The sequence below is a fragment of the Capricornis sumatraensis genome, chromosome 14 (assembly GCF_032405125.1).
Source record: "Capricornis sumatraensis isolate serow.1 chromosome 14, serow.2, whole genome shotgun sequence".
Taxonomy (NCBI): Eukaryota; Metazoa; Chordata; class Mammalia; order Artiodactyla; family Bovidae; genus Capricornis; species Capricornis sumatraensis.
The window spans coordinates 12,173,983-12,246,071 of NC_091082.1; the positions used below are offsets into that span (position 1 = coordinate 12,173,983).

Below are 72,089 nucleotides of genomic sequence, written 5' to 3' on the forward strand. Positions count from 1 at the left end.
TGAAACAGGAGGTACACCCATGAGCAATGCTGATTGCTCCTGGTGGGGCCCCAGACAAAACATGTCAAATGGGTACCTGTCCATTCTAGTAAAACAGTGGAGGGAAAGAGAAGCATGCCTTCAAGGTAAAGGAACACACGGTACCGTGTTGCTTTGAAGTCTCAGTAATTTTGTCCACAAGCATGTCATCAGTGCTACTTGTGCAAAAAGATAAGGCTTTTGAGCTGGAGGGCAATTTTAAAAGACAATACTTGTTTCAAAATGGGGCCAAGAGTTCACAGCTACTTTTTTGAAATCTCAACACATACTTCCATCTTGGGACCATTACGCACAAAGGTTTTGGGAATTGTTAAGGGAATATAAGCAGACAGATATGCGTGAATCAAGAGATCCTATTTTGCACTGAAAATCAGAAAATGTTACTGCTGCATACACTAGGATCTTAAGCAGGCGCACTGATCACAGGACATCGCTAACACAAGCAGATGGTAGTGTCTCGATACTGTGAGTGTTGAGCCCAGGGCAGTATGGAAAGAGGTAAGGAGTGGGCTAAGCATATGGAGGACACCGCCCTCTACTGGCAAAGGGTGAGAGCGGCAGTCAAGATAACATTTTTCTCTATGTAGTCAACTACCCTAGGACACAATCAAAGATGAAAGGAAAGCGTTTCACGTAAGCTGAAGCTTCCTGTCTAGGGACCACAGGGATTTTCAAGTAAATTTAAGCATTTAAAGAGAAATTTTCATATTTCATTGAAAAGAAAATTTCCCATTAAATCTCTGATGTAACACTGTTCAAGTATCACGTTTACTTAGTGATGCTGCTGCTACTGTTAAGTCGCTTCAGCTGTATCCGACTCTGTGCGACCCCATAGACGGCAGCCCACCAGGCTCCCCCGTCCCTGGGATTCTCCAGGCAAGAACACTGGAGTGGGCTGCCATTTCCTTTTCCAAGGCATGAAAGTGAAAAGTGAAAGTGAAGTCGCTCAGTTGTGTCCGACTCATAGCGATCCCATGGACTATAGCCTACCAGGCTCCTCCATCCATGGGATTTTCCAGGCAAGAGTGCTGGAGTGGGGTGCCATCGCCTTCTCCAGTGATGCTGAGGAATATGTTAAAAAGTTTATCATCAGTACGAAGGAGCTGGTTTTAGAACCAACAGCTGTGACAGTTTAAAGAATGACCTGATCCGAAGCCTTGTCACATACTAGCCACATTAAATCACATTCTACCTGAACCAATTTATTTTCTACAAAATTGGAGGAACATCTGAGCAATCTCAGTTGTTGGGAAAACTGAAAGAGGTACTAAGTAAATAGAAATGCTTCATAGGCAGAAACCAATATGTTACTGTTAAGTGATTATCCTCTCAAAAATAAATTTTTAAAAATGCTCAGTTTTTTAAATGAGCTGCAACGTTAAATTACTGTAGAGTAATGCTCACAGATAGGAGTCGAGGGAGGGAGGGAGTTCCAAATGTGTCTCACCAAATATAAACTACGCCTCTGGTGTTTGTTGCCCTGATGGCCTTTGAAGTCCTGTAAACCAGACTATTTCTTCAGCACTGTGCTCAAGCAGAAATCTGATGTTAATCATAAAACAGCGACAGAAGGAAAAGTGGCTGGTCAACATTCTTAGGAAGTAAACTTTGGCTTGAAACAAACAACTCTATAAAAAATAAATGCCAAGTTAGCTAGTCACTAAAGGGTAACAGCATGCGAAAAGCACTTAATTTCAAAGCCAAGGTGAGTTTGTATGTGAATTACGTTTGGATGACAAGGCCCGAATGTAAATCAGGGGAAAGGCTGAAAAGGATAAAATCTCTAATACCTACAATATCTTGTACCATATTCTCCATCAAAGAGGTAATAATAGTTAACTGTAAACTGCAAGACAGTGTAATTCTTACAGGTATTTGAAATTGAATGCAAATGCCTATTTTACACATATAAACATTATTCTTCATTACATATGATTGTTGAAAGGATTTTGCCCTCGTAAGACTTCATAACCTGGACATGAACGTGAGAAAAGACACTAACTAGGATTCCTCCTGCACCCAGCTTCCTGTTCCTCTGATTAATCAAAAGTTAATGAGTCTGTTTCTTGATTCCTAACTCTAATCCTAGTTAAGACAAAACATACGTTTCCTGTTACCAACAACAGTGATGGTCACCGCTAAAATAATTCTTTCATCTAGCAGTTTCCCCCTAAAGTCAAATTAGACTGGGAGGTGCCAGGCCAAGGTGCCCAGCTGTATAGTAAATCAGTGTATTTGCTTGAGTATTACAAGAAGTACACAGAGCACGCATCTGGGTTACAAAAGCCCTTTTATAAAGCCATTTTTAAACAAAACAAAAAAAGTTTACAAAAGAAAAAAAGATACAGAAAAAGAATAACTTGCTTCATATGTCCCAAAAAGAGGAAAAAAAAAATAAAAGGGACAATGCCAACATGCTCAACAATAAAGTGTTCTTTTTTCTTATTTTTTAATACAAAATACAAGCAAAGGATACACATACTTAAAACAGAGCTCAGGAACAGACACGCAGTCCTGGAAACCCTTCAGTAAAAGAAAGCAGGAGTTTGTTTTATCTTTGTTTATGCAGATACATACAGAGACTGGGATATGTAAAAATTAAGTATCACAAAAGACCATCGCACAAGTCTACCAATGCATGTTGCATCTAGAAGTCACGGACATGGTCAACAAAATCATGTTCACTTCAACCCCCATTTCATTTAAAGTAAAAGAAAAAACTTTTAAAGAAGTGGTTACATTCAAACTTGTAACTTCCTTAGTACCATGCTGCAGGGATCAGCACTGTTAAGGTGCTGCGAGAACGCCCAGCCCTCTGGTGTCTGATCATGTATTCCCAGCAACATTACAGTCTTGAGGGGTGCCCGGGTCTCAGCCCATGGACAATTCCATACATTTAAGCTGGTTCTTTTCTTTCACCCTTCCTGCTTCTAGAACATAAACGGTTAAGGACCTCAATTAAGGAAGACTGGGAATTTTAGGGCTGGCAAAATGAAGTCTGAAAGATGAATCAAGGCCAACAATGCCTGAGAACCTGGCTGCTGCTTAACCTGGCAAATCTTAAAAGTCGTTACTTCAACCTTGTGGGAATTAGGTGTAAAAGGTTTGCTGCAACATGTTCTTGGTAAACAAACTAAGTAGAGCTCTTATTTACAAATCTTGTAACAAATACTTCTGGAGGAAAAAAAAAGAATTCGCTGATTTCCAGAAGACAAAGTTTTAATTGCCAGACATATAACAAACACACACTCACACACACACGCCCACACAATACTTCAGGGATTTTTATACAAGTTATTTAGGGCATAAACTGAGTACTATACCCCTACATCCCATCAAAAAAGGAACAACAACAACAAAAAAATCCCAATTTTGCCCTCCCCCCATAATCTAGAAAACCCTCCCTTCACCCTGATGTACAAAGTGTATGCACAATGGTGGCGTCCCACCAGCCACACAAAGCATGCCGCACAGATGTCACCAGTCCAGTCACTCCATGGCATGGCAACAGGCAGGTTTACAGGGATTTTTTTCCAATAGTGGTTAATACACAGAAAGCACCACTGTGAATTCTGAATTAGGCTTTGAGAAAAAAGTGTAACTAGGGATTTGGGAGTCAAGAAAACCTATTTTGTATCAAGCTTATCTCAAGAAAAAGGGAAAATGGGTTGCGGATTGAAATTTGGCTTGAAGTAGTTTGACGTCCCAAAATTCAAATAAAATAACTCCTTTTCAAATAAACCCAGCTCCATGCACAGAGAAAAGGACAACTCTCTAACCTCAAGAGCTATCCCTTGACAGAAAATGAATATTGCTTGTTCTATCTGAATGTCATAAAAACCGGAGGCCAGGCTTCTGCCTTTCCAAACTGCTAAGCTACTGGTGATGCAGGCACAGAAAGAAGTGTTCCAATCAAAACTCCCTCTTCATAAAAGCCACGATGGTCACATGACCTTTTACACAGCTTTCCCTGTAGCTCCTGGGATTAATTTCAGCTCCCGCCTTTCTGACACCCTCAAAGCATCTTCTACAGAAAAGGAAAAGGAAAAACAGGCACTATTCCCTCCCCCAGTAAGGACTCTAAAACTCACTGTCACTTCAATGTTTGCAGCAAACAAACCCCAAAAAACTAGCCTCAAAAAAGTGTCAAGTTCAGTTTAGTTGATCATATCTGTAAGAATGTCAAAACACTTCAATGGACTGTTAACCTCGAATTCCACTCTTGATTAGTTACCTGTAAGAAAATGCTGTTTGAACCAGTACCAAGAATAAGTACTGAACTGAGGGCTGAGCCTGGAACAAACCAGTTTATTATGAGAAAAAAATAAAAAAGGTTACCAAAAGCTCCATAATGGAAAATCAACTACTATTCTTCCAGATGCAAAGATTTCCACTCACTACTTCCCTAGAAGAGGAACACACCCATTAATTTTCCTACCTGGACTCAATAGGGAGCAGAGATATGAGAGGCAGAAATGTTTTACAACGCAGGACAAAGCTACCCTTACGAAAACTAACACGTATCCTTCGAGCCCACTCCATTGATTACAGTCTGAGGTGGGGAAGGCGAAGAGCAGCAGCAGGCTACAGCAGGTATACAAGGTGCAGGCTACCTAGCTCTGTGTGTGTGTGGGTTTGGGAGGGAGGTCTGAGAAAAGCATCTGAGGAACTAGAATGTAGTGTCAGTCAGCGTAGCTGCCGAAGTCCATGTTCCAGAGGTAACCCTAACAGAGCTAACGGAGAACTGAGATAACACCGATGAGCACTTTCAAAGGGAATGTCCCGCCTCCTGAGCAGCTGCCAACCAAGACAGCAGCACTGCCGCTGCCGCCTCCTCAGAGGCGCTCTAGAGAAAGGGGGCATTTAGCCAGGGGCGGTGCCAGTGGGCAGTCACTAGCAGCCCGTCCCATAACCTGTCCTGACACCACTGTCAGCCTGACTCCTGAGCACCTGTTCCCAGCTGAGACGCCACAGCTGTCCTGGTTGCGTGCGTGATTTGAGGGGAAGACCAGAGTGTTTTAAATCATCAGCAAAACTGGAGAAAACAAAGGTCATTCAGAGCCTGTCTCTCTTGGGGACACAGATCCTTTTTTCCAGTCTATTAGAAATATACATTTTATAATCTCATGAATTAACCTTTAAAAAAGGGATCCCAAACAAAAAGCCTAACCAAATGCACACAAATAACCTAGAGGATGCGATTACTCTAAAGGATGTGCATACATCACAGAAACATTAGTGCAGATTACTATAGTAAAGAGACTGTTACATAAAATACTAAGGCTAAAGTTTTAAAAGACCCTTCCCCCTAGTCTTCGCGAGGAAAGCACACGTTACTAGGAATGTTAAGACTTAGTTATAAACCCCTAAAAACAGAAGTGCATGGTGGAAACACTGACAGGTTTTTTAAAACATGTGAACACAAACCTTCTGGTTAAAATACCTGAACAAACCAATAAAGCAAACAGAATAGTCTTTAACACCGCATTACAAAGTTCACAACTGTAAAGTCAACCATCATGAAAGATAATAGTCCAATTGCTACTTATGTTCAAGTTTTACATATTTGGCTGAGTACTAAAATCTCCAAATTCATTCTTTAACCTCCACAGTGCAACAGTGAAACGACACTCTGCCACTGGTGCTTTCCTTAAAAAAAAGAAAAAACCAGAATAAGGATATTCCTTACAGTATCTTAAAAACACTCCTTAAATAACCTTTTTTCTATGAATATCTGTAGGAAAGCCAGGTTGTTTGAGAGAAAAATATGCTGTAACAGCAGATAGAAACGAAATTGCATTAGTATATACTGAGGAAGCAAATCTAGATAAAAAGGCAGAGGTTAAATTTCACTAATTTCTCAGTTTATCAGCACACTGTGTCCTGTGCTAAGTTGCTTCAGTCGTGTCCAACTCTTTGTGATCCTATGGACTGCAGCCCGCCAAGCTCCTCTGTCCATGGGATTCTCCAGGCAAGAATACTGGAGTGGGTTGCCATGCCCTTCTCCAGGGGATCTTCCCAACCCAGGAATCGAACCCTGATCTCCGGCGTTTCCTGCATTAGAGGCAGTTTCTTTACCCACTTAGCCACCTGGGAAGCCTGTTAGCACACTAAGACCCCCTAAACCTTGCCCCCATTAGCTCATGGTATCAGAATGTGGAGAAGCAAACCCACCGATCTGTCTCCTGACTACGTTCATAAGGCGTGTAACTGGTCTGTTACCCACTGCACACAGGCCTCCTGGATGCATGGTTTCTCCCGCTCTGCAGAGCCCCGTAAACTGCTGCTGTAAGCGACATGCGGTCAGCAAGGGCACCGGTATAAAGACAAACGCTAACTGAACAGTGTCGGAGCAGCATGTCCCATACTCCCATCAAGTACAGGATATGAAGTGCAGAACCGAACCAGGAGAAACCATGTCCTGGAGCAGGGCTGGTGGGCGCTGCGAGTGGGCTGTGCAGGAGTGCCCTGTGCATTAGCAGGAAGCCAAGAGATGCGCTCCACACCTTGTTTCTACCAAGAGACGGGAAGAACAGGTCTGACAGGAAAACACTCTACCCCTCAGTAAAAGCAGAGCATGGTTCATGGACTCTGAGTGCACATTTATAGCATAAAAGAATTTCAATTCTCTGTTTCCATAAAGCAAAAATCTCAAGTCTTTGTGATTGAGTTTCACATTAACTGGCACTTTATTTTGCTTAAAACCTAAACATTATCATTTTGAGAAGAAATCCACTGTGATATATAGATCTCCCCATTTTAATTCTAGGGTTTCTTCTTTTGATCCTTGGTAAAATTTTTTATTCAAGAAACAGAATAGATACATATATATATTTAAAAACATGAACCATTAGAGAACGAAATAGGAAATCAAGCAAGATTTGAGTTTTGGATAGGAAATTAAGAAAGATTTAAGTTTTGGCGGCCCTTGCTTTTTTTTAAAGTTCTTTAAAGACTGTAGCTGAATAAAAGGATCACTGGCTCCGAGTCTCCTAGAGATAACAAGTGATGAAACTAAAAACAAGCAAACCTATATCCCCAAACAGGGTCAGGTAACCTCAGTTCCCTGCCCCCACAGTATAAAACATGAACACCTTTAGTAGCAGTTCAGAATTCATCTCTATCTCCTACCTGCCCCATCAGTGGAAGTGTAACATCATGATTTTTTAGACATCCGTATTTTTGTATATAGAATATAAACTTGTATTAGATGACAATTGATTTTTTAATTCAGGTAGAGAAAGAAGCAATAACTTTTAACTAAACCTTCTACATTTTTTGATTCCTGTTCAACTTGCTACCATTTAGCAAAAAGCAGAATTTTCATAGTGTTTACCTCAAATCTTATTGCTTTACAACTGTGGCATACCCTCCATTAAAAATAAAAACATGAAGCAGTCAATCCAGTGATTAATTTAACATGGCTTTCATTGGGAAAGGGGGGGAGGGGGAAGAGGGGGTCATGACGAAGAGACCAATAGACAAAAAAGGTAAATTAAACATACAATGCTTTTCTTTAAAAAAAGAAAAAGAAGAAAAGAAGAAAATGTTATTTTCAACAAAAGGGAAAAAAAGCATTGAAAGCCCATGAGTCAAGCCATAGCCAAAACCATATTCTATCTTAAGTAGCTTTTCTTTTTTTTTCCCTCTTTTTTTTTTTCTTTTTTCTCTTTTTTTTTTTTTTGTTTTTTAAATAAAATCTCTCCCCAGACCATCATCACTTTTAATCTTCCCCAGACTGGGCTTCATCTTCAGACCCTTCATCCCCAGATTTCTCAGGTGGAGGGCTTGAAGACGTTTTCTTTTCCAGAGGGCTTTCTGGTTCCTCATCTTCTTCTTTGGGAGAAGGAGTCTTTTCCTTTGATGCCTTTGAAGCTGTGGGGCGACCCACTTTCCCCTTGCCTTTCACAGGACTTGGCGTCACTGAAAGAAGAAAAATACCAACTTGGGGAAGGGAAGAAACATCTAACGTTTTTAACAAAAATCAGCTACAGAACAGTCTGTAAGAAAAAAAATCAAAAGACGACACTCTGACTTACTGAAAATGAAGGTGGGTACTGGTTTTCAAACACTTTTAGCCAACACTACTATGTTAACAGTAATGTTTGTAATAAAGAAACAAGATGCTATAGAAACTACATAACATCCTTAGTGGCTTGCAAAACTGTCAGTTGTTTATGTTTAAAACTTGAGTGAAGAAGAGGGGATGCAACTTAACCAGAATAGAAAGCCGTCAAATACCTGTTATTTTTAAATTTTTTGGCCATGCTGCATGTGGAATCTTCATTCCCTCACCAGGAATCGAACTCGTGCACACTGCCCTGGAAGCTCAGAGTCTTAACCACTGGAGGGTCAGGGAAGTCCCCATCAAGTAACTTTTAATACTTTCATCATCATCAAACAGTAAGACATGATTAATAAAAGTTCTATTTGCCAGAATTTAAAAAAAAAAAAAAAAAAAGGCAAATCCAGCTTTCTGATTTAATGACAAACTAGCTTCACCCAGAAGAATATCTGACAGAAACCACAAGGGCTCAAAAAAAATGAACCTATGCTGTCAAGAGTGATTTCATTCTCTGTACAAATCAGAATAGTTAAATATATTACTGTAGGTATTTATTTTCGCAATTTTCAGTCTTTAGTAGCTGCTGGGATTGTGATATCAGTGGGAAAAAACAGGCAGTAATAGCTAAGCTGGTGCAGTGTGAATAGGTTATTCCCAAATCTTGCCTTCTGTACAGCATTAGCTGAAGAGCAGGGCCAAGCCGCCAGACTCCTAGAGGGGCTGGAGCCCTTAATAATAAGTGAGTGACACTTCCAGGCACAGGAGACAGGGTCCTTTTATTTTTGTTATGTGGTCACTATCAAGCCCTACTGAAGGATTTCTGTAGAGAACGTTCATTGGTGACTTAACCTGACCTCTGCAGAGCTCACCTGTGGCCTTTAGCCTGGGCTTCGGCATTTTCTTTTCTTTTCTCTCAGGCTTCGACTTCTTAACCATCTTTTTGTTTTTCTTTTTTGAACTGCCATAGTCACTATCATCATCGTCTTCTACTAGGAAATCCTCATCACTGCCGGAATCTTCTGAGAGGAAAGAAGAATTTCAACGTCCAACTTAATGTATACATCCTTCCAAGTGAACAAAGGGAGAGAGCGCTAAGAATGGAGGATGGGATTTGGAAGTCAGACACTCTTGGGTTCTATTTGCAGCTCTACTACCAATTCGGCTGGAGCTGTCATTGGCCCCACCTGTAAAATGGTTTAACATGCACATGAGGGTTCCATGACTGACTGGTTTGAAGAGGAGGCAGAAAAACAGGAAGAGATTAGGCTTAATGTGGATAAAAATTAAAGTCATCAAATGACTCTTGGTAGTTCTACATTTTCCATATAGTCCTGATAAGACCAGGAAAATGAAAGTGAACTGATTTGGTGCGTTTGGCCCAACTATAAACAAAGTAAGAAACATACATACAAAGCAAATATACATACAATTAATTAATCTGACTAACCGGTGAAACATCTAAATTCTGTTAACACCTTTTTTGCAAGGAGATGTCTACACCTTTCTCCACTAGGACAAAATACAGATCTTAAACACAGTACCCACCAGGTAATTGTTACTCTAACAATGGTTCATTCAGTATATGAGAATGAATGATGTACTTAATCACTATTTGAGTATTTAATCAGTACTTGGGTACTTATTTGATGTACTTAATCAGATAATAATCGTGAGAATCTCTGAGTTTCTTAAAATATAAATAGATATCAAACAATCCTCTCTAATAACACTGAGTATCTAATTTAAGGGGCTGATTTTAACACTGAGCATCCAAAAAACTGCTGAAGTAAAACTGAGGTCACAAACTACAACCACAACCAAGACACAAGGCGCGGCACGCACTCTCCTGGAACGGCGCCTCGTCCTCCTCCTCTTGCTCCTCCTCGCTGCCCGCATCGCCCATGAGCATCTCCCTCTGCTTGGAGGCTGCTTTAGAGGCCGCCTGCCGTTGCTGGCGCACGCTCTTATGGTCTTCCTTCTCGTCTTCACTGTCCTCTGCAACATCAAAGTCACAATGCAATGATCAAAGGGTTAGGGTTTCACAGGTGACTGGGAAAGGCGGTGTAAGAGATGAACTGCAGCTTTACTTCATTCAGAAAGGGAAGATTCTGTTCCTAAAAATGTCTACGAAATATGCAAAAAGAGAGGTAGAATTCAAAGAAGGAACTTGAGTAAGAGTATGTACCCATTATTATGGGTTTCCCTGACAGCTCAGTTGGTAAAGAATCTGCCTGCAATGCAGGAGACCCCAGTTCGATCCCTGAGTTGAGAAGATCCGCTGGAGAAGGGATAGGCTACCCACATCCAGCATTCTTGACTGGAGAATTCCATGGACTGAGTCAGATAACGAGTTGCAAACAGTCAGACATGACTGAGTGACTTTCACTTTCACCCACTATTACATATAAAATAACCTAGGCATGTAGTTTTAAGTAATAATAAAGCTCAATTTAGGTATAACAGATGCTTCCTATAACATGCTTTAAACTTACATTATTATTGTACCCTAAAATTCTCAATTACATTCAAACCTACCTACACAGGTTTTAGAAACTAAAGTAAGAAAAATATTTTAAATAGTAGAACAGGGGAAGACTGTTTTCCGACATATTCATTCTACAATACAAAACATACAGTACTCAAAATAATGCCAAACTACTACCCTTTTCAATGAATGAGGTGTGGGCATTTTAGTTTAGAGACAGAGGGAAATCTTCAAAACACACATTTAGATCAATCAGATCTTAATACAATTTTATAATAAAAAATTACTCTCATATACTATAGTTTATTAATTAAAAACTTTTCAGCAAATAGTTGTGGTCGTACATAAATCTGACTTAAAGGGCAGGATGCCAGCCTACTGTCTGTAGACCAAGTTATATTTATGTCAGTTTCACCTATAGCCCTGCTCCTGGACTTTGAGGCTCCCTTATTCTGTCACGGTTTAGCTGTTACTCTTTTGGAAACACTAGAGTCTTATGAGCCTTGTTATGGACAGTGTTCAAGCCATCACTTTCACTACCAAAAACTTCACCTGAAGACAACAGACACAAGAACAGAGTTGATTTTGGCAGACTCAAAATTAAACCCACTTGGTAGGAGGTATGCTTAACATTAGTACAGAGTTATTCATCTTGAAGTGCTCAAATGCTTACAAACACAAGAGATTCAAATTACTGAATAAAAGTGTATGTTACATTATCACAACATTACTAGATAGTGCAAAAAGTTAATACAATTTCTTTTCAGACAATCATTTAGCAGACTTGAACAAGTGAAAGCAAAACAGCTCAGTGGAGTGCTCGCCTGGTGACTCAGCGGAGAAAAATCCATCTGCCAATACGGGGGACACGGGTTTGATCCCCGATCCGGGAAGATCCCACGTGCTGGAGAGCAGCTGAGCCCCTGCACCACAACTCTTGAGCCTGAGCTCCAGAGCCCGGGGGCCGTAACTACTGAGGCCAGTGTGCCCTAGGGCCAGCCCGCCGCACAGAAAAGCCTGCGCAGCAGTGAAGACCCAGCACAGCCCAAGATAAACAAATTAACTAAATGATTAGAAAAAAATAGCTCAGCAGGGCAAATTCAGTGGAACTTTGTCTACATTTTACATATTACCTAAATACCATGGGAATGTAGACTGAAACTAACATGTTTGGGAGCAAGGTAGAACTCTCAATTCTTGAACTTTTGAGTTAAACTTTAAAAAATAAATACCAACAACAAATAATCAGGATTTAACAGTTAATCTACTCAGAGTCTCTTCAATTGATTCTTTTAAGCTAAAACTCTTACAAAAAAGCTTTCTCTGTGGCTACTGTTTCAAAGGACCTCTTCCCAGCTAAAAAGTCAGACTAAAACTAATCACTGTTTGCTTTTCAACCCAGAGTCATCACTTCCTGTATTTTATACCTTGATTTCACTTAGTATTATATATATTCTATATAGTTTGATATCTTTTATTTGTTCATGTAAGTGGTTTTCAATTTCGATTATGCACAATTTCAATTATGCATGAGAATAATCTGTAAATACTTTTAAAAAACAAAGCCCCAACATCCCCAACACCCCAAAGCCCCTACTGAATCAGAAGTCCTGGGATGGGATAGACATAAGTATGCTAAAAAAAAAATAAATTTCACAGGAAACAGTAATAAGCCAGCAGGACTAAGAATCATCGTCAGCTCTTTGGAGACGGAAACACTCAGTTTGTAACGTGGCATTTACCACAGAGCCTGGCATTACTATGAAACCACTTATCAAAATGCCCAAAAAATAAATATATAAATAGAATAACAGCTACTACATTAAAAATTGTTTACTACCTGCTGAATGAGAATCATCCTTCTTAGTCTTCACATCTTTTTCTTCTGAGTCCTCACTATAAGAAGAAGAGGGAAAAGTTTAAAAGTCTTCGGTCAAAATCCAAGTGAACATAAATCTCTAGAAATCTGACTGGAGAAGAATGCTAAAGAAAAGCTCTGTTATGCATAAAATAATTCAGAGGCTGTGGAGTGAAACTGCTTCCATTATTTCCCTAATACATAGAGATACTGATGACTAAGAACAATTTTATCCACTTTTGGAAAATATTGCTTCCTTTGAAGACCCAAAGGAAAAAACGAAGGTATCTCAACACAGGCTAAATCTTTTCACCTATGCATAAGCCCTGGTTTACAAGAACATTTAATAAGAAAAAAACTTCATTGTCAGAGACAGAGTGTGAATATAATGAAAATAAACCATGTTATGTATCAATGATGGTAAAGAAGGCAAATTAGTGGATAGCACCTTTATAATTATTACAAGGTGCCCAGAAATTTATCTAAAGCGAAATGAAAATAAATTATCTCCTAATATTAATATTTAGGAGTCCAGCACGCTGCCTATCAGAAATCTCAACACATAGGCCTGCCTTACATCATGAAGGAAATAAAAGCAAGCTAAAGATCATTGCAGGGTTGAAGTTAAAGAGTTTCAAAGTTAAATGGAAAATTTTGTAAAAAAATTTTTTATGTCACAAAGATGCACATTTTATATCCTCACAAATTTTAACTTAGAAATCTGGTGTCTAGTGTTCTGTCTTTGTCATAAATTAATTAGCTGTATCGTAGGCAATTCACTTGGTACTCTTCAGTGCTAAAAATTTTGATTCCATGAGAAATCCTGACAAACAACAACCAAAAAACCATACACAAAACTGTCTTCATAGCCTTCTGTTTCTCAACAGCAGATTCGGTAAATCTTTTGGTATTCCCTAGATCACACTCAAATGACAAACTATTGAGCCCAAGATTCCTAAGCAAAGGGAAAAACCAAATACATTTCTTTACTAAGCAATTTGATCTAAATATACTGTAATTCTGAAAATCGTGACTGTTCTATCTAAATATTTTATGCAAAATAAGCATTTAATTCACAAGTCTATTAAATGATGAAGAATGATATCATTTTCTCTATCTTATTATTGAGTTTATAGAGACCATTAATCCTTGAGCCCCTTTAAAGTGAAGTAATAGCTAAACTTTTAAGTAGACACCAACAGAAAAATCAACATAATACTGGTCTGAGGGAATAAACATATGAGACAATACAAATGGCAACAAAAACTGTATTTCAACCATTTTTGGACACATAGGAGAGAGTAATAAAACCAAATGATTGCAACAATGAAAAATGTAGTCTAGATATCAATTATATTGATGAGACATGATAGGCAATGAAGATGCTCATTCCTAGGGAAAATACAATAAAATAAATACAATAAAAGACAGTTCTAAGTCGGACTGCTGTATGAAACTGGAGTACGGACTTCCCTGATGGCCCAATGGTTAGGACCTCGCATTCCAATGCATGGGGTGTGGAAGCCTTGTGACCAAAAAAAAAACCCCAAACATGAAACAGAAGCAATACTGTAACAAATTCAATAAAGACTTTAAAAATAGTTCACATCAAAAAAAATTATTTTAAAAACCTGAATTAGATATATTAATGAAACTATGGAAGAGTTATCCTCCTACAGTAAAATTTTATCTTATTTTTCCTAAAAAATTTTCCACATTTCTGAAATTCTCCAGGAAATAAAATATTACAGGTTAGTGACTCAAGCAAACAGAAAATGCTAGGTAAATGTATTAAATTTAGCTTTCTGTGAATTCAGAATGAAAGACTTCTACTCAGGGCTTTGTTACTGATTTTAGTGCTCAAAAGTAAATATCTCAGAAGAACTAATGAGAATTATCATTTCATTTCTTCGAAATGCTCATACTTAATAGTATTGTTTGGAAGTGGTGTAGTCTAATGGTTAAAAAAATGGATTTTGGAGTCCAGTAGACATGGTTTCAAAACCTGTTGGTTCATTTGCCAGTGCTTAGATAAATCACTGAGTCCTCTGAGTTAATGTTACTTACCCTAATAAAGGTTTTGTGAGAATTAAACGATAATGATTATAAATTAGCACATAATAGATACTGGCACATAATAATCTTAAATGGTAACTATCATCACCACCACCATCAAGAAGGTCTTGGTATAGTTATACTACACTGAATTTGAGAGCTTACATGTATACCTGTAAGAGCAGAGATGAAAGCTACTGTTCCTTGGTCTTGTGAGGCAATTACAGTTAAAAATATAACTCATCTGAACTCATTTATAAAACGAAGGGAAAGGGAACAGCTCAAAATGATTAAATTATTTAAACAAAGTAGGATTGATTATATAATACTCAGCAGGCAATGCAACTTAAGATTCTATAAGCTTTAGCTATAGTTCTGTCATTGATTTGTGCCAGTGATTTTCTGAATAGGAAAGGTCACTTATTCTTTGCTCTTTCTACAGTGAAAATGCCAATAGTATCTTTGGGCAACAAATTATCAGTACATACTTAAACAATCTTTCTGCCTTTGTTCAGAGGTTTGCAGTAGCAACAAAATCATTCCATCATTCCCAGAGCTCACTTGAGACTCCAGGTTGAGTCTGAGCAAGCCTCCATGACCTTAAAGAGGCTAACCTCTAGAATCAAAGCACTTCATGCTTTGATAATATGAAATACACAAAAACAACACCAAAAGCACTTTCCCAAAGTAACTGAAGAGTCCACCAGTTTAGAGATCAGAGACCACCCCCATCTTAGAGTGGTGGCAGTGTGGGCAGAAACGGATTAGCAATGCCTCTTACCTATCTTCCTGTGAATTCTTTCCAGATCGCCTCTTATTTTTAGCTTCTCGGGGAGATGATCGGATTTTCTTAGCTGGAGGGCCTGAATCTCTTCCATAATCTTCATCTAAATAGATTATGAAGATAAAATTTATTTATGAAGATAAAAAATTTCAAATTCAATGAACTATATTATGATTTTTACATATCAAAAACACCACAGTATTTACTGAGATAATTCTCTCAAGCTGTTTAACAGCTAAGAAGGCAGAATTCCTAAATAATTTTCTTTCATTACAAAAAAAAATTCTTTTCTACTCTAGTTCCACCTTGACTCAGTCATTCTTATTTTTGCCTATTGCTTTCTAGTTCTCATGTGTATACTTTAATATACTCACAGTCAAATATCTCTTATTTTATATTTAACCCTTTTAATTTGTTAAAGCCTTTAAATGTTTCCACATCTTTGTATTTATTTATTTTTACTATTATAGTAACATGGTTATATTATAAGCATTTTAGAATGTAAAGAACCCACAATTCTACAATCCTAACACAATTACTGTTATCAAGCAAATTACTTTTAAGCTAAAGTATTATATATAGCACACTCTGACACTTGAAGAAAACACCCTCAATTCAAAAAGTGCCATAAAACCTTAAAGAGTGACCATTTCCAAACCTGTTCGCTAGACCATTATATATAATCGTGAGGATCGAGAACAGTGTGAAGCTTCAGCAACTATTAAATGGTTGAATAATTATAAATTATGGAATACCACACAACCACTAACAAGCATAAACTTTTCATAACACAAGAAAGCTAAGTAGCAGCAGCTGGGAGAGGCACAGAATCCAAAATTCTACAGAAAGATGTCAGCTATATTTTTAAAAGGAAAAAAAAGACCAAAGCCTTTTTAAACAAAAAGGTTACTTGAGGGCTAAGGGACCTTGAATAATATTTGTCTCAGTTTCCTTATCGGTAAAATGGAAATAACAATACTTATAACCCCATTTTAACAGGACTGAGCTAAGGATTAAATGAGTAAACAAAAACATTTAGCAAGTATTGCCTCTGGGAAGCTGGGTTATGTTCTTTTCTTATTCTTCTTTACACATTGCTGTATTTCCCACATTTCCCCAAAGCATATAGTATTATCTTTATCAAGTAAAATTAGATTAAAAAAATAAAGAAAAAAAGAACAGTAAACACATCTTGAAAATGAGAGTAAGGACATATTCTAAAGAAACCTTTCATGGCTAAGATTTACAATACCCTAGCCTCTCTATAGTTAGTTCACAAATCAAAGGTGTTTCACAAAACACTCTCATCTTACTTCATCATGCAAAATACATACACGCTCCCTATTACAAGGTATGAGTTTTGTCGTGATTATAGCAGGAGATATATTAACTGATAAACAATGTATAAGAATTCTTGAACATTTAAACTTTAGACTCCAAAACTAGGTAAGAAAAAAAATTATTGAAGTGTTTATTATCAATGATTTACTAAGGAAAAATGAAAATCCATGCAGGTTCAACATCTGTTTTGAGTGACACAGACTGATGTAATTTATATATGTCAAAATAGTCTAAAAATTAAAAATTATTTCAAAAGAATAAAAAAAAGTATAAATAAGCTGGGTATTCTTCCACTAATCAGTTCAATTTACTACTTACTGAAATCATAAAACTTACCAGCATCATCGGATTCCTGAAATTGTGAATAATCAACGACCTTCCTATTTCTGTAAAAAGAAAAGACTCTAAGCAAGATCATAAAAATATAGGACTTTTCTAAGATATTAGAACACACATTTCTATTTCATAAACAGAATTAGAACTAGCCCTCTGAAATTTATTTTTTTCAAAAAGCTGTCACCTCAGCCAAAAGAATGTCACATTGTGTTATAGGAAAGCATAGCTTAAAACAAAAGTATTTCAAATGACAATTCTTATAGTGCTCATCTCAGGGATAGCTCAAATATTATCCTTTCCAACAAAACAACCTCCCAGGAGTACATAAAATGGAGAAATAAGCCACAGTACCATATATTCTTTATATACAGAGTCTGATACCATATACACACAAACCAAAACTGTAAATGTTACTTTATTCACACATATTCCTGATAAATAAGGTTACTACTAATTTTTTTTTCACGGCAAAGTGTCTTAGCTTTTAAATATAATACAGTCAATTATAATATACAAACTATGGTGACTGTAAGTTAAGCTTTACACAGAAGGGAATGGAAGAAACTGATTCATTCAAAAGCTGTTCTTTGGGACGTCCCTGGTAGTCCAGCAGTTAAGACTCAGTGCTCCCAATGCAGGGAACTCAGGTTCAGTTCCTGGTCAGGGAGCTAGATTCCCTATGCTGCAGTTAAGACATGGCACAGCCAAAGAGACATATAAAGATGCTCTTTATTAGAGAGCATTTGGGGCCACACCTGACAGCGTGCAGATCTCTGCTCCCATCCCACAGCAGTGAAAGCCTGGACGGAGTCCTACCCATTACACCACCAGGAAGCTCCCCTAAAGAGCATTTATTAAAGGAACAAGTTTATGTATCTGCCTGGCTCAGTGATTTTTAAGTCCTTTCAGTTCAGTCGCTCAGTCGTGTCTGACTCCTTGCGACCCCATGGACTGCAGCAGGCCAGTCTTCCCTGTCCACCACCAACTCTCAGAGCTTGCTCAAACTCATGTCCATTGAGTCAGTGATGCCATCCAACCATCTCATCCTCTGTCATCCCCTTCTCCTCCTGCCTTCAGTCTTTCCCAGCATTGGGGTCTTTTCCAACAACTCAGTTTTTTGCATCTGGTTGCCAAAGTATTGGAGTTTCAGCATCAGTCCTTCCAGTGAATATTCAGGACTGATTTCCTTTAGGACTGACTGCAGTTCAAGGGACTCTCAAGAGTCTTCTCCAACATCACAGTTCAAAAGCATCAATTCTTCGGCGCTCAGCTTTAAGTACTGTGTGTGTGTGTGTGAAGTTGCTCAGTCGTGTCCGACTCTTTGCGACCCTGTGGACTGTAGCCCACCAGGCTCCACTGTCCATGGGATTCTCCAGGCAAGAATACTGGAGTGGGTTGCCATTTCCTTCTCCAGGGGATCTTCCCGACCCAGGGATCGAACCCAGGTCTCCCGCATTGCAGGCAGACGCTTTAACCTCTGAGCCACCAAGGAAGCCCTACTTAAAAGTACTTTAAAAAGTATTTCTTCCTAGGTAAAGCATCTTTAATATCTCAAACAAATTTAATTCCCATTTTTCTACTTCATATTCTAAACCCAGAAGTTTAAAATTTCTGCCTTAAGAGAGATCTAAGAGCTTCCATGTTAGTATCCAAACAGCCTGGCATTTTGAAGAACCTTAGATGCACTGTAACTAAGGGGAAATTGAACAAATGAATTGAAAGAACTAAGAGAAACATACCACCAACTGCACTTAAACCTAAGCTGAGGACTGTTCCTGGTTTTATAGATTAAGACGCTTCCCAGGTTGCTCAGTGGTAAAGAATCCACTTAATGCAGGAGACAGGGGTTCGATCCCTGGGTGGGGAAGATCCCCTGGAGAAGGAAATGGCAACCCACTCCAGTATTCTTGCCTAGGAAATACCATGGACAGAGGAGCCTGGTGGGCTACAGTCTATGGGGTCGCAAAGAGTGGGACACAACTTAGTGACTAAATAACAGCACAACAATAGATTAAGACACCGTTTAAAAGGAAAACCAGGGCAGTCAGAATTCGAGTGTAGGTGCAATGTCTATATAATATGCAAAAATGATAGAGTAGGAGTGAATTCTGAACACATGCTCGGGGCTTAGATGTGCAAGAGGGTACGGCCGCATTTTTTCAAGCTGTTCTGGGTCTCTGTTGTGCACAGGTTTTCCTCCACCTGGGGTAAGTGGGGGCTTCGTGTTATGGCGCACGGGCACTAGGACCTTTGGGCTTGAGAGCTACAGGCTCATGAGCTGCGGCCCCGTGCTTAGCTACTCTGGGCCATGTGGGGCCTTCCCAGACGAGGAATCAAACGCTTGCCTCCTGGGCTGGCAGGCAGGATTTTTACCACTGAGCCCCCAGGGAAGCCCTGTGGACACACACTTGATTTAAGAGAGAAAAAGGACTCATAAGGAATTTCGCATTGTTTTTCTTTAGTCTACCAATAATGAATTATCTTCTGGCTTTATTGCCTCAATGAGTCAAGATGCAAAATCATAAAATATATTGTAACTATGTTTTAAGAAACTGAGTTTATATATTAAAGATACCATTCTATTAGGAAAGTCAATTTAAAAAACATGACTATTAATTCCACTTACATAAGTTACCTAGTCAAATGCAGAGAGACAAAAAGTAGAATGGTGGCTGCCAGGGGTGGGGTAGAGGAAGGTGGAGAAGTCAATGTGTATCGTTTCAGTTTTACAAGAGTTCTAGAGACTGAATGCGCAAAAATGTGAATGTATTTAACGACTGAACCGTAGGTTTAAAAATGGTTAAGATGGGGCTTTCTCAGTGGCTCAGTGGTACAGAATCCGCCTTTAAATACAGGAGGCCGGGTTCAACCCCTGATGCAGGAAAATCCTACATGTGGCAGCGCAACTAAGTCTGTGCGCCACAATTATCGGCCCGTGTACACCATTTCTGAAGCCTGGGAGCCCTAGAGCCTGGGATCTGCAGCCAGAGAAGCCACCGCAGAGACGCCCGAGCATCCCAGCTAGCGAGCAGCCCCCACTCGCAGCAACAAAGATGCAGCACAGCCAGAAGCAGATGAATAAAATGATATAAAAGAATCGGGGAAAAAAGTTAAGATGGTAAATATGCTACTTTACCACAATTAAAAAAAAAAAACTATTCGGGAGCTAGTAAATATTCATGTTCTAGCAAAATAGTGATTTTTAATGACAGACACCATGAAAAACAACATTATGAACCCAATGCAAAGACGACCATTTTCTGCATTACTTAGTTTCAAAGAAAATGGGACACTGAAGCAGGGGGAAAGGATCCAGGAGAGGGAGTTTCAAACCTCAACTTCTAATAATTATGTGCAGATTCTGAAACTGCAGGCGTAATAATTTTAGGTTATCCACGCTGGTGGAATTGCAGCTAAAATGTGGTACAATTTCCAGGGATCAATAGACATATCCTATGATACTGTATAAAGGCAAGTAATCATAATGGAAAAGGATCACTGTGGTTCTTAAATCATTAAGTTGTGTCTGACTCTCTGCAACCCCATGGACTGTAGCCCACCAGGCTTCTCTGTCCGTGGGGATTCTCCAGGCAAGAATACTGTAGTGTGTAGACATTTTCTTCTCCTCCTTCTTCCTTCTTCATATGAAGAACTGAATAAATTGGGATTTTTTTAACTTGCAAAAGGGAAAACACGTTACATTTGGTGGTCAGATTAAGTATGGGTTCAAGATAAAAGAACTTTCTAACTGCTTGCTAATGATAGTTACACTTCTCTAGTGTATCCCTAGAAACACTCTTTACAAAGGAATTATGTAGTGATAAATACAGAATCTGCCAAGAGGAATTCCAGGTTCTGGTTCTAGAACTTCAGGCCAATCACTTACTCTCTGGGCCCCAGTTCCTCAGCTGTTGGAACTGATGACCTAAGTTGCTAGAAAGATCTATAAAATTAAACACAATTACCAAAGTTTAATGAAAACCATGACTGTCAAATTCAAATAGTCAATGATCCTTTTGGGCATCACACAGCTTAACACATACTGCTGTACCATTTGTTTTCGTCACTAATTTGAGCTCGTTGAAGGTAACAGTTATGTCTTATGTCCCCACTGGTGCTACAGAACAGGTAAAAGGTAGGCACCCAAATATTTTCTGAACTTTTTGCTCCTAGGGCCAAATTTTAAGAGCTCTGTTAGAAATCTAATTCTAGAAAATACTCTAGAGGTTAATTATCCAATCTCCTTAAAGTCTGGAGAAGGCAATGGCAACCCACTCCAGTACTCTTGCCTGGAAAATCCCGTGGATGGAGGAGCCTGGCAGGCTGCAGTCTATGGGGTCGCTAAGAGTCGGACACGATTGAGTGGCTTCACTTTCACTTTTCACTTTCATGAATGGGAGAAGGAAATGGCAATCCACTCCAGGGTTCTTGCCTGGAGAATCCCAGGGATGGGGGAGCCTGGTGGGCTGCCGTCTATGGGGTCGCAGAGTCAGACACGACTGAAGCGACTCAGCAGCAGCAGCTCCTTAAGTCTTTTTGGATCTCATTTCTCGCCCCTTAACAATCAACACCAGAAGGCAACCAAGTATCAGGTTCTTTCTTTTTTTACCACCTGGTCCTGCAGCTTCCTTGCTTAGAATGCTATTCATTCGTTATCAGTCTCGTTCACATCAGCTACAGCGTCACCTCTTAACACCTTTAATCCCTTACTGACACTACATAAACCACTAATGCCTGAGTCCCCTTTTAAACGTGAACTTCTTGAGGACAGAGGCGTCCCTCCTTCACTTAGAACATCAGATTCAAGGCAGGTTTGATGAGTGAATGGATTTGGCCTCTCCAAAGGATTAGGGTGAGAAAGGGCAACAGAAGGGAGGATGTATGTGCCACCGGAGGTTTTAACCGATCAGACTTTCAATCCCACTGCTCTTAACAACAAAAGAAAATTCCGTTTTCTCCAAACTAAAAAACTTTATTTTAGATTTAAGAGATTTGAAAGGGGAATTTCCTGGCAGTGCTTACGACTTCGTACTTTCACTGCAGTGGTCCAGGGTTTAATACTCGGTCAAGAAACTAAGACCTTGCAAGTCGCCTGGCACAGCCAAAAAATTATTTAGTACATTTTCCTCTTTTTAGCCATGCTGCATGGCATGTGGGATCTTACTTAGTTCCTTGATCTAGCCTCCTGCTTTGGCAACAAAGACCACCAAGGTCCTTGGACCACCAAGGAAGTCTCATATTTCATATCAATATATTTTTAGAAAAAAATATTTTTTAGAAAAAAAATCCTAGTTTTCAACACAGGAAAACTACAAACATGTTATGATGCCACTGAAAGCACGGAGTCTTAACCTCTGGAGCAACTATCAAATGCCAAAACCAATTCTTCAGTGTAAAATGAACATCAAAAACTCAAACTGGGAGGACAATACAAAATTTCCAATACAGACATTGTAAAGCAATGATCCTCCAATTAAAATAAATTAAATTTAAAAATTTCAATATAGCATAAAAGTTAAACATGGATTTTAAAATTGGGTTTAAATCCTGGGTCTCCCAGTTACTTCCCCTCTTTGAACTTCAGTTTTCTCACCTGTAAGACAAATAACAACAGCTGTCTCTCAAGGATGCCGTGAGTGCCAGGCACACAATTATCCAATAAACAGTAGCCATTGTTTCTTGTAACCACTAACCTGTTTCATCCAGAATACCACTGCAGTCTTGAACCCACCTGATTACACAACACTCTTGAACTATTTATCTGAACAGCATGATTAAATCACTCCTCTTAAAAGCATTGTGTCTGGTTCTAGTATTATTTAGAAAGATTGTGTTCAAGAGTTTGTTGTTCATTTCACTAAAATGCAATGTCAAAATAGGGATTTTAACATTATTTCCAACTCTATGATACAGTTTCCAGTTACCATTTAGGCCAGAGAAAGTAGCAATACTAGCTATTTTAAATCCACCATTCAAGTTCCATCAATTTCTATCACTCAAATCACATGGAGTTCTATCTAAATAAGTCTAAAAATTTATACTAGAAAACAGAACTGTAACCCAGTAAGGAAAACAAATGTTTAAAATAGAAACTATAGGAACACAAAAACTTCAATTATGTGCCTGCTCTTATTTTAAAAGCTGATATAATCACTATATTTAGATTCTAAAGGTAACTTGGTTACACATGAACCAATTCTTGGATGACCACCAGAGGGCTTTGAGATAAGTCCTCACTTTTGCATTGGTATAAAGTGCAAAACTCCAGTACTCTTGCCTGGAAAATCCCATGGATGGAGGAGCCTGGTGGGCTTGCGGTCCACGGGGTCGCTAGGAGTCGGACATGACTGAGCGACTTCACTTGCACTTTTCACTTTCATGCATTGGAGAAGGCAATGGCAACCCACTCCAGTGTTCTTGCCTGGAGAATCCTAGGGACGGGGGAGCCTGGTGGGCTGCCGTCTATGGAGTCGCACAGAGTCGGACACGACTGAAGTGACTTAGCAGCAGCAAGATGCAAAAATGAAAGGTAAAGTTGGAAGCTAGACAAAGAACAAGAAAAGATCTATTTTTGGCACCAAAAACGGCTAACTCAAGCAATAGGATTTTTTTTTTCTTCCTCTCTCTTGATCATCAACTTCCTTCTACTAAACAGTAGTAATTCTACCCCCCAAATATATTTTCTTTCTTATAGCAGCAACTATCTAAGACCAAGTCAATAATATTTGAATAACATTCTAAAGATCAAGTGAAGTGAAAGTCACTCAGTCGTGCCCAACTCTTTGCGACCCCATGGAATTCTTCAGGCCAGAATACTGGAGTGAGTAGCCATTCCCTTCTCCAGGGAATCTTCCAAACCCAGGGGTTGAACCCAGGTCTCCCACATTGCAGGCGGATTGTTTACCAACTGAGCTATCACGGAATGAACAGTATTTCAGAGATGAAAATGACCACACCTTTGAGATGATCTACTAACCCTCTTAACCTTACAGATGAGAAAACAACTAAACCCACAAAATCTGATGCTCATCTATAACAAATGTTCACATCAAATTCCAGGCAAGGAAGCAGAACTTTAAAATAGAAACACAGATTTAATTGTTGACACCTTAAGCTTTATACTACTTAAAGAGCACAAAATCATTTTCTCAAGGAAAACCAGACAGAACTTATCAAGAACTTACACTGTTTAGCTCACTCAAGCAGACTGTCCTTCCATCTGTAACCCTGAAGAAATCACCTGCTCTGGTCAATGCAGGGAAGAAATACCTAGCTAATTTTCTAGAATTTAGTTTATCTGAGTTTTGAGAAACAGCTAACATAGCTCTTTTCACTAATCATGTAAGTGGTAAATATCTAGAACCATGTTTTTCAGTCTGTCAGTCACAACCTGTTATTGGCTCCTGAAGCCAATTTACTGATGTATGCCTGCGAGCGTACTCAGTCACTTCAGTCGGGGGGGTCCAACTCTTTTCGACTCTGTGGACCGTAGCCTGCCAGACTCCTGTGTCCATGGGAGTCTCCAGACAAGAATACTAGAGTGGGTTGCCATGCCCTCCTCCAGGGGATCTCCCTGACCCAAGGATCAAACCCACAACTCCTCTCTCTTCTGCATTGTACGCAGGTTCTTTACCCACTGAGCCACCTGGGAAGCGATTCAGTTAGTTCAGCAGCTCAGTCGTGTCTCTCTGCAACCCCAAGCACCGCAGCATGCCGGGCCTCCCTGTCCATCACCAACTTCTGGAGCTTGCTCAAATTTATGTTCATCGAGTCGGTGATGCCATCCAACCAACTCATCCTGTCATCTCCTTCTTCCACCTTGTCTCTCCCAGCATCAGGGTCTTTTCCAATGAGTCAGTTCTTCACATCAGGTGGCCAAAGTATTGGAGCTTCAGCATCAGTCCTTCCAATGAACATTCAGGACTGATTTCCTTTAAGATTGACTGGTTTGATCTCCTTGCAGTCCAAGGAACTCTCAAGAGTCTTCTCCAACACCACAGTTCAAAAGCATCAATTCTTTGGCACTCAGCTTTCTTTATAGTCCAACTTTCACATCCACACATGACTACCGGAAAAACCATAGCTTTGACTAAACGGACCTCTGTTGGCAAAGTAATGTCTCTGCTTTTTAATCTGCTATCTAGGCTTGTCATAGCTTTTCTCCCAAGGAACAAATGTCTTAATTTCATGGCTGCAGTCACCATCTGCAGTGATTTTGGAGCCCAAGAAAATAGTCTGTCACTATTTTCATTGTTTCCCCATCTATTTGCCATGAAGTGATGGGACAGGATGCTATGATCTTAGTTTTCTGAATGTTGAGTTTTAAGCCAACTTTTTCACTCTCCTCTTTCATCAAGAGGCTCTTTAGTTCCTCTTTGCTTTCTGCCATAAGGGTGGTGTCATCTGCATATCTGAGATTATTGCTATTTCTCCCAACAATCTTGATTCCAGATTGTGCTTCATCCAGTCCGGCACTTCGCATGATGTACTGTGCATACAAGTTAAATAAGCAGGGTGACAATATACAGCCTTGATGTACTCCTTTCCCAATTTGGAACCAGTCCGTTGTTCCAAAATGAAGCCCTTACTGATGTGTAACTAGCATTTTATTTTTTTTGCCACACAGGTGGGGGATCTTAGTCTCCCCAACCAGGGGGTGAGAGCACTGAGCCTTAACTACTGGACCGCCAGGGAATTCCCTGTAACTAGCTCTTTAAAAGAAAAAGCAAATAGAAAATATTAGAGAAAACTGTACCTAAATAACTGGCAAGTTCCTGAAGCTTGTTTCTGTGTTTGTATTCTTACATGTAACAAAACTGCAATGTCAAACCTATTTATTACAGGAACCCCATAGAAAATGTCTTGAGAGCCACTGCTTTAGAATATACTGATTTCCAAAGCAGTTTCACTTTTACAAGAAACAGTTATAATCCTGGCCACAAAAGTATAACATTTTTTCCTACTTTAATTCATCTTTTCACGAAAATCACTTTTTTAACCTTAAGCACTCATAAAGCCTATCCAAGGTTAGTGGCCTGTGGGGGTCAGAGGAAAGGGTGATAAACCACCAGGTACTGGAACTACTGGGCCTGACAGCTGGCCCAATCTTACCCCAAACACGTTATCCTAGTAACAGATGTACTGTAAGGGCTTGACTGAGGACCTCCATGATCTCCCAAGGCTACTAATTCTAAGACAACTCCATGATGGAAGTTTCCAGTGCCGTGAGATCTGCCTCTGAAGTCCACGCACCAATTGTCTAGCTCCTGGTATTGCCATGGTCTAACTCTCAGCTTTCTTCCACAGAGCAGCCCTTAAAATTGAAGTGACAGTTTCCACTTTTTCCTCCAAGGCTAAATATGAAAATTTCTGCTTATCACCAATCACTATCCACTCTCCCCTTAAAACTTAGGACATTTTACCTCTGTTTTCCTAACTCTCAAGATTATTCATGTGCCAAATTTTCTCAGGATATAAGAAAATTAGTTCATAGAAGCTGAGATACATAAATTCAATTCAGGGTAATTTCTCACAATTGCTTATCTTTGAGCTTCATGTTCCTTTTGACTAAGAAATGTTGATTTAACTGTATATCATTCTGCTTTTTACAATTAAATAGAATTCAAAACCATTCACAATACACAAAGCAAAAAATTTTAAATAAAATTTAAAAATCAACGTTACAGGAAAGAGTTCTCAGTTCTTCAAATGGGAAAAGTAAATTTCTAACTTCTGCACGAGAATAAAGGCATTGTGAATGATGAGCCAGATATATATTAGATAGTTATTACAATTCCCTCCTAAACCTTTTATCAACTTGCTAGTATTTCAGTCCAGGTGAATAAATATGATCTATTATATGGCACTCCTTACTCCCAAAATAAATTCAGTTCCTCCATATAGGAAAACATTTCCAAACATAAGTTTAGTGCAAAAACTATGCAGTTAGGAAGCGTAAACCTCAAGCAGGTGAGATTAAAGGGGTCTCAGATGAGCACATTACCAAGTAGAGTCCTGTCTGCAGCAAAGCCTTGGAAACTTCAGTGGACTCTTGCAGTTGTCTTAACAACTACCAGGGACAAATCTGTAGCCTAAGAAAGTCAGATTTACTGACTTATAAAGATGATGGAACACCAGAACTGTGGAGCATCTAACCCAACAGGAAGACTGAAAAGGATTTGGGGAAGGGTACAATTTAGGTGAAATTTAAATGAATCAGTGTCTCGATGGGCTCAAAGCACAGTAGGACTGTGTGAAAAGGGGTCTTCATCAGGTTTAGACTGTGAAGTGGACCTTGGGTCCTATTTCTTGGCAAAGAAGTTAAGGTAGATGTGAATATTGTGCCCAGGAAGTCCTTATTTGGGGCTCTAAAGTTGTAAATCAAGGACAGTTTTTCCTGCCGAGTGTGATGTTTCCCTCTAATGATGCAGCCTCAAGCAGCAGAGTCTGACAGTCTGATTTTAGAGAACTCAGTGGGAGAGCAGGAGTCAGAAGAGTATTCTAGTTTATATTTATTCATTATTATAAACTATTATAGATCTTTCCAGTTGTAGCTTCTGTGGAAGAGAGTCTGTTATCTCTGCCCAATGAATAGATGGCTGGATTTTTACTTCTCAGTAGAGCTAAGTTTTAGTTTAAGAAATTCACTTTCTGGGTCATTTTATCTGGACAGATGAAATCTTCCTGAAGATCACACTGCTTTGCAGGTAACTGTACAGGTGCACAGTTCAAAAGATACTAAGAAGCACCTGAAAATACAGCCAGTTGAAACACTCTGGCAACCTAAAGTTTTTCAAACGCCTCTGACTATTTAGATACTAGTTATTTTAAAAATATGGCAATGCAATTCTGTAACATCAGTTCTACTTTCTAGAACCTAGATAGGAATACATTTTTTGAGACAAAACAAAGGGATGCTCCAGTTTGATCAAGTTGTCATGTGCTAGATCAAATGTTTTCTGTCTACAACACTGCAGTCTCTTATTTCTAGACTCAACAATCCAAGAAGCCACTTCTTCATAATCCAGAATGGTATGTTTATTTCCCTTTGCAGCTAAGAATTTAAAAAGGCAAACAGAAGTAACACTTCACAGGATACTCAACAACTTCATTAAGTTCAAGTGACTCAAGTTTGCAAACTCTATGTGACTGCCTATCATTAACTCTCAACTCCAGAGAGGCACCATTCACATGGACTGTAATGTGCAGTTAACTGGGTTGGTACCCCAGAGCTACACAGAACAGTGGCCTTGTTTTTTATATTTCTGGGGAAAACAGACCAAAAACATAAATAAAACCAATCTCCCTTTCTTTATTTCAAATTACTTTCTCCTTGCTAATGAGTTGTATTGCTAAATGACTTCAATCACTAAAAGTCAACCACTTACCTTAATTTATAACTTGTCAAGTTAAATCAACTCCAATTTATTAATCTTAATTTCCTACTAATTGTAGTATAGTAATGAGTTTTATAATTGGTGCTGAACCTTTTCAAATGCTATGGTCTTTCTCCTTTGGTTGTTTAATAATATGATGAAATCAGTGAAAGATCCTATGTTTTGTTTCTGGGACATATTTTACTTGATATTTTTAATACATACTAGCTTCAGTTAGCTATGTTTGGCATTCTTGCATCTATGTGTATACGTAAAATGAGCCCATTAATTTCCTGTGGTGTTCTTTGGGTGGTTTTGGAATCCATTCACTTATTTTGGTCAGGGGAAAAATGCCAACTTATGAACTGTATTCACTTAAAGCCATGCTATTTTCTTCCCGCAAAAGCCTCACACTACTTCAGTAAGTTTTCCTCTGCATTCAAGTGTTCTTTTCCTTTAATGAACCTCTTCGCATGTTCTCTTACTCTTGCCCCCGACTCTCCTTTTCTCCATTCACACCCCTCCCCAGCTTACTCTAAAGTTGGTCGTGTCCACCGAAGTCCTGCTATGAACTAAACGCCTCCAAAGATGGCAAAGTGTGCTGCTACCACGTGAGTAATGCCCCGAGGCAGTGACTCACAGAAACGATCACACTGGCTTTGGACTGGCCACAGTTTCTATTGGAATTCCTGCTTCCTCTTAACGGTTAGGTCACCTGGGCCAATTATGTAATTATCTAAGTTTCAGCTATCTCACATAGAAAATAGGGATAATATATATACTTTGCTTAAAGAGTTGTTTCAAGATTTTTTTCTAAAATTAAAGGTTGAGAAAGGGACTGCACTGTTAAAAAGTCCATTCTCTCATCTATGATTTGGAAATTCAAAAAGTTCTGAAAACCAAGTTTTTTCATAATGTATATGGTAGTAAACATGAGAGGCCAACGAGGATTTTTAGAATTTTAGTGTGAAAATTCCTAGGTTTTACCAGAGATTAATGTGTTTCATTATAGGAGCACTACCCCAGACTGGTGATAGTACATTATATATTCAGTATAGGAACCCTGTTACTTTTTCTAAATCTTGTTACCTGCTTAAAAGTTTTGAAAATACTGCTCTCTCAAACACATATAGTCCCCCAGTGGTTTCAAACTAAGGATTGTGGACCTGTAATACATTCGGTGTGTAATCAAACACAATTCAAATCTGGAAGAGACTTAAATCAGTAAGACTCATGAAGCCTAAATCCACCTTTACTATTATTTCTACACCTTAGCTCCTTGACTTCAAAGTTATCACTTCAAACAGATGGTATTGGACTAAGCTGAAGTTCTAGTTGTTTTTTTTAACAAATGCTTTTAATTAACTTATCTCTGAAAGTTAAAGATTGAGTTGGAAAAAAACACAGATCGCTATTTAAAACATTTTGGCCATATATTTCCCCTCAACTATTTTCTATATAAATCTTAACCACCGGTGCATACAGAATGCACTCACCATTAAAGATGACTAAATAAAGTAGCATCTGCCCATCTTCATGCCAAACACTAGGAAGGAAAGAGTGGTACCACAGAATGAATGCCAGCATTGTACTCAGAAAATCTCAGTTCAAATACTGGCTCTGTTTGATAGTTCTGTGACATTGAGTAACATACTATTGTAACTTATTTTGTCTTCTGTTATTTAAAAAAAAATGTTCTATTAGAGGGTGATAAGGATAACAGAAGATAAAGTGAAATCCTCTAGTGGAGTACGTGATTCTGTATTTATACTTAGTAAATATTTATTTTAAATGTTTATTTCTCTAAAATCAAACTTAAAACTTTTTTTTTTGGCTGTGCCATACAGCTTGCAGGAGGATCTTAAGTTCCCAAATAGGGATCAAACCTGGGCCATCGCAGTTAAAGCATCAAGTCCTAAGCACTAGACCACCAGGGAATTCCCAGCGTTGTCTTACTATAGTTTTCACATTAAATATATGTATGTTGGGAAATGTTGAGTATTTAAGTGTTGTTACAAAATTAACTCCTCCATTATTCAGGCTTTGCAAGTTATGTGAGATATTTTGGAAGGTAAAGTCTACAAAGAGTTTGTCTTTTTAGAGGAAAGTGACATGTAAGTAACAATGTACAGATTCAAGGTTAATAAAAATCACACTTCTTTCACATGCACACACACACATCCTGGACATAGAGAATAAGATGAGATACAAGGAACCAGGCTCATCTAAAACCACATTTATTAGTATATGACATTTTTAAGTATCTTCCTGTGTCTACCTGGGGGCTTTCCAGGTGACGCTAGTGGTAAAGAACCAGCTCGGCAATGCAGCAGGAAACGTTAAGAGATTCCGGTTTGATGCCTGGGTAGGGAAGATCCCCTGGAGAAGGGAATGGCTGCCTACTCCTGTATTCTTGCCTGGAGAATCCCTTGGACAGAGGAGCTTGGCCAGCTAGAGTCACAGTAGACTTAGCACGGTGTATACTTGGTATCAAAATCCAAACTATCTAAAATTTTCAGGTTTCTAAGTTTTTCCCTTTAACAGGCCATTTTGAAACTGATTTCCTGGTAAGAGAGTGTCTTTTTTAAAAAAAAAAAAATAAGAAATCCAGACACATTCCAAACAAAATTCTCTTTGAAAATAAAGCAATTTGAAATCTTGGAAAAGCTGTTAATTCTCAACAGAAGTATAAACAAGACCAAAAATAGTTTTATCAGTATGTAAGAGCCTATGCTTTCACATCTAACTTTCAATGTTAAAGGTTCTTTGCAATCTCAAGTACTAAACAAAAAGAGGCATGATATCAAGTACACTTACAAGATGAAGAAAGGAGAAATAGATTGATCTGAGTGACTTGGGAGTATTTTCAATAAGAGGATCTCTGGAGAATACACCAAGCCGAATTTCAAAAAACCCACTTTCTAGTCTGGGCAAGTCAGTAAATCTCTGAGCTTTCTGTTTCATCTTTTACAAGTAGTAGCATTTTTAGTCCCTACCCCAAAGGATAAGAGTCATAAAAACAAAAGTTCAAAGTGTCTGTCATACAGTCAAGTAACATCAATTCTTATCTGGTAGAACATTTATGTGGAAAGGGGGAGGATGAGGGTAAGCAGGGCTGGAAATTAAGAAATCTAGGTTCTAGGCCCAATATTGGCATGTATTAGCGGATGATGCAAGGCACTTCACTTGTCCAGGTCCCCACATAAAGTCACTTGCAAGATGAATTTGCCTAAATTTCTTTCTGGCTCTAAGACTGTAATTTTATGCTATAAACTTGAATCCAAGACCTAAAATATTTGAGCTCTCATTTATATGTGAGTCATATACTATAAAAGGTGAAGAGAGCAATATAGCCTGTTCAAAACTACTTATACATGTGTGGCACACACATCTGTGGAAAATCCTGCCGTAGCTGACCAATTCCACTCATTCGGAAACTGGTGTCAAGCAGCCATTAGTACATTTCTAAATCTTCTTTAAATGCTTAGGTTAACATTAAAATAGTCAAAAACGTAAACCAGAAAACCCTCAAAATTATATACAGGCCTAAGGACAGAAACATATCCCTAAAGAAGCTGCAAAGGCACTTATCCAACACGTGCTTTTTTTGGTTTTTGGTTTGTTTTTAAACGAAGTTGATCATTCTGATACTGGGTCAACATCTGTAATTTTTGGTTACATTCCCTAGAGTAAACAGATTCAATTACACCTTGAAATAAAAGCACTTCCCTAAGACAGAACTTTTTTTATTGCAAATTTAACAAACCACCAAACTCAAGTTTAATTATTTCTGCTTTATTATTGATCGAGTATGTAAAAGACTTAAAAGACAGTTACAAAGAGGCTTCATCACTAAATATATAATCAGAAACCAAGCTGTTTGAAATTAATAATTTGAAAGTGACTCAAAAAAGTCTACAATATATTTAACTTCATTCTTCAATTAGGGGCAAATAAACACTTAAAAATTACTTTTAACATACTAAGAAAAAAGTTGTGCACAAATCCCAATGCCTACCAAAAAACGCATTAGAACGTGCTTAATGTATTTATTCCCACCTGGTGATATTTAAAAAAAATCCAAGGTTTCAAGAGATAAAAGATGTTCCTGTCCCAACATATAAATCTGGGGGTACAAACTCAGGCAGAGGAGTTAAGTTGCAACAGTGAAAAGTCATCAAAACCTAGTGAACTGCGGTTGGAAGGTAGAGAAAAATAAATCCATTTTCATCACGCAGTAATTTACTTCCAGAAGACAGAAGATCCAATCCAGGTGAAATAAATCTTTATTATGATAATTGTCTTGTTTGTTCTGATCCTAAAGAAAATACTCTACGAAAATTGACCGGATACACCGGTTAATTATTATGCAAAAAAGTATGCATACTATAATTTGAAACATCGATTCAGAATCCGTGCCAAAATGCAGGCAGAACTCTTCCCGGTGGCGATGGTAAGGTATCAGAGATGCGGGTTGAAATTAAGCAGAAAGGCTGTCAGGTAGGTAGTGAGCACTCTCCTCACGCCCACCCGGAGCGCAGGAGTATGCAGTCCCAGACCACCACCAGTTGGAGCGGGCAGTCTAGTCTGGAGACAGAACGGTGTGCAACGTTTAAAAACCCTTTCCGGGGTTCCAAACCTCCCTTTACAGCTCTAGGTCAAAATACTTCCGTTTCTCACAAAACTTGGAATGGAGAAGGGGGAAGAAACTGTTAAAATACCTAAAAACGAAACCTATTTATCCAGAAAACACAACGCCAAGTAGCCAATCCTTACATTGACAGCCTCAAGGACATTATGTTAAAAATAACATTTATTAGCAACAGCGCTCCTTCTTAAGGCCGCACCAGATTGGATTAAGCCACACCCCTCCATAAATGGCACATTCCATACAATAGCCAGGACAGCAGAGGGCGATTCCACCGGGCGCTGGGGAACGGCAAACTTGTTGACAGTCTCAGAATGAAGTCCAACGACTGCCCGACCCTAGCCCGTTTATTATTAAAGTGACTCGGGGGGTGAAAAGATTACAAACACACCCGAACGTGTTCGGCCACGTGAGAGGAGAGCCGGGTAACGGGAAGGACGAGCACTCGGGATTTGGGCTGTGCAAGTTGACCCGCACCTCTCTGAGCAGGGACGATTCCCCGAGGAAGGGCATTTCTAGACGGGGGCGGGGAGCGAACTCTGGATGGGAGGTGCGGGGGGTTACCCCGCTCAGAAAGCCCCAGGCGGGGCAGAGGCCGCAGTCCGCGCCAGGGCCCAGCCCCGAACTCTTCCTCCCGCCTGAGGGGAAAAGAACGCGTCCCGCCCACGCCCGGCCCCGCTCCGGGAGGTGGGGCCCTGCGGAGACCCTGGAGGACGGAGGCGGGCCGCCGCAGCAGCGCGGCCCCTCCCGCCCGGCAGGGAGCAACCCCGTCCGCTGGCGAGAATGGGCCGCCTCCCCCCACCCCCACGCGGGCCGCGCGGGGCAGGCGCTCCACGGCGTCTCTGCCCCAACCCCCAACGAGGCCGGGCCAAGCCACCAAGCCCGCGGGGCCGGCCCCGAGGAGGTGGGGCCTGCGCGGGGGCGCCGACTTCACACCCCTCCCCCTCCGGCCCGCCCCAGTGCGGCGAGTGGGGGAGGCGGCACCGCGGCCCCAGGCCCTGCAGCGGCGCGGGGCGGGGAGGAGCCCGAGCTCGGGCGCGCAGCCGCCGCCCCCGCGCAGCCCCGCGCGCCAGCCAGGCCCCCCGCGCTCAGGGGCGCGCGCGGGGCCCGAAAGGGAGGAGGCCGCCCGCGGCGCGGAGAAGGCCGGCGCTGCGCCTCGGCCCCCCACCCCCCCCGCTCCCTCACCACTCACCCCAGCCCCCTCCAGCCCGTTCCAGGCCTCGGACTCCGCACTGACCTGACAGGCCGAGACATGTTCGCTGTCGAAACAGGACCGAGTCGAGGAGCCAAAGACCAGGACCCCCCCCACCCCGCGCGCTCGGCGCCCCACCCCCCCCAACTTCGGCCGAGGAGGCCGCTGCCGCCGAGCCCCGAGCTGCTGGCTTCTCAGACTCCGCCGCTCCCTGGTTCAGGGCCCCTTAATCAGACGAGCCCCCCGCTCCCCAGTCTCTTCAAAATGGATGAATCAAACCAGCCGAAAATGCGCCAAAGCCGCCGGACTACCGAACCCACTAGGGCCTGTGGGCTCCGCCCCAGCACGACCGGTCATTGGCAGCTCCTGCCAGATGCGCGGAGCTCATTGGTCCGTTTGAATCATCACGTCCCCCAGGCTCCGCCCCGCCCGCGGAGAGGCCCCACCTCCTCCGTGAGGTCCTGTTTGTCAAGATTCTCTGAGAGCGCACGGCCGCAAAACAAAAATGGTCGCTGCTCGTCCCGCCCCCTGGTTGCCACTCCGGAGTTGCAGATTCGTCTTGGGTCGCGCCTTAGGACGACTGAGAAAAAAGATTTATGAAGGGCTCAGTGTTATTTAATGTTAGCTTAATGATACATCATTTCGCCTGTCTTGGTCATTTATAAACTCCACTGACAGCAAAACCTGTGGGCTAGGCAGCTGATTCGTCAGCAAGGGGCTGCTTCTGAATTGGAGGGAAACTTCACAGCTTCAAAAATTTTGACCTTAAACCCACAAGCCCCTTCGCCTTGCTTCACCGTTAGACCTCAGGAGCCCAGCAACTGCTGGAGCAGGGAGGCAGGCTCTCAGTCAAGGAAAAACTTCACCATCAATTTCCATTCTCCATTCAGGACCTTGAGATCACTTCAGGGTCATTAACGTCCCAGTCGTGGACTTCAGGGCCCTAAAAATTAGGAGCAAGAGCGCTGGGCCAGAAGGTTTTTCTGTTTGAACCTTAGGTCCACCACTTAATAGGTGTATAGCTTTACCGCTCTGTGCCTCAGTTTTCTCCTATGTAAAATGGGCAACAGTACTGAATTCGTAGGATTCTTAGGGTTAAATGAGTTGATATATTAAAAGGCTTTAGGACAGTCTCTGGAACAGTAAGCGGAATGTAAGTGTTATTAGTAAATTCATATTCCTAATTCCTTGGTGGGGATGGGGGAGGGGCTGGCTCAAGACTCAAGTCAAATAACTGAGGGTAACTCAGATCGTTCCAGTTAAATCTATGAACATTTGCTGGAAGCATAGAACTCTCAGAAGTAGAGCTCAGGATCCCTATGGGAAAGGCCAAGGTTTACCCGACCATTGTAAAACAGACTTCAATCCCTGTTACAGGCAGCCTGTTAATAACCAACTGAAGCCACAGTCCATAAACAAACAAACCAAACCTTTACTATTGCCTCCTGAATGTCTCCTCTTGTAAACTCTGGCTTCCCTAAGGGAAAAGAATAGCACAGTCCACCAGTAAAGCGTAAAACAAGTTATATTTTCTCTTCCATGTCGCGCCACCCTTTCCCCCGTGAATGTTGTTGGTAGTTAAAAAATAAAGCATACCATTAAGTACATTCACATCTCCAGAATATTTTCAACTAAACATTATACTTAAACACTAATCCCCCATTCCCTCTCTCCCGAGCCCTGGTACCCACCATTCTTATTCCTGTCTTCATGAATCTGACTACTGCAAGGAACCTCACATAAGTGGAATCATATAGTATTTATCCTTTTGTGGTTGGTTTATTTCACTTACCATAATGTCCGTTCAGGTTCAATCATGTTGAAGCATGTATAAAATTTTCTACCTTTTAAAGACTAAATACTATGTCATTATATGTATACACCACATTTTGTTTATCCATTCCTCTGTCAGTGGACACGTGGATCACTTCCAGATTTTGGCTATGGTGAATAATTGCTGCTGTGAATGTAATATATAAATAGCTCTTCTAGCACCTGCTTTCAATTTTTGGGAATATATACCCAGAAGTGGAAATCCTAGCTCATACAGTAACTCTATTTTTAATTTTTTTGAGGAATCTCCATTCTATTTTCCATAGCAGGTGAACTATTTAACATTCCCACAAACAGTGCACAAGGGTTCCAGTTTCTCCATATCTTGCCAACACTTTTTTTGGTTTCATAATTTATTTACTTTTGGCTGCACTGGGTCTTCATTGCTGCACAGGCTTTTTTCTAGTTGCAGAGCAAGGGCTTCTCATTGTGATGGCTTCTCTCATTGCAGACCATGGGTTCTAGGGTATGTGGGCTTCAGTGGTTGCAGCACATGGGCTCATTAGCTGCGGTTCCCTGGCTCTGCAGTACAGGCTCAATAGTTGTGGTGCACAGGCTAGTTGCTCCACAGCATGTGGGCTCTTCCTGGATCAGGAATCAAATTCATGTCTCCTGCATTGGCAGGTGGGATGTTTACCCCTGAGACACCAGGGAAACCCTTATTTTGGTGTTTTTTGATAGTAGTCATCTTTTTTTTTTTTTTTCTGGTGGTAGTCTTAGTGGATGTCCAAATATGTTTTGACTAAGGATTGTCATCCATTATTGCCACAATGCCAGTGCAGAGGCTGGTGTGGCGCAGTCACAGGTGACTTTCTCGGAAGCTCTATTATTAGGTCGGATTGCTGTTATTTAGCAAATACCATTATTTGTTATTGTGAGATGAGGCAGAGGAATTCTTGTTATTCATTTATTAGGCAATGAAAGGAACTGACCAATCTACATATCCAGGCAAATGGAAAGTTCAGAACAGGTTTTCTGGGCCTTGGCACTGTAGTTTACTTCCAGGCCTATGTACAGATGGCCACAGAAGGCTATTCCTCTTCTAAAGTGAGGGTCATATCCTATCTCTCTCCTTAGCTTCAGCTAATAGCTTCTGTTTGCTTGTTTATTCACTCAGTATTTCTTTTTTTCTCTTTTTTTAAAACACTGGATACCCTTTTCATTTGTTCCAGGTACTGTTCTTTTTGGTTTTTTTTGGCCGCACTGTGTGGCACATGGGATCTTAGTTACCCAACCGGGGATCAAACCTGTTCCCCCTGCAGGGGAAGTGGGGAGTCTTCACCACTGGATCACCAGGGAAGTCCCTTCACTCAGTATTTCAACAAACACTGTCTCTCAGGAAGGAAGGAAGACTTGAACTTCTAGTTTACTTTTTAGTGAGCAAGTACAGAGTTATGCCTACAAGACCCCTAGAACTGTCTCCCTAGTGGTCAGGAGAATCTGAAATGCAACCTCCAAGGTCAGATCCCTCCAGTGCATCCCCACACAATCTCCCCTGGACACCTGTCTCAAGCACAGCCAACCTGTAGGAAACTGAAGACAGACACTAATCATCTGGCGCGTTAGATATCAGATGCACTGTCAGTTAACCTTGAAGAGACAATATACGAAATCGTGAAAATGAAACAGGCTCAGGAGACAGAAAAGACAGTTATTCTTTCTCCCGGGAAATGAGATTTAATGGCTTTGGGAACCCAATGCTTAATTTCCCCTATGATTTTAGATACATTTTGAGAATTAGCCTTTTCCTTCTCCCCTGCATATGTTAAAGACAATAAGAAGTGACAGTGTGGGGCAGTGAGTCTGATGATTCTTTCCTACCCCTAACAAAGACCCATTTCCTTCAAGGCTATGCTATACTTTCTGGGAACTTTGTAAAAAATTTTGAGCAATTACTCCATGCCGGGCACTTCCAGTTCTGTGGCTGCGTGAAAATCAGTCAGCCAGGTTTAAAGATAGACTCTGCTTCAACATAGTTTTGGAAGTTTTAGCCACAGCAATCAGAGAAGAAAAAGAAATAAAAGGAATCCAGATTGGAAAAGAAGAAGTAAAACTCACACTGTTTGCAGATGACATGATCCTCTACATAGAAAACCCTAAAGCCTCCACCAGAAAATTACTAGAGCTAATCAATGAATATAGTAAAGTTTCAGGATATAAAATTAACACAGAGAAATCCCTTGCATTCTTATACACTAACAATGAGAAAACAGAAAGAGAAATTAAGGAAATAATTCCATTCACCATTGCAACGAAAAGAATAAAATACTTATGAATAAATATACCCAAAGAAACAAAAGACCTATATAGAGAAAACTATAAAACACTCATGAAAGAAATCAAAGAGGACACAAATAGATGGAGAAATATACCATGTTCATGGATTGGAAGAATCAATATAGTGAAAATGAGTATACTACCCAAAGCAATCTATAGATTCAATGCAATCCCTATCAAGCTACCAACAGTATTTTTCAGAGAATTAGAACAAATAATTTCACAATTTGTATGGAAATACAAAAAACCTTGAATAGCCAAAGCAATCTTGAGAAAGAAGAATGGACCTGGAGGAATCAACTTGCCTGACTTCAGGCTATACTACAAAGCAACAGTCATCAAGACAGTATGGTACTAGCACAAAGACAGAAACATAGATCAATGGAACAAAATAGGAAGCCCAGAGATAAATCCACACACCTATACTACTTTATCATTGACAAAGAAGGCAAGAATATACAATGGAGAAAAGACAATCTCTTTAACAAGTGATGCTGGGAAAACTGGTCAACCACTTGTAAAAGAATGAAACTAGAACACTTTCTATCACCATACACAAAAATAAACTCGAAATGGATTAAAGATCTAAACGTAAGACCAAAAACTATAAAACTCCTAGAGGAAAACATAGGCAGAACACTCTCTGACATAAATCATAGCAGGATCCTCTATGACCCACCTCCCAGAGTTATGGAAATAAAAGCAAAAATAAACTAATGGGACCTAATTAAACTTAAAAGCTTTTGCACAATGAAGGAAACTATAAGCAAGGTGAAAAGACAGCCTTCAGAATGGGAGAAAATAATAGCAAACGAAGCAACTGACAGTTAATCTCAAGAATATACAAGCAACTCCTGCAGCTCAATTCCAGAAATATAAGCGACCCAATCAAAAAATGGGCCAAAGAACTAAACAGACATTTCTCCAAAGAAGACACACAGATGGCTAACAAACACATGAAAAGATGCTCAACATCAGTCATTATCAGAGAAATGCAAATCAAAACCACAATGAGGTACCATTTCATACCAGTCAGAATGGCTGCTATCAAAAAGTCTACAAACAATAAATGCTGGAGAGGGTGCAGAGAAAAAGGAACCCTTTTTACACTGTTGGTGGGAATGCAAACTACTACAGCCAATATGGAGAACAGTGTGGAGATTCCTTAAAGAACTGGAAATAGAACTGCCATACAACCCAGCAATCCCACTGATGGGCATACACACCGAGGAAACCAGAATTGAAAGAGACACGTGAACCCCCAGTGTTCATCGCAGCACTGTTTACAATAGCTAGGACATGGAAGCTACCTAGATGTCCATCAGCAGATGAATGGATAAGAAAGCTGGGGTACATTTACACAATGGCATATCACTCAGCTATTGAAAAGAATGCATTTGAATCAGTTCTAATGAGGTGGATGAAACTGGAGCCTATTATACAGAGTGAAGTAAGTTGGAAAGAAAAACACCAATATAGTATATTAACACATATATATGGAATTTAGAAAGATGGTAACGATGACCCTACATGCGAGACAGCAAAAGAGACACAGATGTAAAGAACAGACTTTTGGACTCTATGGGAGAAGGTGAGAGGGGATGATTTAAGAGAATAGCATTGAAACATGTACATTATCATATATGAAACAGATCGCCAGTCCAGATTCTATGCACGAGACAGGGTGCTCAGGGCTGGTGCACTGGGATGACCCTGAGGGATGGGATGGGGAGGGAGGTGAGAGGGAGGGTCAGGATGGGGAACACACGTACAGCCATGGGTGATTCATGTGAATGTATGGCAAAAACCACCACAATATTGTAAAGTACTTAGCCTCCAATTAAAATAAAAAATTAAAAAAAAAAAAGAAACTATGTAAGGCTGTATGCTACACCAACCGTAACAGAATGACAAATGTTCTTTCTTAAATACTTCAATTAAAGATTCCACATTGTCCATTAAAAGAAAAATAAAGACAGACACTGCTTCTACTGTCTACAGGAGCTCAGAAAGGGACCTGTCTTTGAAGACCCTGCCAGGAAATTAAAGAAAGATTCTCCAGAGCTGTGTTTTATTTTTCCTTCTTCTTTTTAAAAATCTTTTACCTCCAACCTGCTGACCCTCTGTCCCATCACAACACTCATAAGAAAGGGTGGGATAGAGGAGCTGTGTGTTTCGTTAGTCTTTCTGTAACCCCAGTGGCCAAAAACCTTCTTGGAGATAGGTTCATGGTTAAGAAGGATGCTTCCTTGCCTCAGGTCACAGCCAGAAAAAGATTGGGCCAAAGTCAATTTAAACTTTCTAATTCATTTTCTCAAGTGTAAATTTCTTATTTTCTCAAGTGTGTATTTCTTCTGCTCCAGACTTTCATCTTCCTTTCTATTCCTAAGAATGTTAAGAGATGGGGCTTCCATGATGGCTAAATGGTAAAGAATCCACCTACCAGTGCAGGAGACACAGATTCAATCCCTGGTCTGGAAAAATCCCACATACCATGGAACAACTAAGCCTGTGCACCACAACTACTGAGCCTGTGCTCTAGAACCCCGGGAATCACACACTGCAGCTACTGAAACCCTTGTGCTCTAGAGCCATGTGCTGCAACAAGAGCAATGAAAAGCCTGCGCACCACAAGGAAGAGCACCCCTGACTCGCCACAACTAGAGAAAAGCCCACGAAGCAAGGAAGACCCAGAACAGCCAAAAATAAATAAGTAAAAGAATGTTAAGAGCTAAGTTTAGGTGGGTTTCTGTTACTAAGACAAACAGGATGTACAACTTGACATCAGATTGAAGGAAAAAAAACCCAACACTGACACTCGCTGTTTTGCTCAACAGCAGTAATAGAAAACTTGCACTTGTAACATGAAAGATAACACAGCCTTATCCATCTAAACCACCAGCAAACACTGTTCAGTGAACACTACTGAAAGGGGAAGCCCCAAGGTATAACAAAAAGAGCACTGCATTTGTGATGAAGAATATTGGCCCTGAGCACTGTGGTTTACTACCTAGGTGATCTTCAGCAAATTTTAAATTCTTGTGCCTCTGCTTCTTCATCTGTAAAATGGGGATAATTATGTTGGCCCTTCCCTCCTTCACGAGATCGGTGTAACAACAGCAACAAAAGGGGCTCCCTTGTGAAAGTAGGCTGGACACTATGGAGCACTGTAGGAGGCAGAATGAATTACACTGTCTTCACTGAAGAGAAAAAACCAAATCCAACAGCTGGTTTATGCCTCCACCGGAACATAACAATCCTCGGGAGGAGAGTAAACAAAGAGTGCCCACAGCTACACATGGAGAAAGGTGACAGAAGTGATGACAGTCATCTTTTACCTCCATGAATATCCAAGGAGGTATGTCCATACGGCCACCTGATGTGAACAGCCAACTCTTTGGAAAAGACCCTGACCCTGATGCTGGAAAAGACTAAAAGGAGATGAGGGCGGCAGAGGATGAGATGGTTAGATAGTATCACCAACTCAAAGGACATGAACTTGAGCAAACTCCTGGAGATAGTGGAGGACAAGGAAACCTGGCGTGCTGCAGTCCATGAGGCCGCAAAGAGCTGGACATGACTTAGTGACTGAACAGCAATAACATGTCCAAGGTGCTATCACTCATTGTCCACTATCTCCCTAACCATTCCTAGGAGGACTGTATTCTGACCACACCCAGTACGGACATGATTCTACCAACTGCTGCTAGCCTCTCTGCCTCCAGTGAATCCCAGGATATTGGAGTTCCAGTCCAGTATCCTGACTGCCTAGCAGACATTTCTACTTGAATACCCACAAACTCAGTTCATCTATGCCAAACAAATTATCTCCCCTACCCACATTCTTTTCCTGACTCCTCATTTCTGTCAGCAGCATCTTCTTAATCGCCTGAGCTCAAATCCTTGGTGCTACTGACTCCAACCCAACCCTTCACTGTTAGTCTTCAACACAGAAACCTCTTGATTCTTTCTTCATTGCATTTCTCAAATTCACTATTCACTTGCCATGTCCATTGTCACCTCATGCTTAAATTACTGCAACAGCTTCTCTTCCCTTTTTGGAATGTGTGGTAGATACAACAGACAACACTGTCTTCCTGAAGTACAGCACTCATGGCATTCCTATAATTAAATTTTCAATATGTCCTTATGGTTCTCATAATAAAGTCTGAATGCTTTATACTAACATTTAAGCTGTTGCCAGAGTTTCTCAGGCACAAGTCTAATATTATTCTACTTTAGACCTCTCCATGAACTGGGGAAAATATTTACAATATATATGAGAAAAAGTTAATATCCTTAATATATAATAAGCTTTTACGAAAGCACTAAAAAAAGACAACAAAGTAAAAACAGACATAGGCTACAAATAGGTGACTAATGTAAGAAATAAAAACGACAATTACATTTAATCATAACCAAGTTTTTTTTTTTTTTTTACATTTCACTACTTAAATTGGTAAAGGTTGAAAACAGTCTTGTTAAGGATATGGATAAACTGGCCCCTCATATCTTACTGGTGGGAGTATATAATGGGACCAACATTTTGGAGGGAAATTTGGCACTATATTTAAAGTATGTATACCCTCTGACTTACTTCTAGGAGTTCATAAAGAAGGTTTCACACAAGTCTATAAATTTATAGAGAGATTCTGTGGCACTATTTGTAGAGAGGAAAAAGAAATAATCCAAACATCCATTAATAGATAACTGGTCAAGTAAATTATAATACATCCATACAATCCTATGCAGCAAGTAAAAGGAATGAGGTAGAACTGTGTGTTCTTACAAGGGGAGATATCCAAGATACATTAAAAAAGAAAAAAAGCAAGTTTCAGGAAGCCGTGTATAAATTTGTTTTGTTTTGTTTTTAGGAGAAAGAGTTGTACAGCTGGGACTGCATATGCAGAGAAAATCCTGGAGGAATATTCATACTCTTAAGTTGTCTTTCAGAGGTCAAATTACAAAAGAAATCCATTTCCTTCTAAAAAATATATTATGTGAATTATAACAATAATGTTCTTGGCCCTACTACCAGCTAGTCATGTGACTCCTTAACAAGTTCCTTAACCCAGTACTCCTCAGTTCTATGACCTAATCTCTGGAACCTGTGAACGTGGGAAGGGGAACTAGATTGCTAATCAGCTGATCTTCATATAAAATTAACCTGGATTATCTGAGCAGGCCCAGTGTAATCACAAGGGTCCTTAAAAGTCGAAGAGAGGGACAAGAAATGTCAGAGTGATAAACTGACTTGATGGACTTTTGCTGGCTCCAAAGATGGAAGAAGGGGACCATGAGCCCAGGAATGTGCATGGCCTCCAGAAGCCAGAAAAGGTAAGAAAATGATTCTTCCCTAGAGTCTCTAGAAAGGAATGCAGTCCTGCCAACAACTTGATTTTAGTCCAATGCAACCTATTCTGGATCTCTGACCTCCAGAATTATAAAATAATACATTTCTGTTGTTTTAAGCCATTAAAAAATTAATGTTTATGTATTTTTCAATTAGAAAAAAAATATTTAAAAAACCCTTTTAACAGTTCTCCAACAAAATGAAGTTCAGATGCCTCAGCATGGCCTATAGAGCTCTTCCTGATTTACCCTATCTCCAATCTAATTTTCCCACAGTCCCCTGCTCTCCTCCATCCATCCTCTCTCTACCCCAGCTCCCTCAACAGCTCCAGGTCTAACATCCATCTACTGTCCTTACAGCAAGCTCTGATGTTTAGTGAGTGCCCCCACGCCTTTATTCACTTTATCCTGTCTAAGAATGCATTTCTTCTTGTAGTCCTCCAGTTGGAGTGCCCTCTTCCATGAGGTTTTTCCTGACCTCCTTCCTTGTCCTGCGTCACTACAAGAAGTAGACTCCCTTCAGTGAGATGCAATTCTTTTACATGCCTGGCTCTCTTCTGGACTGCCCTTCCTGGACAGAAAGCATTTCTTCCCCAGGTCTTATCCCACAATTTTAACAGTAGGTATACCACTTAATTAGTGACCTATATAATCTCTCCATGGTCTTTCTAACCTTATTTCCCACTGCTCTATAATATGACCCTTTTGGTCTACTGGTGACTACTCAAACCTGCATAAAAACTCTAAGCCCCCTTTCTTCCCAGCCTGAAATCCTATCCTACCTCTTTCTCGATTGGTATCCATCTCGTGTCCTACTTCCCTTTAAGATATCTTTCTTGACCACCTTCCATGAACTTCTATGGCATAGAGCTTTATATCCTCCACAACTCCTACTGTCATACTGGATACATAAAAAGTATGCAATGAAAACTGCCTTGAGTGTGAATACAAGCATATGAAAAAAGTCTGCACATGAAAAAAATGGACTGAACATAAATTTATCAAAGTGTAAACAGAGGTTTTGTTTGGGTTGTGGGACATTTTCCTTAAGGAGCAGATTTAAAACTGTTATAGAAGTACTTAAAAACCTGTGCACCCATTTAATAAATTACTCTTTATGTGGGAAAACGTCAAGGATACCACCACCAAAACAGACACATACAAAACAGGAGGCAGTTTATTTAGTAAAGGGAGCGCCTGAGGTTAACACAGCTAAAGGTGAAAAATGAGTTTGCCACTCTCTAGCTGTCTAACCTTGAGCAGTCTTAATTTCTGTGTCTTAAGTGTCTACACATATAGAATCTTGGGATCATTGTGAAAATAAAAATAATCCATGTGACCTGCTTAGACAAATATGTATTTGGCTTATAGAAACATTCAGATGTTAGCTACTGGCAACAACAGTTGAAAATGCAATGGCTGTTAAAATCCCTGTACTTGCATATATAAAACAAACAACAAGGTCTTACTGTATAGTACAGGAAACTATTCAGTGTCTTGTGATAAACTATAATGGAAAAGATTAACTTTTAAAAAATTTCTGTATTTGCTAACAATAAAGCTGATGTTCAAAAGTAAATGACAGTCACTGCATTTGGGTGACATTATCTTAGTCACTGGAACTTGTCAAACATCTCAGGACATATCTGTGCTGCATGCTATTCATACAACACTAAACTTGGCCCCAAGTTTAATTACACACATCTCTGAACATGATCTCAAAGTCTATCTAATACAAACTAAACTTCCAACCCAAAAAGGGCCAGTTCTGTTTCTCTAAATGTCTGGGCTCATATTCTATTAATAAAATAGGTTTTTCAGGTCAAAGCCTTCCCAGAAACCTAAATGACAGAATGGAGATGGGGAATTTGAAGATTTGCAGTTATGTCTTGGCTTTATTACAGATTCAAATAGCTGTCTTTCAGTAGTCAAATTTTGAGACAGTTTTCCCCTCAAATATAAAATGAGAACTGTTTACTTTCTTATTTCCAGGTTAGTGTAAGAAACATGCACAACTCACAGGTCTGAGGGAAGAGTTTATGCAAAGTCAGATATTGGTATCTAGCACTACTGGACTGCCTTTCTCAGGTCATGATAAATCATAAAATGTCTATCTTATTTTCTTCCTTTCATGTCTGCTTTTCCTCTTTACTCCCATTATATGTAGGTTAGTTCCTAATCAGTTAAATCAAGTTGAGTGTAAAGAAAGTTATCAAAACAGCACCATTACGTAGAAAAGTACTGTTAAAAAAAAAAAAAAAGTACTGTTAAGTGCAAGTAATGGTTAAGTTTGTGTGTCAGTTTGACTGGAACATCGGTTTACCCAGATATTTGGTTAACCATTATTCTGGGTGTTTCTGTGAGGGTGTTTTGGGATGAGATTAACACTTACATTGGTAGATGCCATAAGACAGACTGATTTCTCTAATATAGGTAGGCCTCATCCAGTTAGTTGAAGACCTGAACAGAACAAAAGGCTGACTCCCCATCCTGAGTAGCAGAGAATTCTCCTGTCTGACAGCCTCGGAACAGGAACATCAGCTCTTCCAGTCTGCCAGTCTGGGGACTTGAACTGGGGCATCAGCTCCACAGGTTTAAGGCTTGCCAGCCTCCATAATCACACGAGACAAATTTTTATAATATATCCCTTTACATATATATACACACATATTCATATATATACATACCTACATATCTGTATCTTATTAGTTCTATTTCCCTGGAGAAACCTAAAGAAGAGCAATACCATTATTATACTAAAACTCTGCAGATAAAACTGAACAAAATTCAGATTATGCTTGAAAGCCAAGGAGAAGGCAGGGTTTTTCTAACAACAACAAAGATCATGCATAGATATATTTTCAAGTCAAAATACATGTAGAGTTCTTTCCAATGCACATTTTCGAGTGGCTTTCTACCTATTCTACTTTGCAGCATGGAGGGTATCTGCCTTTAATAAATGAGCCATGTACACAGCTGGGGCCTCTTCCTATACATAGTGAAGGGGGTGAAGGAGAAAAGGGCACTGAAGTTTATTTCCTTGAGCAATCTAATCACTGGATTGTACAGATTATCTATCATGGAAATTTTTACATCTGCTAACCTTGGCCACTGCCTACAAAAGGATAAAAGGCAGGAAGAGCCTTCTGTTAGATGGGACAGTGTTCTGGGGACAGAATGCAGACCAGCTAAGGAAAAGAGTTAAATCTGGAGATAAGGGGGAAAATGAGGAACCCAAATAGTCCTCAGCTATTGTTAAATGAGTTAGAGAAATAATCTTAGAGCAACTCCGGCTCATTACAGCACAGAAGAGCAAACCATCACTTACTGTTGAGGGGCCTCCCGTGACCTGTGGTTCCTTTCCCAGCTTGTTTGATCACTCAGCTATTCTGTTCAAAGTAGCAAGCCAAGGCAGTCACAATTCCACAGCTCTGTTCTCGGCCCTTCCTTGCATCTCTTAGAACACTCTGCAGGGAATGCCTATGTTTTCTTCTTGGCCACAGACTAGCTGGATGAGTGGAGGGGCATCTTGTCTCAAATATGGAAATTTCTCTAGGGAAGGGCTACAATGATGTCCATGTTCCAAACAGTTTTACCCAAGAAGTAGCATCCAAATGATAAGATCTAATTATTTTTAATATAATCACATTTCTAATCATGTAAATATTTTTTTATTCTTCCTTAATTACTTTCTCTTTTCTTTACAAATAGGGATATGGAGAGGAATTATATTTCACTTTCTTCTTTAATTGGTTTCAGGGCCATAATGTTCACCAGTTGGGAGAGAAAATCCAGAAGGGCTGGCAGGCCAGCCTCTAGCAATGCTTGAAAAGGCAGAAATATCCTGAGTCAGCCAGTGGGAAAAGAAAACATATTCAATTTTTAAAAAAATGGTCACATTTCCATGCAGTATTTGAGAAGTTACATCAAGTACTAAATTGGAACAAGGCAACTGGTGCTAGTAAATTAACATATAACAGAGTAACATTTACCTTCATTTTAAAGCAGGTATTTTAAAAAGTCTCCGTTTCCATAATACTCTTATCAGTATAAAATAACACTTTAACAAACTCATATCGAAGGTCAATAACTACCATGAATACAACACTTATTTCCCATTTATTTGTGATTTTGCAGGGGTTCAAATCATTGAATAAAAATCAATTTTCTTTTCACAGAGAACTTGTTCGTCCACTATTATTTTCAGAATCATTGTAATAAAAACTCTACCTGGAATGGGTAATACAAAAGAGAACTTGAAGGTCTAAAAAGACTGTGCAAAATTTGTAACAACTGGCATTAAAAACAAACCACCAAAGGCTCTGATATCTGGCTTCTGATCTCTTAGGAGGGTGGTTTTCAGTCTTCACGCGTGCGTGCTAAGTCACTTCAGTCATGTCAGACTCTGTGCAACCCTATGGACTGTAGCCCATTAAGCTCCTCTATCCATGAGATTCTCTAGGCAAGAATACTGGAGTGGGTTGCCATTTTCTCCTCTAGAGGTTCTTCCTGACCCAGGGATCCAACCCTCATCTCTTATGTCTGGCAGGCGGGTTCTTCACCTCTAGTGCCACCTGGGAAGCCCCGGTCTGGTATGTGTCAAAATCACCTAGAGAACTAACGGAGCCTACAGAAGCCCAGGAACATTTCACTGGGAAGGCCTGGATCTCTGCATTTTTACCACATTCTCCAGCTGTGGTTTCCAAACTGGCCTGATCAGAATTGCCTGGGAAGCTTTGAAAACAACAACAACAATGAATCCCCAGGTTTCACTCCTGGACACTGTGATTTAGTAGGTTAGACTGGGAAACACAAATCTTAAAACATTTTATTTTAAAATCTTTAAACAAACATTCTAGGTGGTTTTGATCAGATGTGGGAACCACAGACTTAGAACACTTATTTAGCTATGTGTCTCTCACAGAGCTCTAAGTCTGAGCTCACTAAGAATATTCATAACTCTAGGTAGGTTATAAATCACCATCCTGTGAGAATTTAACAAATTAAACTGTCTAGAAGTGACTGGATACTAAAAACTCTACCCAATTTAGCACTTAAATTACCTAATGATTTTCTATCTACTTCCCACCCCCAGGCAAAGGTCTATACATAATATTTATTTCCTATGACTGTTAAGTGCTAGCCACAAAAGTGCTCATAAGCAAGTTGTCCCACAGGATTTTGTTCTGTTAACCTCTCCGTCTTCTTCCACTCAGACTACCAGAGCTTTGAGGAACAGACCTATTTTAGGGCACCATGGCCAACTGATGTCACTTGCAGCATCATGCAGCAAGACAACAACCCAGAAACCTGCAAACCCGGTCCCCAGCCCACTGGGAAAAAGACACTAGAAAACATTAATGTGAGAATTAATTTCTTTGGAGAAAGAAATGCTCTCACCAAAGAGTTCATTTAAAAGCTTGGCTATTCTTAAAGCCAAGACAAGAGAAAGCTAATACAACTTTAGAATCTTAAAAAAATACAGTGACTTTTGGTTTAGGGCCTTCAGTAGCCCTAAACACATATTATCTGGCCCCACTCCTCCTGCATTTCAGAATCAGATGTTTAATTCAAAGGCAAAACAGAAAGAATCTGAAAGCAATGGCCAACAAGGAATTTGGGAAATGAGCTTTGATCTCACTTTCCTTGTAACTGAAGTCCTATCAGACTGGGATATCAATATAAATTGAACGGAAAAATATACTCAAAAGCAGGTGAGAATTATGCTTCTTGAAACACAGATGCTAATTTCTAATCCTTGCCACAAAATCAATCCCAGATCACAAACTGAGGGATGAGATGATCTTGTTTGGAGAGAAGACACTGGTCTCTCTAAGCCAGCAGCAAGCAAGAGGCAGAAATGCCCATGGGTCTCATGTGTCTTTTCTTAGTGATGATGGTTCTCCTTACCAGACAGTCACAAGCAGACAGGTCAAATGTACTTAGTACAACTGTTGGATGGGCAACCAAAGGGAAGAGAAAGACTTCCTGGAGCTGGGAGGGAAAACAAGCCAAATGCTACTAGCAGCAGGCCCAGGTGGAGGAGGGCTTGGTTTGCAGGTTGATGTAGTTCCCCTGGGTGGACAAAGACATATCTTCTCTGGAATTGCTCATCATCTTTTCAATGAGGACTCTAAAAATCAAATAAAATATAAGCCTCAGAAACTGAATGGTGAAATGGCAGATATTGTCTGTTTTGTCACCAGATGGCATTCAGTAAAGCCACAAGGTTTAAATGCCTCACTGTCCCCGATTATCTCAGGAGAAAAGACAGCATCCCTGGCCTTCAGAAGTTGGCATTCCATTGGCTCAGTCTGTTCTTGTTTGCTCAGAAACAAGAAGGTCCAAGATGCTGCAGTGAAAGATGGGTAAATCTGTATGCTTATCCCTAGAACAGCATAAGCTACTCACCTCATGGCCTCATTAATATTTTTGTTCTCCTTGACCGAGGTTTCTGTCCAACCTGTGAAACCATTCTCTTTACTGAACCGGTCAACCTGGTCTCGGCTCACTGCCCAAGGGGATAGATCACACTGGCAAAGAAAAGAAATTAAAGGCACCACCATAAACTTCCTGGGAATAGGAACATTGCTCAGATACACGTGGATTTAAAATAGTTCCCCCAATGGCTAGAACAGAAGCCTCAGAAATCTACAGTCAACGTTCTTCTCAAAGAAAGTTTCAACATCTCTTGAAGAGAGGTAGAGAAGATTTTGCCAGCTTGAGAAGGGCAAGTGGAAACCTAGAATCAGAGTGCATTTTAGATTCACTTACTCTCTGACCACAGACTGAAGCCAGGGGCCGTTTTCCAAGCTGACCACATACCTTGTTGGCTAAGAGCAGGCAGGGCACTGGCTCTCCATTGGGCAGTGTGAGCTTGCTGTCCAGGTCTTGTTTCCATTTCTGGCTGTTGCTGAAGGTAGTGGCATTGGTAACATCAAACATAATAACACAGGCTGAGGCATCCCGATAGTAAAGTCGGGTCATAGAGGTGAAGCGCTCCTGCCCTGCGAAGTAAGACAGTTCTTGAGAAGGTGATCCTCAGAACCAGCTTGGGGACCCTCTCTGACACCCTGCCTTTTCCATCTTCATTTAAGGAAAGAGTGCAGTATGAGGAGCGGGGGAGTCCATGTACCCAGATCATCCACTTCCAAATTCCTGCTCTGTCATTTACCATCTATGTGACTTTGGATAAGTCAAGGTTTCAGTGCTTCAGATTGCTCATCTGTAAAGTGGCGGGAAAGCAGTGGTTTTTTTTTTTTATTACAGGCTAGTTGTAAAGATTAATGAGTCAGTGAATCTAAAACGCTTAGAAAAGTGATTAGCAAATAATAAATAAGGGTTGTTGTTCAGCCGCTCAGTCATGTTCAACTCTTTGTGATTCCATGGACTGCATTATGCCAGGATTCCCTGTCCTTTACTATCTCCCGGAGTCTGCTCAAACTCATGTCCGTTGACTCTATGATGCCATCCAACCATCTCATCCTCTGTTGTTCCCTTCTCCTTCTGATTTCAATCTTTCCCAGCATCAGGGTCTTTTCCAATCAGTCCACTCTTTGCATCAGATGGCCAGAAGTAATGGAGCTTCAGCTTCAGCATCAGTCCTTCCAATGAATATGTAGGGTTGATTTCCTTTATGATTGACTGGTTTGATCTCCTTGCAGTCCAAGGGACTCTCAAGAGTCTTCTCCAGCACCACAATTTGAAAGCATCAATTCTTTAGCACTCAGCCTTCTATAAAGGCCCAACTCTCACATCCACACATGACTACTGGAAAAACCATAGCTTTGACTAGACAGACCTTTGTCAGCAAAGTGATGTCTGCTTTTTAATACACCATTTAGCTATTATTATTGTCTTCTTTTCACTTGTTTCTCACCAAGGTTAGCTGGAAACCTTAGAAAGAGCACCCTCTGCCTGCTGCGGGAGCATCCGCCTATGGTCTTCATAGTTCACTACCTCACCACCCCTCCACCCACACAGAGACTGCTCTATATTTATTCAGGGTAAAACATTTACAGAACACATCTACAAAAGCTCTACATCTATTCAGCTTACATATCCTCAGAGCAGTCTGATCATTCCAGCTTCAGAAAAAAAAGTTTGGTTCTACTTTTTCTCTGAAAGCTTGCTGGTTAAACCAAAATGTCTCCCCTTATTCTTGTCCCGTTTTCCCATCCTACCTGCAATATCCCACAGCTGGAGGCGCACCATCTCTGAGTCAGACCACTGGAGAACCTTCAGAGCAAAATCCACTGAAAATATATGTATAATATACTTGAATAAAGTTTACCTTTAAAAAGTCCACAAAGTCATATCAAACATGCAGATACAACCCTAGGGACACACAACTCCAATCAAATTCATTCATTGTTTGTTTATTTGGTTATTTTAAGCCCTCAATGGACCACACCCATGTACTAAATATGGGACATATAATTCACATGCATCTTCTGAAGGCATCTCTGGCTTTTACTCTCTTGTCAAACCAATTATTTGATCCTACTAATATTGCCTTATCTCTTTTCAGACAGTTGGCTCAGGCTGAGAAAACTCAATTGGAGAATATTAGGTGAGAGTAATTACAAAAACAACTCCTTATCTCAGGTTAAACAGTTTTTGGAAGATTTAGGGGGCTTTCTCAGGGAAGGGATGATGAGGTAGAAGACAGAAATGAGGTAAGTGTGTTGGCCTTTGCATTTTCCACGTTCAATTTCACTGTTGGTTTCTAACCCAATTGTATTATGAGAAAATCACACCCTTGGGGGAATTCTACATCCTTCATAAAGCTGTAGGAATTATCCTGGGCAGGAATGAGATAAAGTGAAAAGGTCCCAGAGGATTCACCCCATGGGTGATGCTTAAGAGCTGTGCTGGAAGCTCCTGCCACATCTGTAGATGCTGAGACTCCATGAGTTAAGGCCAAGGGGGAAGAGTGTTTGACAAAGACAGAAACAGGATAATTTCTGATGTTTGGAAATATATTTCTTCACATCTATGACAGAAATGAAAGCTAGGGGAAATTTAGAATAAACACTGAAAAAAATAGCCAGTCAATTATATTCTTTACTAAAGGAAAACTAGAGCAATTGTTAAAAATTAGGGGGATACTTTGAAACCAAATCCGTGAATCAGAGGCCCTCATGTTACTTATTTGTTTGTTTGTTTGAAACTTAAAACCCTTCATTTTGATGGATGCTCTTAAGGAAGATGTCTTAATTGCATGTTAATTTTTAAAAATTCCATAATGAACACTAGTGTACATTTTCAAAATTTGTATTACAAAAGTTCTTTTAATGGAGATAAATAAATGTTTGTTATTTTTCTTCTTCACCAGCTCTCCCCAGGTAAACTTTTAATTAAAAAGCATTCTCCTACTTCTGGAAAGATAGTTGAGTCCAAAGGCCACACCTGGAAAGAAGTGAATTAACTCCTGGTGTCCCCTTTGTCCTTTGCCTCCCTGGTTTGAGAGAAAAAGGGGTGGGAAAATAGAAAAGTGGTATATTTTACACTAGGAATAGGTTGTCTTTAAACAATCAATGGACAAAAACCACACAGCTCATCAGCCTCTGACAGTGTCCAAGTGCTCTCCTGGGCAGGCATCTCCATAACGAAGCCAGGCTCCTTGAGGCCAGGTTAAACACCCTTTTGTTCCTTTAACAGCTGTCTGTAACTCTCGTGAAAGGTAGAACAGCAGCCCCAGATGGTACCTAACCAGGTTCTCCAGAAGGTCTCAGTGGAGTCCGCTTGTCGCAGAGATTTGCCGGTGACCGCTAGGAAGGCTGGAGGCTTGAGTTCACAGTTCCCCAGCGAAACGCAGCAACTGCTCATTTTCTCACCCACCCTTCCCCATTTCCTACCGTGACACTTTGCCTTTCTCTCTCGAGACAGCTCTGACTGGGAAAATTTAACTGGAAACCACCCCCATCCCCCCACCCCCCCGCGCCGAGAGACATGCACATCAAACACCAGGGTCTCAGACAGCTCCTTCCTGGCCCGGGGAAGGACCTAAAGCCGGCAAAACCCCCGGCCCCCAGCCCACTCCAGTCCGCGGCTAGTCGCAGGACCCCGGCCGCTCCCCCGACCGCCCCTCGCAGCGTCTCACCTCCCACCGTGGACTTGTAGTGTTTGCTGAAGCTGTCCTGGGAATATCGCTGCACCAGGGACGTCTTGCCCACCGCGGCGTCCCCCACCACCAGCACTTTGAACAGGTGGTCGCGGCTGCTCATGGCTAGGGGGATGGGGGGCTCGCTTATTTTCACCCCTTGGTCTAGGGACCCCCGCTCAAACTGCAGTGTGGCATACCCGCCCCATGGCCCGTTAGGGCGACTCTGAAGAGAAAGCAAAAAATATAAAAGGAAACTTTGCGCTCAACTAGACGCGCTTCCTCCCCGCGCCGCCGCAGCCTGGGCGGGGCGCAGGGCGCAGGCTCTGAGCCCCGGGCTGTTACCTTCTTCCCCTGCCCGCCCGGCCGCCGAGGAAAGCGGCGAGGCACCACGATGCCTTACTCTCCCGGACTTCCCCGGAGCTGCTCCGGCGGGCGACGGAACACGGCCAGCTTATTTCACCTCACGGTGGGGAGGAGATGGGGGCCATCCCCTAACTGCACAGACCAAATTCGGGGGGGAAAGAGAGCCGTATGCCTAGCCTCCCCCGGACCCCAGACCGCCTCAGGTGGCGCGGTCCCCTCGCCTGCCTCCGCGTGTCACGTGCAGCGTCGCTTGGCGCACTACACTTCCCAGCGTACCTTGCGGCGAAGGCTGCTTGCCGAGCGCAGCGACTCGCCCGCATGGATTCCTGGGAGTGTAGTTTATACGCTATTTTTTTTTTTAAATACACTTAGTTTCAAACTCCTTCAATGGTTTGGAATTTTATTTTTAAATAATTCTGGGATAGAAAACATCCTTCAGAAAGCGGTTTGTTCGGCATGATCTAACCTTCCTAAATCTGTCTCCACATACATGTCTCATCTTTAATAAAAGTTTCATGGAGCTAAGATTAAAAAAATTATTCCATAGATTCCATATATTATTTCCACTAATAAAAGCTCAAGCCTCATCCCTCATGCTTCAAGTCCATTTCCTATTCTTCCAAATGGATAGATAGACATACCCACCCCAAAAGACCTCAAACCAGTCAAATTCAAGGACAGATTAAAAGACCGATTCAGGAAATCCCATGTCGTTAAATGTTAGTTATTAATATTTAATAACTTGCTACTGCAGTAAAGACAGAAAACAACAGACGGTTCCTCATTCTCACTTGCACAATCTTCAGTCACACTACACCGCTCTCACCATTTGCGTTGGAAGCTGACTGAAGTACACTGCCAGTCCTCCTCCATTTGTTTTTGCTGTTGCTCATGAATAATGATTAAACTACAGTTTTGTGAATATTTTTAATTTTTTAGTCTGTAACTTCTGACCTGCCTGCCCTTTAGGTAGGAGTTAAGTGGACATGAGCTTCATGGCAAACAAAATAATCTCCATTTTCTATGCTTTTCCCAAGAATAGAAGAGAAAGCAACAGGAAGATGAAAAAAATCAACCCTGCTCGGGTCTCTTGACCTTAACCTCGAGGAGAGACCATCAGCATGATTCACAATGTTTGTTAACCAGGTAGGGAAGGTCAGGCTAGGCTTCTCATCTTTTTGGAATGTCCCAGTTTCCTTCCCAATGGTCTTTTCTCAGTTTCCGTTGGCTTTGACATAGTGAACAATTTCTTGAAATTTGCTTCTCATGTGACTTAGTGACGCCGTTCTTTCTTGTTCAGCCTCCTTCTTCTCTGATGATCACCTTATTTCACCATTTCCTTTCATCCTATCACTCTTTAAGTATTTCTAAAGGCTTGATTCTTGGTCCCTGAGCTGATCATTCTTAAAACTTTTTACTTTGGTGAATTGCCCTTGGCATCACATTTCTCTTTGTCTAAGTTTTATTTATATCTTCATCTCCAATCAGTTTTGCTCAACTGATATAAAGGTACTTTTAGTTGGCTGTCCTGCCAGAGCCTCCCTTTCACAGATTCACCTCAAAAACAACTATTTCTGTCACTGGCCTCATCATTTCTTCCTTCCACTCAGACCTGAAATTTTTTATTTTACTGTGGTAGGAACACTTAACATGAGACCTACCTTGTAAGTTTTTTTTTAAGTTTTAAATTATGCAGTCACAGCAATATAAAAATACAAATTTTAAGTGTGCATTAGAGCTACGGTGTTGTACAGGAGATCTCTAGAACTTATTCGTCTTGCTTAAATGAATCTTATGCCTATTGATTATTAACTCCCCATTTCTCCCTCCCTCCAGCCCTTAGTCACCACTATTTAGTCCATTCTTTATTTCTATAAATTTAACTGTATAGGTGAAATCATGCAGTAGATTTTCTTTCTTGGATATTTCACTTAGCATAATTAATATCTTTAAGGTTCATCCATGTTGCAATGTATTGCAGAATTTCCTTCTTTTTAATGGCCAAATAATATTACATTGTATGCATATACAACTTTTAATTTTATTTTAAAATTTTTATTGGAGTAGAGATGCTTTACACTGCTATGTAGATCTCTATTGTGCAGCAAAAGAATCCGTTATGCGTATACATGTATCTCCTCTTTTTTGCAATTCTTGCACATGTAGGTCACTATAGAATGTTCAGTAAAACTCCCTGTGCAGTACAGAAGGTTCTCACTAGGTATCTGTTTTATACATAGTATCAGTGGTGTATATATGTCAATCCCAATCTCCCAGTTCATCCATCTCCCCTTTCCTCCTTGGTATCCATGGATTTGTTTTCTACATCTGTGTCTCTATTACTGCTTCATAAATAAGATCATCTATACCAATTTTTTTAGATTTACATATGTTTTCAGTTCAGTCACTCAGTCATGTTCGACTCTTTATGACCTCATGAACTGCAGCATGCCACGCCTCCCTGTCCATCACCAACTCTCGGAGTCCACCCAAACCCATGTCCATCGAGTCGATGATGCCATCCATCCATCTCATCCTCTGTTGTCCCCTTCTCCTCCTGCCTCCAATGTTTCCCAGCATCAGGGTCTTTTCAAATGAGTCAGCTCTTCGCATCAGGTGGCCAAAGTATTGGCACTTCAGCTTCAACATCAGTCCTTCTGATGAACACCCAGGACTGATTTCCTTTAGGATGGACTGGTTGGATCTCCTTGCAGTCCAAGGGACTCTCAGGAGTCTTCTCCAATTTGTTTTCCTCTGTCTGACTTACTTCACTCTGTATAACAGTCTATAACAAGTCCATCCACATCTCTAAAAGTGACTCAGTTTCATTCCTTTTTATGGCTGGGTAGTATTCCATTGTGTGTGTATGTACACAAACACACATACACATATATACACACATATGTATTCTTTGGCAATGCCAAAAAATGTTCAAACTACTGCACAGTTGCAGTCATCTCACAGACTAGCAAAGTAATGCTCAAAATTCTTCTAGCCATGCTTCAATAGTACATGAACCATGAACTTTCAGATGTTCAAGCTGGATTTAGAAAAGGCAGAGGAACCAGAGATCAAATTGCCAACATCTGTTGGATCATGGAAAAAGCAAGAGAGTTCCTGAAAAACATCTACTTCTGCTTTATTGACTATGCCAAAGCCTTTGACTGTGTAGATCACAACAAACTGTGGAAAATTCTTCAAGAGATGGGAATATCAGAGCACCTCACCTGCCTCCAGAGAAATCTATATGCAGGTCAAGAAGCAACAGTTAGAATTGGACATGGAACAACAGACTGGTTCCAAATTGGTAAAGGAGTATATCAAGGCTGTATATTGTCATCCTGCTTATTTAACTTCTATGCAGAGTACATCATACAAAATGCTGGGCTGGATGAAGCACAGGCTGGAATCCAGATTGCTGGGAGAAATATTAATAACCTCAGATATGCAGATGTCACCACCGTTATGGCAGAAAGTGGAAAAGAACTAAAAAGCCTCTTGATGAAAGTGAAAGAAGAGAGTGAAAAAATTGGCTTAAAAGTCAGCATTCAAAAATCTAAGATCATGGCATCTGGCCCCATCACTTCATGGCAAATAGTTAGGGAAACAGTGGAAACAGTGTCAGACTTTATTTTCTTGGGCTCCAAAATCACTGCAGATGGTGACTGCAGCCATGAAATTAAAAGATGCTTGCTCCTTGGAAAGAAAGCTATGACCAACCTAGACAGCATATTAAAAAGCAAAGACATTACTTTGCCAACAAAGGTCTGTTGAGTCAAAGTTATGGTTTTTCCAGTAGTCACATGTGGATGTTAGAGTTGGACTATAAAGAAAGCTGAATGCCAGTGAATTGATGCTTTTGAACTGTGGTGTTGGAGAAGACTTTTGAGAGTCCCTTGGACTGTAAGGAGATCCAACCAGTCCATTTTGAAGGATATCAGTCCTCGGTGTTCATTGGAAGGACTGATGTTGAAGCTAAAACTCTAATACTTCAGCCACCTGATGTGAAGAGCTGACTCACTGGAAAAGACCCTGATGCTGGGAAAGATTGAGGGCAGGAGAAGGGGACGACAGAGGATGAGATGGATGGATGGCATCACCGACTCGATGGACATGAGTTTGAGCAAGCTCCAGGAGTTGGTGATGGATAGGGAAGCCTGGCGTGCTGTAATCCATGGGGTCACAAAGAGTCAGACACGACTGAGTGACTGAACTGAACTGACATATATATATATATATATATATATATATATATGATTACATCTTCTTTATCCATTTTTTGTTGATGGACATTTAGATTGCTTGCATGTCTTGGCTATTGTAAATAGTGCTACAGTGAACATTGGGGTGCATGTCTTTTTGAATTACGGTTTTCTCTGGGTATATGCCCAGTAGTGGGATTGCTGGGTCATGTGGTAGTTCTATTTTCAGTTTTTTAAGCAATCTCCAAACTGTCCTCCAGAGTGACTGTATCAATTTACATTCCCACCAACAGTGCAAGAGGGTTCTTTTTCCTCCACACCCTCTCCAGTATTTATTGTTTGTAGATTTTGTGGTGATAGCCATTCTGACCAGTATGAAGTGATATCTCATTGTAGTTTTCATTTGTATTTCTCTAATCATTAGTGATATTGAGCATTTTTTCATGTGCTTGTTGGCCATCTTTATGTTTTCTTTGGAGAAATGGCCATTTTCTGATTGGACTGTTTGTTTGCTTTGCTATTGAGCTGCATGAGCTGCTTGTATATTTTGGAGATTGATCCTTTGTCAGTTACTTCATTTGCAAATATTTTATCCCATTCTGAGGGCTGTCTTTTCATCTTGTTTATGGTTTCCTTTGCTGTGCAAAAGCTTTTAAGTTTAATTAGGTCCCATTTGTTTATTTTTGTTTTTATTCTCATTACTCTAGGAAATGTGTCAAGAAAAGATCTTGCTGTAATTTATGTCAAAGAGCGCTCTATGTTTTCCTGTAAGAGTTTTATAGAGTCTGGCCTTACATTTAGATCTTTAGTCCATTCTGAGTTTATATTTGTGTTTGGTATTAGGGGGTGTTCTAATTTCATTCATGTAATGTAGCTGTCCAGTTTACCCAGCACCATTTATGAAAGAGGCTGTCTTTACTCCACTGTATATTCTGGCTTCCTTTGTCATACATCAGGTGACCATAAGTGGGTGTATGTATCTCTGGGTTTCTGTCCTGCTCCACTGATTTATACTTCTGTTTCTATGCCAGTACCGTACTGTCTTGATGATTGTCACCAGTAGAATAGCCTTAAATCAAGGAGCCTGCTTTCTCCAGCTCTGTGGTGTTTTTTGTTTTTTTTTTCTTAAGATTACTTTTGTTATTTGGGGTCTTTTGTGCTTCCATACAAATTGTAAAATGTTTTGTTCTAATTCTGTGAAAAATGCTGTTGGTAATTTGATAGGGATTACATTGAATCTATCGGAGAAGGCAATGGCACCCCACTCCAGTACTCTTGCCTGGAAAATCCCACGGACGGAGGAGCCTGGTGGGCTGCAGTCCATGGGGTTGCTAAGAGTCAGGCACGACTGAGCGACTTCACTTTCACTTTTCTCTTTCATGCATTGGAGAAGGAAATGGCAACCCACTCCAGTATTTTTGCCTAGAGAATCCTAGGGATGGGGGAGCCTGGTGGGCTGCCGTCTATGGGGTCGCACAGAGTTGGACACGACTGAAGTGACTTAGCAGCAGCAACATTGAATCTGTAGATTGCTTTGGATAATCATTTTCACCATATTGATCCTTCTAGTCCAAGAACATGGTGTATCTCTCCATCTATTTGTGTCATCATTGATTTCTTCCATCAGTGTCATAATTTTCTTCATACAGGTCTTTTACCTCCTATGTTTTTACCTAGGTTTATTCCTTGGTATTTTATTCTTTTTGTTGCAGTGGTGAATGGGATAGTTTCCTTAATTTCTCTTTCTGATCTTTCATGGTTAGTATATAAGAATACAAGAGATTTTTGTGTATTGACTTTGTATCCTGTGATTTTACTAAATTCATTGATTAGCTCCAATAGTTTTCTGGTGGCATCTTTAGGATTTTCTAAGTTTAGTATCATGTCATCTGCAAACAGTGACAATTTTACTTCTTTGCCAATTTGGATTCCTATTATCTCTTTTTCTTCTCTGACTGCCATGCTAGGATTTCTAAGACTATGTTGAATAATATTGATGAGAGTAGGCACCCTTGTCTTGTTCCTCATCTTAGAGGAAATGATTTCGGTTTTTCACCATTGCATACACAATTTTAAAAAATTCATATTTTGATGGACATATAAGTTGCTTCCTTATCTTGGCTATTGTAAATGGTGCTGCGATGAACATAGGACTACTAACATCTCTTTGAGATCCTGATTTCAATTCTCTTGGATAAATTTCCAGAAGTGGGATCATGGATCATATGATAGTTCTATTTTTAATTTTTTCAGGAAACTCCATGCTGTTTTCCATAACGGCTGCAGTGTTTACATTCCTACCAACAGTGTACAAGGGTTTCAGTTTCTCCATACCCTTACTAACACCTGTCATTTCTGTCCTTCTTAAAAAAATGATAGCCATCCTGACAAATGCAAAGTGATATTTCATTGTGGTTTTGATTTGTATTTCCCTAATGATTAGAGTTATTGATCACTTTTTCATATATATTTTTTTGCCATCTGTATGTCTTCTTTGGAGAAAAATCTATTCGACTCCTTAGCCAATTTTAAAAATATGTTGTTAAGTTTTTGGTTTTTGTTAGTAGAATTTCCACACTTTTTTGCTTTTCTTTTTTACATTTTTGTTGAAGTAAAGTTGATTTACAGTGTTGTGTTAGTTTTAGGTATACAGCAAAGTGAATCAGTTATATACTCACATATATCCACTCATTTTTAAATTTTTTTTCCCCATATAAACCATTGCAGAGTATTGAGGAGAGTTTCCTGTGCTATACAGTAAGCGCTTATTAACTATCTGTTTTATGTATAGTAGAGTGTATATGGACCTTGAGCATTATTTCCTCTTACACACATTCCTCTGAAGCCCCTCTCTTTTATTTTTAAGATTTTTAAAATTCATTTTTAATTGGAGAGTAATTGCTTTACAATGTTGTGTTGGGTCCTGCCGTACAACAACTCGAATTAGCCGTAATTATGTATTATATTCCCTCCCTCTTGAACCTCCATCCTCCCTCCCATCCTCCTTCTCTACTTTGTTACTGCAGCAGGCTGGGCTCCCTGTGTTATACGGCAGCTTCCCGCTAGCTATCTATTTTACACATGACAGTGTAGCCCCTCTCTTTTAAAAAATCAGTCACCACATCCTATTGGTCCTTCGTTCGAAGATATTTCTTCCACTCATCCTTTACAGTTTGTATCCAATGCTGCTTCATTACTCACTCCTGGACCACCTTCAAAAACCTGTTTATTGGTCTCTCTGATTTTAGTTTAAAAATCAGTTTAGATTTTAAAATCTTCAATGCATCCTATACAGCCAGCCAGGTTGATTTTTCTAAAACCTTGTTCAGTTCTGTCACTCAGTCGTGTCCGATTCTTTGTGACCCCATGGACTGCAGCATGCCAGACATCCCTGTCCATCACCAACTCCCAGAGCTTGCTCAAACTCATGTCCTTTGAGTCAGTGATGCCGTCCAACCATCTCATCCTCTGTCGTACCCTTCTCCTGCTTTCAGTCAGGGTCTTTTCCTGCGAGTCAGTTCTTCACATCAGGTGGCCAAAGTATTGGAACTTCAGCTTCAGCATCAGTCCTTTCAGTGAATATTCAGGGTTGATTTCCTTTAGGATTGACTGGTTTAATCTCCCTGCAGTCCAACGGACTCTCAAGAATCTTCTCCAACACCACAGTTCAAAAGTATCAATTCATCGGCACTCAGCTTTCTTTATGGTCCAACTCTCACATCCATACGTGACTACTGGAAAAACCATAGCTTTGACTAGATGGACCTTTGTTGGCTAAGTAATGGCTCTGCTTTTTAATATGCTTTCTAGGTTTATCATAGCTTTTCTTCCAAGGAGCTTTTAATTTCATTGCATCTGCAATGATTTTGGAGCCCAAGAAAATAAAGTTTGTCACTGTTTCCATTGTTTCTCCATCTATTTACCATGATGGGACCGGATGCCATGATCTTCGTTTTCTGAATGTTGATCGTTAAGCCAACTTTTTCACTCTCCTCTTTCACTTTCATCAAGAGGCTTTTAGTTCTTCTTCACTTTCTGCCATAAGAGTGGTGTCATCTGCATGTCTGAAGTTATTGATATTTTTCCCAGAAATCTTGACTGCAGTTTGTGCTTCATCCAGCCCAGTATTTTGCATGATGTACTCTGCATAGAAGTTAAATAAGCAGGATGACAATATACAGCCTTGATGTACTCCTTTCTCAATTTGGAACCAGTCCATTGTTTCATGTCCGTTCTAACTGTTGCTTCTTGACCTGCATACAGATTTCTCAGGAGGCAGGTGAGGTGGTCTGGTATTCTCATCTCTTGAAAAATTTTCCACAGTTTGTTGTGATTTGTTCCTTCATTATTTACCAACTGTTCAAAAAGAGGCCAACATCCCTGACTGGTGTCAGAAGCTTTTGGTACACTGGTCCCACCCTACCTAACAAATCTGTCTCACCTGATCTCAAATGGGAATTGTCCCCCTCTGAAAGGTGATGCTCCTTCTACTCTTTAAAATCTCAATTTCTTTCTTTCTTTTTTAAGGCAGGGGAGGATTTGATGGGATATAGCCAATTCTACAATTCTGAGCACAGTTATTAAGCTCTAACATCCCCTCCCAGGACGTATTTTTTGGAACTGATTGGCTTTGACTACGCTGGGTCTTCATTGCTATGTGTGGGCTTTTCTCTTGTTGGGGCGGGTGGGGGCTACTCTCGAGTCATGATGTGCAGGCTTCTCATTGCACTGGCTTCTCTTTTCGTGGAGCAGGGGCTCCAGGGCGCCCAGCCTTCAGTAGTTGTGGCACATGGCTCAGTCGTTGCGGCTCCCAGGCGCTAGAGCTCCGCGGCATGTGGAATCTTCCCAGACCAGGGACTGAACCTGTGCCCCTGTCTTGGCAGGCAGATTACTATCCACTGTACCACCAGGGAAGTCACCAATTTCAATTTTGACTTTATCTATTTGGTTCGGGTTCTTCACCTATCAGGATACCTCTCAGGCTTCTTTTCATACACCTAACTCTTACCACACTTTATGTTCTCAAACTTCAGTGTACATTAAAATCGTTGGGGGGTGCTTGTTAAATATGAACATTCTGACTCTGCAGGCCTGGGGTAGGACCCAGGGAAATCTGCCTTTTTGTTAAGTACTAAGGTGATGCCTAGATCAGATCCACTTTGAGAAATGCATCTGGCCCCATCACTTCATGAGAAATAGATGGGGAAACAGTGGAAACAGTGGCTGACTTTATTTTGGGGGGCTCCAAAATCACTGCAGATGGTGATTGCTGCCACTAAATTAAAAGGTGCTTACTCTTTGGAAGGAAAGTTATGATCAACCTAGACAGCATATTAAAAAGCAGAGATATTACTTTGCCAGCAAAGGTCCATCTAGTCAAGGCTATGGTTTTTCCTGTGGTCATGTATGGATGTGAGAGTTGGACTGTGAAGAAAGCTGAGTGCTGAAGAATTGATGCTTTTGAACTGTGGTGTTGGAGAAGACTCTTGAGAGTCCCTTGGACTGCAAGGAGATCCAACCAGTCCATTCTGAAGGAGATCAACCCTAGGATTTCCTTGGAAGGAATGATGCTAAAGCTGAAACTCCAATACTTTGGCCACCTCATGCGAAGGGTTAACTCATTAGAAAAGACTCTGATCCTGGGAGGGATTGGGGGCAGGAGGAGAAGGGGACAACTGAGGATGAGATGGCTGGATGGCATCACTGACTCGATGGACATGAGTTTGGGTGAACTCTGGGAGTTGGTGATGGACAGGGAGGCCTGGCATGCTGCGATTCATGGGGTCGCAAAGAGTCAGACACCAATGAGCGACTGAACTGAACTGAACTGAACTGTGGTCTCTTAACTGACCAATATAAAATTATTTAACATATATGCAAACAGTACATTGCAAAGTAAACAAGAGTTTCAAATACAAAATTTGGGCTTTGACCCTGGTTGTCTGTAAGAGGAGCTACTGTAAGTTTGCCAGATCTGAAGTATGAAGATTTAAGAGGGAAGATTAGCAAGTTCCTGGTGTCTCCCCAGCTTACAGAGTTTCTATCAAAGGAGAGACAATTCTTTTGGTGGGAATAGGGGTATTGCATTTCTTTAATAGTAGTTGCAGTTTCCCAGAGAGACAGTTATAAATAAGGGAGAGAGAGAAAGTACATGCAGAGTGCTGAACATGAATTTGCATGTACATATTTGGAACACAGCTTTTTGGAAGCTGGGGAAAGTGGTCAGCCTTGCTCTGATCCTGTCACAGTTCCAGTGGGTGCTTGCCTCTTTCCTTTGTACTATCCATTTTTTATTTAAAGAATTTTCAAGCCCATTGAAGTGTTAAAGAGTATAATGTATGTCAATATGTCCTAAAACTGAACTTTCGATCACTGACATTTTGCCCCATCTGCTTTGTCTCTTTGTGTACGTGTATGTATCAAACCATTCGAAACTAAGTAGCACACAGTTCATCCCTACACACTTCAGTACACAGGATCTAATAATTAAATTCTCTTATAAAACCAAAATATTGTAATCAGTTCAGTTCAGTTCAGTCCCTCAGTGGTGTCTGACTCTTTGCAACCCCATGAATCACAGCACGCCAGGCCTCCCTGTCCATCACCATCTCCCGGAGTTCACTCAGACTCACGTCCATTGAGTCAGTGATGCCATCCAGCCATCTCATCCTCTGTCATCCCCTTCTCCTCCTACCCCCAATACCTCCCAGCATCAGAGTCTTTTCCAATAAGTCAACTCTTCGCATGAGGTGGCCAAAGTACTGGAGTTTCAGCTTTAGCATCATTTCTTCCAAAGAACACCCAGGGTTGATCTCCTTCAGAATGGACTGGTTGGATCTCCTTGTAGTCCAAGGGACTCTCAAGAGTCTTCTCCAACACCACAGTTCAGAAGCATCAATTCTTCGGTGCTCAGCTTTCTTCACAGTCTAACTCTCACATCCATACATGACCACAGGAAAAACCATAGCCTTGACTAGATGGACCTTTGCTGGCCAAGTAATGTCTCTGCTTTTGAATATGCTATCTAGGTTGATCATAACTTTTCTTCCAAGGAGTCAGCGTCTTTTAATTTCATGGCGGCAGTCACCATCTGCAGTGATTTTGGAGACCAAAAACATAAAGTCTGACACTGTTTTCACTGTTTCCCCATCTATTTCCCATGAAGTGATGGGACCGGATGCCATGATCTTCGTTTTCTGAATGTTGAGCTTTAAGCCAACTTTTTCACTCTCCTCTTTCACTTTCCTCAAGAGGCTTTTGAGTTCCTCTTCACTTTCTGCCATAAGGGTGGTGTCATCTGCATATCTGAGGTTATTGATATTTCTCCTGGCAATCTTGATTCCAGCTTGTGTTTCTTCAGGGTAAATGTGACTCCATATTAGATCTGTTTCTTTTACCTTAAACTTTGAATTCTATTGATTTTGTTACGAGTTAAGAATGTTGCCTGTCTCCTGAAATATACAGGATAACTCATTCTCAAAGCTCTGACCTTTAAAGGTATAATACTTTTCCATTTGTACAGAAATAAAACATTGTAGAACAGAGAATAACATTTGTCTTGTTAGAAGTTTATAGGAGAATCATGACTTGACCTATGTGGACAGCTGCAAGAAAAAAGGATTCTAACACCAGAATGTTTGCAACAACTCACCACAGTCACTCCATCTTTGGTATAAAAGTAGCCTTGATTTTAACTAGGTAAAATGGTTCTCTGGAACATTAGTCCACCATCTTCTTGATCAGCTGACTTTCAAAATAACGTTGTGATTCCTTGCCCCCAAAATCAGCTTTCCATTTATTGGCTTGTTGTGGGGTGAGCAATAGGAGCTTGGACTTGGTAACAATACCATTATCATACCTAACAAAACATTAGCTCAATAATACCATAAACAATTTACATTTATCTGTATCCTTTGAAATATTTTTTTTCTCATTTCCCCTACTCTGATCCAGAATACAATAAAAATTCATGCATTGCATTGGTTGTTTTATTTCTTTAGTCTTTTGTTTTGTTTTGTTTTAATGTAGAACTACGCTGTATCCTAGGGGCTTCCCTGATGGTTCAGACAGTAAAGAGTCTGCCTGCAGTGGGGAGACCCGGGTTCAATCCCTGGGTTGGGAAGATTCCCTGGAGAAGGAAATGGCAACCCACTCCAGTATTCTGGCCTGGAAAATCCTATAGACAGAGAGGCCTGGCAGGCTACAATCCATGCGGTCACAGAGTTGGACATGTCTTAGCAACTAACACTTTCCCTTTCATGCTGTGTTCAATTCAGGAGCCAGTATCCATGTGTGATTATTTATATCCAAATTAGTTAAAATTAAATAAATTTAAAATTCAGCTCACCAGTCACACTGGCCACATTTCAGGTGTTCACATGGGATAGTGGCTACTATATTGAACAGCTCAGACATGGAGTATTTTTCTTATCACTGACAGTTCTGTTGAATAGCTTCAATCTACAATTCCCTGTCTTTTTTTTTTTTTTTTTGTAACACTGAGTTTCTTTCTTTTTTTTTCTAATATCTTTGCCTTTATTTTTTTCCTTTTCTAAAATTTATTTTTTTATTGAAGGATAACTGCTTTACAGAATTTTGCTGTTTTCTGTCAAACCTCAACATGAATCAGCCATAGGTATACACATATTCCCTCCCTTTTGAACCTCCCCCCATCTCCCTCCACACCCCACCCCTCTCTAGGTTGATACAGAGCCCTGTTTGAGTTTCCTGAGCCATACAGCAAATTCCCATTTTAAAAGAGTTTTATTGTAGAGAGTCTGGGTTGTTGACCTACATTCTAGACTATCTGATTATTTTCTCAAGAATAGATCTGGAAAAGCGTTTTTGGCAAGAGCGCTACATGAAGGACATAGCGTACAGCTTATTGCATCATTCATTTCAGGTTGGTGACGTCTACTGTGTGAATTCAATAAATATTGATATTTATTAAAGAAGTAACGCAGCGCCCAGAAATTGTCTAACAACTTGGGGGTTTGACTTCAAATAGAAGACAGAGTTTAGGGAATTTCCTGGCTGTCCAGTGGTTAGAATTTGGGGCTTTCATTGCCGTGGCCAGGGTTCAACCCCTGGTTGGGGAACAAAGATCCCGCAAGCTGCGAGGTGCAGCCAAAAGAAAAAAAAAAAAAAGAGAGAGAGAGAGAGACTTTATATAATCTCCATAGCTTCACTGCTGTGCTAGGGAGAGAGCAGAAAAATGCTTTGTAACATGAAGTGATACAGCAAGCGGCCCAGGAGCATGGATGAGGCGGATGGAGCAAGAGAAGGGTCAGACCACAGGTCTCCAGCTGTCCCTCAGCCCCAAACTCCAGATTCACTTAAGTAATTGTAGTTTTTTGGTGGTTGCTTTGGGCATAGGAAGTAGCTTGGTGAGATGCCTGTGACCCAGCTAAGCATTCAACCGGAAGGCTCTGCAGCAAGGTGCCCTAGGAAACCCTTGAGAGAGAGGCTGGCGGGCTCAAAAGGCCAATGCATGGCCACTTCTCTGCAGGCTCGTGCCCAAGTGTGCAGCTAGCTTTGAGCTGGGAGTATCTGGGGGAAACATCAAATCCCAGCTTTTACAGCTTTTGCTACCACATTTGCCTTCTTCCATGGATACCCTCCCATTCATTCCAAATAAAGACCAGGGAGAGAAGACAGGAAAAGGGGTAGAGGAGAATGTGTGGTTTAAAGAACTGAATGTGGGCTTCATTCAGTGGGAATGACTCTCCTGCCAATGCAGGAGACACAGGTTTGATCCCTTATCTGGGCAGATACTGCATGCCATGGAAAAACTAAGCCTGTGAGCCTCAGCTGTTGAGCCTGTACTCTAAAGTCCTGAAGGCACAGCTACTGAGCCCAGGCTTCCTACAGCCCATGCTCTGCAACACGAGAAGCCACTGAACTGAGAAGCTTGCACGTCCCAACTAGAGTAGCTTCCGCGTGACTCAACTAGAGAAAAGCCTGTGCATCTACGAAGGCCTGTTGATGTTGTTTAGTTGCTAAGTCATGTCTGCCTCTTTTTGACCCCATGGACTGTAGCCCACCAGGATCCTCTATCCATGGGATTTCTCAGGCAAGAACACTGGAGTGCCATTTCCTTCTCCAGGGGATCTTCCTGATGCAGGGATTGAACCTGCATCTCCTGCTTGGCAGGCAGATTCTTTACCACCGAGACACCTGGGAAGCCCCAGTGAAGACCTAGGACAGCCAAAAATAAGTAAATAAAATTAAAAAGAGAACACAGTGTGTGTCAGCATTTCACTGAGAAAGTCACATCTCTAACAAAGGCATTCCCTTCACACAGATGATTTTAATTTTCTATGTCTTTTCAACTCTGTAAGAGGTGAGCAAGGCAGAGATTATTGTACTCATAGACCATCCTTAATTACCCACTGACAACCTCCTATTCCTCCACAAAGAGCTTGGAAATACTGTGTTCTTCCTAGGCCTCCCAGAGGTAAACTCTAAAATCAACATGTCATGAGAAGTTCTGAGGCAGGAGATCGTCTGATTGGAGTACAAGCAAATCTAAAGGAGAAATGTGTGGTCGATCTCAGCCGCGAAGGAGACACTGAGAGAAGAGCTCACAGCTCCCTGGCTTCTGTCTGGCAGAAACTAGGATCTGAAGGGAGGACTCAGGCAGCTGACTAGCAAGGCATGGTGCTACTGTATTTCCAAGTGATAAGACGAACTTCTCTGTTGCGATTCCGAGCTCTCTAAGTGCCTTCGGATCACCTTTCTCCTGGGTAAATTCCTTCCGGGCAGTGATTCTGCAGGCCAGGCAGACATGTCTGTTGGGCCCACCGACCATCTGGTCTCATGCACAGGCCTCTGTGAGCTTGTGGGCATAGGTTAGCCTCCCCAAGATGATTTCTGGATGGGACTGAGTTTCTGGGCTTCTGAGGATGAAGCCAGGTCAGAGTCACAGTTTTCTTACTCCACAGAGACCTGTGAAGCTGGCTGGCCCTCCTCATGGCCCAGCTTTGTCCAACCTCAACTGCAACCATCCCACCAAAGAGCAGAATCCAGGGTGGGCCTGGGCCCATCAGCTTCTCAGTTCACTAGTTCCTTCGTAGCATCCCACACTCTATGTCCTGAGCATTTCTCTTCTCATTTCAATTAACATTATCTATCATCATAATAAACATTTGCTTATTGAATCTTCTGTGTGCCCACAGAACAGCCCCACAGAGAAGGCATTATCATTCCATTCTACAGATGGGACAGTTGGGGACAAAGGAGCTGAGAAAGCTAAGATTTAAACCAATGTCTACACCCAGAGCTTGTGCTTTGCTATCATATTTAAAACTAAGCTGCGAGAGGAAACTAGGGTGACTTCTCAGAATATAGTATCCTCAGCATGTTTTCCAAAAGTTACCTCCTTCCAAAAGTGGACACGAGGATTCTTACTTATTGACCTCAAAAAATAAGCATCCACCTTGATTGGAGACGGCAGGCTGGCAGTCGTGCCTGGTTGGGGGAGTCGGAGAATCTAGGGATGTCCTGGGATATCCCAGGGGAATCTGGCCGTCAGCTTTGACCCTGACACAGGACAAAGCTAATCTGGAGGGTAAGCAAAGCAAGAGACAGTGTGCAGAAGGTTGGGTGGGTATGTGCTGTGCTGGTCTGTCCTCTGTAGCATGGGGGCCCCAGGGAGAGGATCACTGGTTGTGGTCCAGGCTTGGGATGGGGCTCCCCGAGAACAACTCAGGCAACGGTGGCATCTCGCCACTGCACCTTCTTGAACCTGTATTGAAGGCTGGTTTGATTTTTAGCCTTGAAATCCTATTAATATTCCACATTTGATTTAGTTCCTTTCCCCACACATTTCTAAGTCCTAAACCCCAAGACATATGCTTCTTTTCAGAGTAATTTGTGAGGCAGTCAACACGTTAGGTAACGTACTTGAAAGTCACATCCGTGACAGTGCAGAGTCAAGGACGGGTAATCACGTGTGCATCCCAGGCAGGCCATAACTTAGAGCTCCCTTAAAGCAATGATTTCTACCTACATGTTCAACATTCCCTTGATAGAATCTAAGAGAAAATAGTTTCTATAATGTTCAAAATAAGAAATTTGTTCCCATATGTGCAAAATGAGGAAATTTTACTGTGCTCTGAGTGTGACATACTTTTTACTTATTTGGGACTATTTTCATTTAACTTAAAAAAAAACCAAACTGATAACTAGACAATATTAGTCAACCCCACTTAACTAAATATGAATATAGCCATAAGGTCTTATAAATTATGTTAAAAACTGTTTTTTTCTGTCTGGCTAACTGGTCCTCACTTTCCTGCAATTTTTGTTGTTATTGATTTGACTGCACTATATGGTTTGCTGACCAGGGATTGGACCCAGGCTATGGCAGTGAAAGCCTGGAATCCCAACCACTAGGCCACCAGGGAATTCCCGGCAGTTTGTTTTCTTATTAGCTTTTTAAAAAACTTTCTTTTTTTCCCAAGCCAGACACTTTCTTGGGAGTCATATTAAAATTTTTTTTATCTAGATAATCATAATAAAATATAGTGCAGTAAACAGCACTATACACTGTTACTGAATTCAGTTACTGAATTTTAGCTGGAGACAGCTGGATTTCAGGAGACTATCAGCTGACTGATCTCAGGGTTGGTGGTGTTGCCTATAATTATGTTGCAAAAATATCATCAGGGATAGGATGGCGCCGGGAAGCTTGTTTTTAAATGCCCACTGGAAGATATTGTCTATTTCTGTAGACAATTACCCTTTTGCAGCAATACAAGGTGTCTCAAGGGCAAAACTGGGATAACATGCACTATATTTTTGACTATTTCAGTCTTGTGTTGTCTATGCAGGGACACCTTGGCCCGTGCTTTCCTCTGGCTCCAGGCGTGGTGGGCTGAGAGAAAGCTGGGTGTGGATCCACAGCCTTGGGCACTTAACGCTTCTGTGCCAAAGGCTATCACTAGTAAAATGGTGATAAAATCGTTTGTGTAGAGCTTTTAGAGATAATATTGAAATTGTAATTGAGGCTATTATTTAAAACTGTATCATATAAAATATTGTATATTGAAATATTATCTGAATAATAGCAAGCAATTATACTATTTCCATTAACTTTAAATATTACTGCTTTGAAAAGTTAGTCCCAGAGTCCAGGCCCATTATAAAAGGCTGATTTCTTTCATCAGGAAAAAAAAAAACAAACCCAAAACATGGTAATAATGTGAAGTGATGGATGTGTTAACTCAATGGCGGGGAATCCTTTCACAACATATACATATATGAAATCATCACAGTACACACTTTAACTATCTTACAGTTTTGTCAATTATATCTCAATAAAGCTGGAAAAAAGAAGGCTGATCATTGAGTAGGGTACTGCTCAGCACTGTGTGCTATGTAACATGGTCTTGAATCTTTGGGGAACATGTCCTGGGTGGGCAGTGGTTCCCAGCAGAGGCTTTAGACTCAGGCCTGGGTGGGGCTGCATGGTGACTCTGCCCTTCCCTATCTGCCATCTCAGAGAAACTGCTTTGTCACAGACGTGTGTGTCCCTCAGAAGGTTGTGTGTCACTCCCTGCCCTCCAAACTCCAGTCTATGGAGTGTTTGTAGTTCCCAAAGGCGCCGGGCTCACCGCCGTTCGGCTCAGCATTTCTCCTCCATGTCTCATCCCTCCTCTCATGCTGCTCTCTGCTACTCTTCCTGGCTTCCTCGACTTCCCTGACCCTCAAGACTTGGTCAGGCGCTCTTTCCATCCGCCTGCTCCCCGGTCACTCCTGGTTCACCCCTATGGT

The 72,089-nt window shown here is 40.7% G+C and overlaps 2 protein-coding genes across 4 annotated transcripts; both read right to left on the reverse strand.

Annotated features, from left to right (window-relative positions):
- Window positions 1-2,330: 2,330 nt before the first annotated feature.
- NUCKS1 (nuclear casein kinase and cyclin dependent kinase substrate 1) lies at window positions 2,331-34,321 on the reverse strand. Of its 2 annotated transcripts, none has more exons than XM_068985853.1 (7): window positions 34,224-34,321; window positions 16,964-17,013; window positions 15,284-15,389; window positions 12,430-12,485; window positions 9,947-10,099; window positions 8,974-9,120; window positions 2,331-7,962 (listed from the first exon to the last, which is right to left on the reverse strand). In XM_068985853.1, the coding sequence occupies exons 1-7, from the start codon at window positions 34,238-34,240 to the stop codon at window positions 7,763-7,765; spliced, it is 729 nt and encodes a 242-aa protein (XP_068841954.1). In that variant the 5' UTR covers window positions 34,241-34,321; the 3' UTR covers window positions 2,331-7,762. The 2 variants fall into 2 exon arrangements, with proteins under 2 accessions (XP_068841954.1, XP_068841953.1); XM_068985852.1 differs by having other exon boundaries at window positions 8,974-9,123; window positions 34,224-34,317.
- Window positions 34,322-49,608: 15,287 nt separating this feature from the next.
- Window positions 49,609-53,869, reverse strand: RAB29 (RAB29, member RAS oncogene family). Of its 2 annotated transcripts, XM_068986352.1 has the most exons (5): window positions 53,746-53,869; window positions 51,824-51,895; window positions 50,466-50,647; window positions 50,052-50,173; window positions 49,609-49,773 (listed from the first exon to the last, which is right to left on the reverse strand). In XM_068986352.1, exons 1-5 carry the CDS (start codon window positions 53,867-53,869, stop codon window positions 49,662-49,664), a joined length of 612 nt encoding a protein of 203 aa, XP_068842453.1. In that variant the 3' UTR covers window positions 49,609-49,661. The 2 variants fall into 2 exon arrangements, with proteins under 2 accessions (XP_068842453.1, XP_068842454.1); XM_068986353.1 differs by lacking the exon at window positions 51,824-51,895.
- Between the last annotated feature and the right edge of the window lie 18,220 nt (window positions 53,870-72,089).

Coding starts and splice junctions, on each gene's coding strand:
- NUCKS1 (XM_068985852.1), bottom strand. Junction 10,100..12,429: donor GGATGATTCTCATTCAGCAG/GTAGTAAACAAT, acceptor TTGATGTTGCAG/AGGACAGTGAAGACGAGAAG. Junction 9,124..9,946: donor CGAGGCGCCGTTCCAGGAGA/GTGCGTGCCGCG, acceptor CTTTCCTCTCAG/AAGATTCCGGCAGTGATGAG.
- RAB29 (XM_068986352.1), bottom strand. CDS start 53,869: ATGAGCAGCCGCGACCACCTGTTCAAAGTGCTGGTGGTGGGGGACGCC. Junction 51,896..53,745: donor CTACAAGTCCACGGTGGGAG/GTGAGACGCTGC, acceptor ATATATTTTCAG/TGGATTTTGCTCTGAAGGTT. Junction 50,648..51,823: donor CCAGCTGTGGGATATTGCAG/GTAGGATGGGAA, acceptor CTTACTTCGCAG/GGCAGGAGCGCTTCACCTCT.